This window comes from Hevea brasiliensis, chromosome 14 (assembly GCF_030052815.1).
Source record: "Hevea brasiliensis isolate MT/VB/25A 57/8 chromosome 14, ASM3005281v1, whole genome shotgun sequence".
Taxonomy (NCBI): domain Eukaryota; kingdom Viridiplantae; phylum Streptophyta; class Magnoliopsida; order Malpighiales; family Euphorbiaceae; genus Hevea; species Hevea brasiliensis.
This window is the reverse complement of record NC_079506.1, coordinates 76803518-76875606: the sequence shown is the minus strand read 5'-3', so window position 1 is coordinate 76875606 and position 72089 is coordinate 76803518. Positions and strand designations below refer to the sequence as shown.

The 72089-nt window shown below is 31.6% G+C and overlaps 4 protein-coding genes and 3 long non-coding RNA genes across 18 annotated transcripts; 4 read left to right on the top strand and 3 right to left on the bottom strand.

The window, feature by feature from the left end:
• The first annotated feature begins 8981 nt into the window (after nucleotides 1-8981).
• Nucleotides 8982-10325, top strand: LOC131173226 (uncharacterized). Its single transcript, XR_009143449.1, has 3 exons — nucleotides 8982-9135; nucleotides 9583-9640; nucleotides 10172-10325. It is a non-coding gene; the product is annotated as an uncharacterized LOC131173226 (long non-coding RNA).
• A 6245-nt stretch (nucleotides 10326-16570) lies between these two features.
• Nucleotides 16571-17289, top strand: LOC131173207 (uncharacterized). The gene is made up of 2 exons (XR_009143439.1): nucleotides 16571-16630; nucleotides 17207-17289. It is a non-coding gene; the product is annotated as an uncharacterized LOC131173207 (long non-coding RNA).
• Nucleotides 17290-29508: 12219 nt separating this feature from the next.
• Nucleotides 29509-30412, bottom strand: LOC131173206 (uncharacterized). The gene is made up of 2 exons (XM_058135188.1): nucleotides 29973-30412; nucleotides 29509-29692 (listed from the first exon to the last, which is right to left on the bottom strand). Exons 1-2 carry the CDS (start codon nucleotides 30352-30354, stop codon nucleotides 29601-29603), a joined length of 474 nt encoding a protein of 157 aa, XP_057991171.1. The 5' UTR covers nucleotides 30355-30412; the 3' UTR covers nucleotides 29509-29600.
• A 2828-nt stretch (nucleotides 30413-33240) lies between these two features.
• Nucleotides 33241-40721, bottom strand: LOC110649570 (pentatricopeptide repeat-containing protein At4g33990). Its single transcript, XM_021804179.2, has 4 exons — nucleotides 40362-40721; nucleotides 38429-38629; nucleotides 33953-36551; nucleotides 33241-33676 (listed from the first exon to the last, which is right to left on the bottom strand). The coding sequence occupies exons 2-3, from the start codon at nucleotides 38455-38457 to the stop codon at nucleotides 34100-34102; spliced, it is 2481 nt and encodes an 826-aa protein (XP_021659871.2). The 5' UTR covers nucleotides 38458-38629; nucleotides 40362-40721; the 3' UTR covers nucleotides 33241-33676; nucleotides 33953-34099.
• Nucleotides 40722-41596: 875 nt separating this feature from the next.
• LOC110649568 (uncharacterized) lies at nucleotides 41597-50241 on the bottom strand. 12 transcript variants are annotated; one of them, XM_058133287.1, is made up of 6 exons: nucleotides 50031-50241; nucleotides 49692-49874; nucleotides 48681-48801; nucleotides 48124-48554; nucleotides 47363-47717; nucleotides 41597-42864 (listed from the first exon to the last, which is right to left on the bottom strand). In XM_058133287.1, coding segments are annotated over exons 2-6 (1986 nt in total). In that variant the 5' UTR covers nucleotides 49694-49874; nucleotides 50031-50241; the 3' UTR covers nucleotides 41597-41787. The 12 variants fall into 12 exon arrangements, with proteins under 12 accessions (XP_057989270.1, XP_057989271.1, XP_057989272.1 ...); XM_058133288.1 differs by having other exon boundaries at nucleotides 49725-49874; XM_058133289.1 differs by having other exon boundaries at nucleotides 49760-49874.
• Nucleotides 50242-55972: 5731 nt separating this feature from the next.
• Nucleotides 55973-58495, top strand: LOC110649571 (ALA-interacting subunit 3-like). Its single transcript, XM_021804180.2, has 8 exons — nucleotides 55973-56261; nucleotides 56359-56417; nucleotides 56502-56576; nucleotides 56671-56787; nucleotides 56884-56954; nucleotides 57301-57598; nucleotides 57817-58106; nucleotides 58263-58495. The coding sequence occupies exons 1-8, from the start codon at nucleotides 56153-56155 to the stop codon at nucleotides 58321-58323; spliced, it is 1080 nt and encodes a 359-aa protein (XP_021659872.2). The 5' UTR covers nucleotides 55973-56152; the 3' UTR covers nucleotides 58324-58495.
• A 5842-nt stretch (nucleotides 58496-64337) lies between these two features.
• LOC131173205 (uncharacterized) lies at nucleotides 64338-66252 on the top strand. Its single transcript, XR_009143438.1, has 2 exons — nucleotides 64338-65485; nucleotides 66061-66252. It is a non-coding gene; the product is annotated as an uncharacterized LOC131173205 (long non-coding RNA).
• Nucleotides 66253-72089: the final 5837 nt, after the last annotated feature.

The window sequence follows — 72089 nt, the reverse complement described above, 5'->3', positions numbered from 1 at the left end:
TCTTTAAGGGTTAATTGTTAACCTTGGGAAACTAAATTAATAATTATCCTTTTCATAAGTTAAAACTTATAAGGATAATATTTAACATTTGATTTTTTGATCTTCTACTAAACACATCTTTATGTCGTTGACTCGTAATTAAATACTAACACTATTATTAAAAAAAAATTAAATACTAACACTTAATAATTAATTATTAAAAAAAATAAAGGATTGATAATTAAAAATTATAATTTTAACATCATATTTACATTTTCAAAATTAATTATAAATTAATTTTTAAAAAGTTATTTTAACATCAATGTTTAAAAAAAATTCTAAATATTGTATTTGTTAAAAATTCCAAATTAAAAGTGAAAATCTAACATCAAAATATCAACCACCCTACTTAGTGGACGAAATGTGAACTCTACTATAATTTCTTAAAGAGGTGGGTATTATGTCTTGACTCTAAACGGAAAAAGTCTCCATTTACTTAAACTTTTTATTGAAAAAGAAAATGCTTTTCAAACATTCATTCATGCACTTAATTTAATAATTTTATATTACTTTATTTTTCTTATATATTTATTTTATATAAAAAATTGAGGAAATATATAGCATTACTCTTTTATATATATATATATATATATCTTTTAATAGAATAAGAAAGATATTTCATTAATTGAAAATAGAGTATTAAAGTGAGGTACAAATCAACGTATTATGTTTCTATATAATTAAAATTAATTAATTATAAAATATTAAAAAGAATTTGAAAGATTTGATAGTGTTAACGGCACACGTAAATTACCAACAGATGAACTGCACCCTCTACTATTCCATTATACTATTTTTCTTTTTAAAATACCATCATAAAATATCTAAATTTAGATCTCCTACTAAATGAGTGATTTGTATCTTATTAAGAACTATTTTAAAAAAAAAAAAATAATAACTCATCAACAAAAAATACATTACAAAATTATATATTCAAGATTTATCAATAATGAATATGAGGATTTATTTATTTAAGATATCTATTAATTGCAATAGATTTAATGATATATATCTAAAATTAATTTTAAATGAACACAAACCTGAAAGTTATTTAAAAATAAAAAATAAAAAATGAAAAAAATTGGCAGAAAATGAAGGAAAGGGTTGTTATTAGTGAAACATTTTCATATTAGATAAAGAGATGAAAGAAGAAATGATGAAAAAGATAGAAAGAATGGTCTTTCTATATTTTTTTTTTATATTAAAAAGGAAATGGAAGACAAAATTACTTCGTCAAATAAGCAAATATTAAAAAAAAAAAAAATCCTCAAAGTGATGAATACTGATCAAATATTGATGAGAGAAATCAGTTTCAATTTTTATAAATATGGAAAATTTAATATTTCAATCTTGAAATAGTAATTTCATAATTAATGAAGAGCACTAGAGATGGCAGGCAAAGCATTGAAATTTCATTAATATTTTCTTTTGCAAAATTTATAAAAAAAGAAAAAAAAATACAATTTAATACCTATAGTTTGCACGTTTTATTAATAGAAAATTACTTTTTTTTTTTTTACACTAGAGGCCTATATTATTATGCTGTTAATATTTAAGGACAAAATAGTTAAATGACGTTAATATATGTAACATGACAAATTTCTCAATACTTTTAACCTGATATGACAAGTAAGACTCACATATTTTGTTGTATATATCAATCTGTCTGTCAGTTTCTTCAAAATAGGAGATAAATATCAGCATATTCTGTTTTCTTCCCTTTTTCTTGACTTGGCACGTCAATATATATTGACATCATTTAGCAATTTTTTTTCTTAAGCGCCATGTCAATATACATCTAAATAAGTATGACTCGCTTGCTACACTAACTTAAGAGTATAAGAAGATTTGCCATATTAATATACATCGATATTGTGTAATAATTTTATTTTTAAGTCAATGGCATAATAATATAAGCTCTTAAGTATAAAAAAAAAAAATAAACTTCAAGTCTCTATCAATAAAACGTGCAAATCACAGATACTAAAGTACTCCTAAAAAAATTCCCACAATTTTTTTTTTTATTATTGAGACAACAGCATCCTATCTTCTTACATAAGAAAAAACGGCATATCCTATCTTATCTTAAGAGATAATAGCATCTTTTAAGTATCTGACATTTTTCAATTTACTCATCAAACACTGAAATATAAAAATATTTTTTTCTATTGAACAAACATATCATTAGCTTTTAAGATAATTGCATAACTTTCCTTTAAAAAAAAAAAATAATGGCATAACTTTATAATTTTAAATAACAAAATGAAAAATTTATGCAAAAGGGCCTAACAGGTGGCAAGGGCAGAATAAAAAAAGAAATTATGCCTACTTCATTCACATAATTAAATTATTTATAAATATTTTAATTTATTATTTTAAATTCCAACTAAATCAAATTTCAACTTTGTTCCTCTATGGAAAGTCACAACTGTCTACCATCCAACATTGCTTCCTTAAAATATTAGGCCTAAGTTCTAAAAGGCCCTTCCATATAATTAAACAAATACATGTAAAAATAATTTTTATGGTTTCACGCTTTGATACATAATATAAAAAAATTAAAACAAAAATATCAATTTGAATTACATTTGCTAGTTGAAAGTTAAATTAATAAAAATTAAAGCACAACTTTTGATATATTAAATCACAATATAATTTTTTTTTTCTAAAAACAACAATAAATATATAAAAATTAAAAAAGATATAAAGTTTCCCAATAAAATTGGAATTTAGACCAAAAGTACAATCTGCAGCTTACAATAATAATAATAACAATAATAATAATAATAATAATCCAACTTCACATGAATCACATGACATTAAAGCATTCCAACACATATGCTTTTTTTTTTGAAAATAATTTTTCAAACACATAAATCAAAAGAGAAATGTTCCCTATTAATTAATTAATGAGAATTTTAAAAAAAAATTAGTAAATTTCGAAAAATACCAAATAGCTTTTTAGAATAAAAAGAAAACTTTTTTTATTTAATTTAAATGGTAATATGTAGTTAGCACCATTATTTTATTCATTAATATCATTAATAAGTGATTAAAAAAAGAATTTTTTAATAAATTCTTTTCACGCACGTAAAAAAATATAAAACATTGCAAATGAAATTGTTTACTTCAAAAATTATTTTATTTATTAATTATTTTTAGGTCTAAGAATTAATTACATTAATTTTTTATGAAATTAATTTAATTAATTTTATTTTATTAATTTAATTAATCTATGGCTTGAAATAATTAATAATTAAATTATTGGTGGTTATCTAAAAGAAAGGAGTTGACAATAGTTCTAAGCAGTTCCAAACAATTTTAAAGGGTGGGCAGGTGACTACAGGTAACTGCAGAACGTGACAAAATATATTTCAAAATCATGAAAAGTTGGTGATATGGCTCAAAAATATCTTAATTGGTCTCTTAAGTTGCTAACATGTTTGCAAGTTGAAGCTCATTGGCATGAAAGGTGACGAAAAGAAAGCATGGTATGTTATGATTATTTATTTGGACATCATCATTATTTTATTATTCCTTAATTCATTGTAGTAATAACAGTGACCAAAATTATTTTGCATGGCAATTGAAAATGAAATAAAGATATTTAAAAAGTAAACTTCCGATAAAGATAACTCTCCTACACCTAAGGAGCCCACAAAGTTATGATTTGGAGAAATTATTAGATGTACTCGATGCACATGTACTATCTCTCACAATTATATGGGATCTATTATCTATATTGTAGGAAAGACCCACTTTTCAATGAGAGAATGAATATTATTTTTTAGTACTCCCAGTACATCTAATATACATGGTCTTAGATATTTTCCTCATGAAATTTCAAAATAATGAAAACTTGGTGATATGGCTCAAAAATATCTTAATTGGTCTCTTAAGTTGCTAAAATGTTTGCAAATTGAAGCTCATTGGCATGAAAGGTGACGAAAAGAAAGCATGGTATGTTATGATTACTTATTTGGACATCATCATTGTTTTATTATTCCTTAATTTATTGTAGTAATAACAGTGACCAAAATTATTTTGCATGGCAATTGAAAATGAAATAAAGATATTTAAAAGGTAAACTTCGGATAAAGATAAATCTCCTACACCTAAGGAGCCGACAAAGTTATGATTTGGAGAAATTATTAGGTGTACTCAGTGCACATGCACCATCTCTCATAATTATGCGAGATCCAATATCTATATTGTAGGAATGACTCACTTTTCTATGAGAGAATGAGCACTATTTTTTAGTGCTCTCAGTGCATCTAATAATTAGCCTATGATTTGATGTTATGTGGATAAGTGATAGTTGCAGTGCTGATATTGTTCAAAATTTCTGATCGTCCATGTTTACATATATATATATATATATATATATATATATATTAATGTAGAAAAGGGATGGAAGAGGTCGAAGAGGTAATAATCAAGTAACTTGAGACGTGTTTGGAACACTATCCTTAAGGATTATTTCACCCACAAGAAAGAAATAAAGAATGCGAAAATTCTTCAGAATTTGACCACTAGGCTCATCTGGAGTATAATCCCAAGGACAAGAACAGCAAGTGAAAACTTATAGTAAAACCCAGCAGAAGAGAAGAGAAAGTATAGAGCAGTATGTGTTATATGGATAACCAAAACTTCAATGTTAAAGTTATAATATTGAAGTTTGAGAAAATAGAGGAGCAGAGAAAGGTCAGCAGAGAAAATAAGGTTAGTAATAATAAGTTTAGAAAATATATCTGCAACAGCTAATAAAATCTGTAGCTAAAATTTAAGAAAAATAATATAGGTCAATTAAGACCATTTCCAGGAAAGCCAAAAATTTTAATTATAATGAAACTAAATATTCAATTTGTACTGAACCATACCTCACAATCTCATCCTCAAAGGCAAAGGTAAAAATTTGAGTTAGTGGGTCAAACAATTTTTGTTTACTCAATTTAAATAAAAAAAAAATTTATAGAATAATAAATTATTGAGAAAAAAAAATAATGTGTATTGATTTTCTATAATAATGCATGCTAATTTTCTATATGTAACAAGAATAGAGTAAAAATTAAATAAAAATAATTTCATAAAATAACACATGAAAACAAATCATTTGAATTTAATCATGCTACACAAATAGGCAATTCAATAATCATCTTGTAAAATGACTGTAAAACTCTTGAAGTTATAAATCTATGACTGATTGTACAAATTGATAACACGATGAATTTTTCGTCACGATATCTCCTTTATTTGAAACATATTATCTATATTCAAAACAATTATATTGTGCTTCTCACAAAAATAGAAAAGAAAAAAAGACAATCAATTTATAGAGAATGAAAAAGATTTTTTTTTTTAGAGAGAGAGAGAGAGAGAGAGAGAGGTGGATGAGAGGGAAAATTTGTGATTCTTGTGAATAATAGAATGATAATAAGACAGAAAGTAGCATTAAAGATAACAGTTAAGGCTTCCTTGGAATATAATGTAAAAAAAAAAAGATTTTCTTTTTATTTTTTATTTCAATTGACTTAAAATTAGACAAAATCATTTGAATTTTTCTTTTTTTTATTTGATAGTATTTCAATTTTTATATAATTATTTAAAAAAACTGAATGAATTATTATTTTTTATTATTAATTTATGAATGGAGTCATTACTAAATCTTAATGAAAATTTTCACAATATATATATACACCAACTCCTCTTATTCGCTCTTTATACTCTATGCTATTATCTTATTCCTAAACGATGTGGGACTAGAGTTTTTTGAAATACTCGTATGCATATAACAATTCCTCATATATTTTGAAAAGAATTGTAAAAAAATACATAATCATTTTTTGAGATTAAAATATGAGTGTAAATACTTTGAATCTAGTGTCGTTTAGACCATGAACCAAACCTAGATAGATAAGATTTAATGTACAGAGTTGATAAAATTTTTAACTTATATGAATCAAAAACTCTCTATCAATCACATTACACTCCCATAATTATTGCTATTGATCTTGTTTTACACTAATTAATAGGCCATATGCCTGTCTGATAGTTCCTGAATACTTTAGTGATTATGACGCAATCTCATGAGAGTCGCCTCACTCCATAGGTGATTTAATCAAGTGTATACTATAATTTATGCTCCACTCATAGGGAATAACTTGTGAGAAACTTGCAAAATTTACCTTATAATATTTTGTTGCTATGGAATTATATATACAACGTAGGTAGGGGTGGAGCCAAGAAACTGGATTAGTAGGGTCCAAAAATTTTATTTTCTTAATTTAAAAAATATATATATTTATGATAATAAATTATCTATCGAAAAAAAAAGTATTTAAAATTTCAATATGTAATAATAGAGTGAAAAAGAAAAATAAATACATAAAATAATAATTCTCTCTATTATTTTAAATTTTAAATTTTAATTGTCCACAATATGAAAATATTATTATAAATAATTAAAAAATAATAAATTCTCATTACAATCTCACAATTTACTTTACAAATCAATGCATATTGTTGACATATAACTAATAGTTCCATCATCACCTACTAGCATCAATTTAAATAATTTCAATATGATGTGCTTCCTAATGATATTTAAAAATTTTTGTAGCATTATATCTTCAATATAACTCTTTTAACAAAGAAGACATGGCGATTAATCTCGAATCTGCAAGCACTATGGGCTAAGTTGGTAAAAGGGATTTATTTTCTTTTCTCGTCATTCATGGAGACTAAACCTCATTATCATACCTCGTGGTGTTGGCATAGTTGTTAGAAGGGAGGGAAGAACTTATGCCAGGCTTAAGATGGCAGGCCATTGGACCATCCTTTGTAAATGTCTGGACTGATTCGTGGATACCAACATTGCCTAATTTTAGGATCGTTGGTCCTAGACCTAAAGAAAGCCCAGTGATCCACATTACAAATCTCATTGACTAAAGAACTAACCAATGGGATAGGCACATTCTGTATGTCTCCTTTTTACCGAGGGAATGTTATGAAATTCTAAAAACACCACTGGCAAACCACCCACATGCCCTAAGATTATTTGGCATTTCTTAGAAATGGGATGTCTTACTATCAAACCAATCTATCATATGTTAAAGAAATGTCAAGATGAGATGGCTTCTCTTTACACTCTCTCCATCTTGATGCATCCCTCAGAAATTTTGGAAATTTATTTAGGCTCTATAAGTCCCTCCAAAAATTAAAATGTTCTTATGGAGAGCTTGCAACAATCCATGGCTGCTAGAGTTAACTTGTATAAGAGAAAATGTGTGTAACACCTACCATTTTCTGGTATTGAAATTCCTATCGTTGATGAAATATTCTGGCAAAATTTAAGATTTCATAGATACGAGAATGGTGGTGAGTGTGTGTGTGTGTGTGTGTGTGCATGTGTTTTTAAGAATGAACAAAATTCTAAGCGCTTTTTTAGGCAAAAGGAACTTTAGTAGTCAAAGAATAAACTTTCAGTAGTTGAAGTCCCTTTTGCTATTTAAATATACTTTTTGGATTGGGCTTTCAGCAGTTGAAAGCTGGGCTTTTAGTAGCCAAAAGTCCCCTCGATAGTAAGGTTATAAATAGCCATTGCAGTTTCAATTTAAAAAGAAAAGTGATTTTCTCCCTCTTGCCTAACCACTATGACATGCAAACGAATTTCTAAGAAGATTTTCTTGTAAATTTCATGCCATGTAGCTTGATTCTTCTTTTGGAAAACTTGGTGAGAGTAGATTGAAGCTAGGATCACCAACTCTCTTTCTTTCTAAAATTCAAGGGAAAGAGTTAAACTCTCTTTTCTTTTGATCTTTTAGAAGGATCCAAGTATGTTTATGTATGTTAGATTGTTGGGTGTTGTTTGCATGTAGGGTTGAGAAGCTTGAATTTTTGATAAGGTTAAAAATGAGGTTTACATGTTAAATTGCTATGCATGTTGCTTAGGGGTATGTTTTTCATGCTGGGTTTTGGCATGTTGATGCTAAATAAGATATTGTTCTTGATTCTTGTCAAGTTTAAGTGTTAATAGGCCTTAAATGGTTAGTTTCTTTGTTGAACTTAAGAATTTCTTATTTGTGTGATGTTTGAAGTTGGATAGAACCTTAAATTCAGGTTCATGTTGGTTGCATGTGTATTTTAAGCTTAAATTCAAGTTGTTTTAGGCCCTAGTTATGTGTTAACATGTTTGGATTGTGTTTTAAAACTTTGCGGTGAGTTTCGAAGTTTTTGGAAGGAGAATTCTGCAAGTTTTCGACTTGAAAATTCTGGAAATTCCTAGGTTTGACTGTCAAAAACCATTAGTTATAAAGTTAAAGCATGTAGTTTCTCAAGAAAATTTGAAAATTTTCTAGATTTGGCAGTTGCAGTCCAAGACTTCGGCAACTATAATCTCTACTGGACTAAAAGGAAAATTAAGGCTCAAAACATCAGTCGCCAAAGTCCAAAACTTCTGCAGTCGAACTTGGTTCTGCCAGCCTTATTTCTCCTTTAGTTTAAGGCTCCAAAATATGATTTTACCATCCAAAAGGACCTAGAATTGTTTATTTTATGTATATATAAAGTTTTAGAGTTTTGAATAAATCCTTAGGTTCCCATGTTTATAAGATCAAACTTGAGAGATTCGAAAAGTTAAGAATCCAAGGTTAGCTATCACTCGAGTAAGGTGTTCGATAGGCAACAAAAGGTGAGTAACACTAACCTTCATGAATGTAATTCATTTAAATTGAACACATGATAATTCACATGCATTATTTCATTATTTATTAGGGTGTATCTATCTAGAGCACGAATATGTTGCATTTTTTGCATTCTTGTTGTTGATGCTTGATGGACTTTGGATGACCCACTAAAGTTTTAGAGTTTTGAATAACTCTTTAGGTTCTAAAGTGTAACACCCTTGATTTTTTATATATTATTATTGGGCTTCGTGTAGGTATCCTCAATTCGCGAAAATTCGACAGTTGTCCGGATCTGTGAATTTCCGGCCAGACAAACCAACTACCGGAAAAGTCTCCGAATTGGATCGAGGTTTTGGCTACCCCACCATTGTCAGGCATCCCGAGCGCGTTCCCGAAGTCAGAATCGGCAAAGGTAAACCCGAACCTTGCTTTTTCATAATTTTCTAGTGCTTAAATAGGATTAAAAATCCATAAAATATTCATGGTAGCTTAGAAAATTACGATTCTTTTTGCAATAGCTTAGTAATATTTCTAAGGACCGCGGGGCAGAGTTTTATAATTTTTAGAGCTTATTTGAGCAGTTTTTGCAAAAATGATCAATTATAAGGACTAAATTGAAATTTTACATATTGTGATGAATGATTGATTTGATGGGCCCAGGAGGGGCTGTGTGATGTGATTGAGTTGTGGATATATGGATTGTGGATATAGAAGTGTGTTTTGAGCCATTTTACAGGTTGGGTAGGTCCTAGGTATAGGGGAGAGTCTGCCGGATTTTCGGCACGACTTAGGACGTATTGGGTCTTTTCTTGATTTGTATTGGGTCATTTGTATTAAATAATTGTAATATAATTGTCAGGTGAGCCGGGACAGCCTTCTTCCTCCGCCCAGCCGCCACAGTGATTGCCGTCAAGTCTGTGAGTAAAATATTAATTTTAATTGTAATTTCGATATTATTATATGTTCAACATGCCTATGCATTACTTATATGCATATATTTATGTAGTTAAACTCTAGGCACGATTTATGATGCATTGATAAATGTTAAAATGCCATGATGTTGTTGTGGTAATTTGGAGCAGTGTGCGTGCGTTGGCGTGCGTGTGATGTGGTGTGGACTATGGATAGGACGGGTAGTCACGGCTTGAGTTCTTCGCTGGGACCCTCGATTTGGTTTATTAAGCGAAAGTCCGGCTTGAGTTCTTCGCTGGCACCAGGTTGGATTTAAGAGAGCTGTATAGGGGATCAGCTCCCATATGTTATGATTGATGCTACAGGGTGCGTGAGTGCTCCAAATTACCTTTTTGATGTTATGATGTGAAAATGTTGTTGATGTTGCATTTCACTCTACAGGGTGCATTAGTTTTAGATAGTTATAGGGATTATGGTTAAAATTGATATTTTACTCTCTGAGTCGAACGCTCACTCCTGTTCAAAATTTTTTACAGGCCACAGGAGGATATTTTTTTGAGGTTAACCTGCTTTCTCCCTCGCAGGTTAATTATTACTGTTTGTATAAACTTGTTAAATCTTAGAATTTCCGCATGTGTTAGAAATGTTTATTTGATTTGGGTCTGTAAACTAAATTATTATTTTGGGACCTGTAAACTTAATATGCTATGCATGTTTGATGGATTGGATGAGGGAGCTGAGCTCCCATTTATTATTATGTTGATGAGTATGTGTAGGGTCAGCTTATCTCCCAAAAAGACTATATATTGCGTTTACAGGTCGGGTGAGTCGAAAACTCCCCGTTGGTAAGTCCATTGTATGGCCGGACTCTGTGCGTTTGTTTTCTTGATATTGGTCCCAAATGGGCCTTAGAGATGGGTAAATGACTAGTTAAGGCTTACTACGGGCCTCGGGGCTTTAGGGTGGCCTGAGTCCTAGTCTTGGTCGGCCCATAGGTTGGGTCGTGACAAATGTGGTATCGAGCTTAGGCTCCATTCATAGGGAAAAATTATCTAAGTGTTGGAAAGAGTCTACTAGGAGTCACATGCAGTATAGGATTCTGCTCGTCTTTTCTGTAATTCTTTGTTTCTAGATTCTACGTTATACCTCGGAAATATAAGATTAGCTCAGTTAGTGTCTTGATTTTCGTGGAGTACACAGATATGTGAAATAGAGTTAGTAGTCATGTGAGGTCTATCATGAGGATACGTACTCCAAGAAATGTTATATTTTTGTCAGTATGGGTTTAAATGGTGTGCCCATTTCGTAAGGCACGAGTACATAAAAGTGAGTTTTAAAAATGCAGTTGCCTAGATAAGGATGAGGATACCACTCTGCGGTCATCGAGATGACCTGTCGAGAATAAGTTTGTGATAATAGAAGATTCGGAGAGATAAGAAATTAGGAGACCTAGTGCATCAGACGTATCGTAGTAACTATACAATGTTCTCGATGTCTGCTCTGTAAGCTGCAGATTACAGTACCGACATGAGATTATTGTGTAGAGCTGCGTACTTCCCTGTAGTGCTTATGATGAGGATGTTGCAGGCAGTCTCTGTTTTGGTACAGTAATGCTAGAACATATTTCTATATCTGCAAAGGAGTTGGGAACTCCTGGTTAGGGATCTAGAGCTAGAATATCGAAGGTCACAGTTGGGTGGTAACTAGAGTCAGTGACCCAGTTACCCTAGCATGAGCTAGAGTTACAGTAAGAGTTGCAAAGTAAAGGTGACACCTATAGAGTGAGACCATCTAGTCTTCGGTATGGAATTTTGGATGGTTTTTGCAGTATGACAAACATTTTGCTTAGAGCTTAGTGAGAATAGTATACCTTGTGTGTATCAGTATGGAATAAAGTACAACCCTACTACCTAGAGAAGGTCGAAACTATGAATATATGATTTACAGAGCTATGATATGATAAGAGAGACATTAGATTGACATGGTTTTGGGCAAGGTGGTAAATGTAGTACCTTTGTTGCAGCAAGTTAGGGTTTAGTCCTATCTTTTCAGAAGGGACCGAAAGTTATTACTAATAATGGTGACCCACAAAATAGTGCCCCAGATGGGACTGTAGAGTGTGGTAGAGAGTAGTTGGCTCGGGTATCCTGGAGAGGATACAAGTTCCATTATAGGAATCATATATAATCAGATCACGATGGATGTAAATCCTTTGAATTGGATGACGGATTTGGGTGCCCGAAATCTTAAGTTTTGGAATTGAGTAAACATGGAAAATAATAATAATAATAATAAAAATAATAATAAATAAAATTACTGCAGAATCAGTTCTCGAGGTAGTAAGGGTATTATGTAAGCTAAAGGATAAGAATAGAAATCATACGATAAAGGTATGACTGCAATTTCCTGAGTTCCTTTCTGACTTCATATTGTTCAAACAGTAGTATAATCTAATTATAATAGTGTCAAGAGTAATAAATTAGCGAAGATAAATCACAGAAGGCCAGTAGATAGAGAAAGTGTAGAATGAAAATTGGGATAATTGATTACAATGCAATATAATCTAAGTGCCAGTGGGAGTACTAGCTAGAGTGGTCAAAGGACCAAATCTGAGTAGCACAGACATATGATAACGCGATAGAGACTCTGAAAGATATAGTTAGCAAGTACAGCTGTTATGTTAGGAAGAAGAATGGAACCAGGGATAGAATAGTCAAGTTCTATTTTGGGTAAGACAAAGGAAATAAATGAAAGGACAACCTAAAGAGCGCATAATAAAAGGAACAAAGTTAAGATATAGGATAGGCTAAGTGTTATTCTTGGCAAGGAGAATGACAAGGATGGAAAATCCAAAATGGGACCACATTAGTGAGAAAAGTGATGGAGGTATGGAATACAATAATAATGAGTAAATGTTAGAAGGTGTGCGATGGTATTGCGGACTACCTAAATAGGTAGAGAAAGAGAAGTTAGTAAGCAGTAAGTTGAATAAAAGTCAGTCTAAGGGATCAAATAGGTATGATGAGAGGAAAAAAATGATAGATAATGACACATAGGTTTTAGGTTAGACTTTTGAGATAGTGAGAAGGTAGTTAGAGGTTCGTTATAAATGTCAGGCAAATATTTTTAGTGTGATCAACAGAATCACTTTGTAGTGAAGCAATAACGACAGGACAATAGTAGGGGTAGAACGATGAATATGAGCCCCATAAACTATAATAGATATGAATCATAGGTCGAGTATAAGTAAAATTAATAAATTATAAAATATTATGTCAGGAAGGACAATGGTACGATAAAGGGTTCATACAAATGATATCTTATAGGTAAAGGACAATTATGCTAGGAGATGATGAAATTTGAAGAGAAAAACTAAGAAACATAGGTTAAACATTATTATATGGACAATCGGGCGTAGTTGAATATAGAGGATATTTTTCTTTCTTTTCAAGTTTAGCTCGTGTTTTTGATTCAGGCGTTATATAAGGAGCAGAGGCAAGGAGACCTAGTTATTTGAGATTTTGATAGGCACCAATTTATATACAATTTCCTGATATGAGAATGACAGTAAGTGCATACCTAGTGTTAAGTATGAAAGGACGATCAGAGTAATGACAGGAGTTAAATTGAGTTAGCTACTAAGGCTTGCGACTGTTTTAAACTATGAGCTAGATGAAGTACTATTTATGAATGAGTTTCAATAGATGAAATTGTTGCTGATGGGTAATTTGAGGTTGAAGTTTAGAAAGCTATGGGCAGTATATATGATTATATTAAGGAGAATAAACACGTGAAGTATCTTATTTAGAATTAAGGCATGACACACATTTCCCACAGCCGTGTTAGTTCAGATGGAACTTATAGTTTCTGGAGCTCCTATCCATCCAGGATGAGCAATTTCCTACTAAGGCTGGTAGGGAATGATAATGTTCTGATAGTTAAGTTGGGAAAGGGGTTACAAAAACGAATTTTCTATGGTTAATTATAAGTGTTACAAAAGGTGAAGAATGTGCTGGTAGGAGAAAATCGTAAGGTTAGAATCCCCGAAGTAATGGAACTAGTAATCAAGATAAGACTAAGAAATAAAAAGAAAGTTAAAGTTGATGATGGGATAGACATCTTTGAAGGAAAAGGTGTAAGGATGAGATAGGACTAAAATTAAGGAATAAGTACAGCAGGTTGAAAAGATACCAACAATACCAAAAATAGGAAAAGGGAAGTGGATAAGATGCAAAGGACAGGAAGAGAGCTCGATAGAGTCAGTTATAATGATGAGGATAAGGAGTGTCTAACCACTGCCCCTGTGTTAACACTACCTATGAGCGGTGAAGGATACACCGTGTACTGTGACGCCTTCAGAGTTGGCCTAGGGTGTGTTTTGATGCGGAATGGAAAAGTAGTGGCTTATGCTTCAAGGCAGCTGAAGAGGCATGAGCAGAACTATTCCACCCATGATTTGGAAATGGCGGCTGTAATCTTTGCACTAAAGATCTAGAGACACTATCTTAATTGTGTAGTTTGAGAGATATACAACTACCACAAGAGCTTGAAGTACATCTTCCAACAGAGTGATTTGAAATTGAGACAGAGGATATGGATGGAGCTTACGAAGACTATGATTGCACCATCGGTACCACCCTGGAAAGGCCAATGTTGTGGCAGATGCCTTGAGCAGAAAATCTTCTGGCAGTTTAGCGTACATTTCAGTAGAGAAGAGACCATTGATTCAGGAGGTACATGAGTTGATGGATCAAGGTTTAATCCTAGATCTTTCAGATGAGGGGGTATTGTTGGCTCACTTTTCAGTGAGGCCAGACTTGAGGGACAGAGTTAGAGTTTCCCAGCACAGAGATCAACAATTGATGAAGATTATAGAGAGAGTACAGCAAGGTGAAGGTGGTGAGTTTGGATTTGCCAATGATGGCGCCCTAGTGCAAGGTTCTAGGATATGTGTGCCCGATGTGGATAACCTCAGGAATGAAATCATGCGAGAGGCACACTACACAGCATGCTGATGTCCACCTGAGTTCCACCAAGATGTACCATGATGTGAAAGATAGCTACTGGTGGAATGGTATGAAGAGAGACATAGCAGACTTTGTGTCCAAGTGCTTGACTTGTCAGAAGGTGAAGTTTGAACACCAGAGACCGTCAGGGAAGCTGCAAGAGCTCCCTATCCCAGAATGGAAGTGGGAAATGATCACTATGGATTTTGTGACTGGGTTGCCTCGTACCACGCGAGGATATGACTCGATATGGGTAATTGTAGACCGTCTGACCAAATCAGCTCACTTCTTGCCTGTAAAGACTACCTACTCTGTGGCATAGTATGCCCGGCTCTACATTCGAGAAATAGTCAGATTGCATGGAGTTCCGGCTTCCATAATATCTGACAAAGGGCCCCAGTTCACTTCTCGGTTTTGGAGAAAGTTGCAGGAGGCACTTGGCACACAGTTGAACTTGATGGCTTTCCACCCTCGCATGCAGACGACAGTCCGAAAGGACAATCCAAACACTGGAAGACATGCTTCGCATGAGTGTCTTGGATTTTGGAGGTCACTGGGATGAGCAGCTAGCTTTGGTGGAGTTTGCCTACAACAACAGTTATCACTCCAGCATAGGGATGGCACCCTATGAGGCATTATATGGAAGAAAGTGTAGGTCTCCTCTGTGTTGGACAGAAATGGGGGAAGCGAAGGTGCATGATGTAGACCTAGTGCAGTACACTTCAGAGGTAGTTCCTTTAATCGAGAGCAGTAGCTTGACTTTCGATGGCGGAAGAGTTATGCAGACCCCAGACGAAAGGATGTGGAGTTTGCAGTGGGCGACTATGTATTTCTGAAGGTTTCTCCAATGAAGGGAGTCATGAGATTTGGAAAGAAGGGCAAGTTGGCACCTCGGTATATTGGACCTTTTGAGGTTACGGATAGAGTTGGAGCGATTTGCCTACGGTTGGAGCTACCACTCAACCTTTCTCACGTTCATCCGTGTTTCACATCTCTATGCTCGGAAATACATTCCCGATCCTTCTCATGTACTACGATCGGATGTAATAGAACTAAAGGAGAACTTGACATTTGAGGAGCAACACAGTAGCCATAGTGGACTACCAAGTGAGGCAGCTAAGATCAAAGCAGATCCCTATGGTTAAGGTTTTGTGGAGGAGCCGATCGGTGGAAGAGTGCACTGGAGTCGAGCGGGACATGCGTAGCAAGTACCATATCTGCTCAATGTGTAATCATGTACTTTATTACGCCTTGTGTAAAATTCGAGGACGAATTTTCTGTAAGGGGAAGAATGTAACACCCTTGATTTTTATATATTATTATTGGGCTTCGTGTAGGTATCCTCAATTCGCGGAAATTCGGCGGTTGTGGGATCTGTGAATTTCCGGCGAACAGGACCAACTACGGAAAAAGTCTCGAATTGGATCGAGGTTTTGGCTACCCCACCATTGTCGGGCATCCCGGCGCGTTCAGAAGTCGAGAATCGGCAAAGGTAAACCGAACCTTGCTTTTTCGTAAATTACTAGTCCTAAAATAGGATTAAAAATCCAAAAAAAATTCGTGTAAGCTTAGAAAATTACGAATCTTTTGCAATAGCTTAGTAATATTTCTAAGGACCGCATGGCGAGTTTTATAATTTTTAGAGCTTATTTGAGCGGTTTTGCAAAATGATCAATTATAAGGACTAAATTGAAATTTTACATATTGTGATGAATGATTGATTTGATGGGCGGGAGGGCTGTGTGATGTGATTGAGTTGTGGATATATGGATTGTGGATATAGAAGTGTGTTTTGAGCCATTTTACAGGTTGGGTAGGTCCTAGGTATAGGGGAGAGTCTGCCGGATTTTCGGCACGACTTAGGACATATTGGGTCTTTTCTTGATTTGTATTGGGTCATTTGTATTAAATAATTGTAATATAATTGTCAGGTGAGCCGGGACAGCCTTCTTCCTCCGCCCAGCCGCCACAGTGATTGCCGTCAAGTCTGTGAGTAAAATATTAATTTTAATTATAATTTCGATATTATTATATGTTCAACATGCCCATGCATCACTTATATGCATATATTTATGTAGTTAAACTCTAGGCACGATTTATGATGCATTGATAAATGTTAAAGTGCCATGATGTTGTTGTGGTAATTTGGAGCAGTGTGCGTGCGTTGGCGTGCGTGTGATGTGGTGTGGACTATGGATAGGACGGGTAGTCACGGCTTGAGTTCTTCGCTGGGACCCGATCCTTCGAGGGGTAGTCACGGCTTGAGTTCTTCGCTGGGACCCTCGATTTGGTTTATTAAGCGAAAGTCCGGCTTGAGTTCTTCGCTGGCACCAGGTTGGATTTAAGAGAGCTGTATAGGGGATCAGCTCCCATATGTTATGATTGATGCTACAGGGTGCGTGAGTGCTCCAAATTACCTTTTTGATGTTATGATGTGAAAATGTTGTTGATGTTGCATTTCACTCTACAGGGTGCATTAGTTTTAGATAGTTATAGGGATTATGGTTAAAATTGATATTTTACTCTCTGAGTCGAACGCTCACTCCTGTTCAAAATTTTTTACAGGCCACAGGAGGATATTTTTTTGAGGTTAACCTGCTTTCTCCCTCGCAGGTCAATTATTACTGTTTGTATAAACTTGTTAAATCTTAGAATTTCCGCATGTGTTAGAAATGTTTATTTGATTTGGGTCTGTAAACTAAATTATTATTTTGGGACCTGTAAACTTAATATGCTATGCATGTTTGATGGATTGAATGAGGGAGCTGAGCTCCCATTTATTATTATGTTGATGAGTATGTGGAGGGTGAGCTGAGCTCCCCAATTGACTATATATTGCGTTTACAGGTCGGGTGAGTCGAAAACTCCCCGTTGGTAAGTCCATTTTATGGCCGGACTCTGTCCGTTTGTTTTCTTGATATTGGGCCCAAATGAGCCTTAGAGTTGGGTAAATGAATAGTTAAGGCTTACTACGGGCCTCGGGGGCTTTAGGCTGGCCCAGGTCCTAGTGCCGGTCCGGCCCATAGGTTGGGTCGTGACATAAAGTCTAGGAAGGTCCAAATGACCTGAATTTTATACTGAAAGAAAGCTGAGACATAGCCCTACAACTTTCATGAAGAAAACAAACCCAAATTGTAACCATAACCTGTTTGAAAAACCACCTGCAGTCAACCCACAAAAACTGCTAATAACTAGGAATTTGCCCAGAATTCTGGGTAACACCAAACTGGCCAGCTACGTTCAAATGGCCATAACTAGGGCTACAAAGTCCAAGTGGAGTGATTCAAAAAGGGAAATAAAGTTAAGACAATAAGGAACAATTTCTATGAAAAAAACTTTGCCAAATTTCAACAGCAACTTGACCAATGGAACAGTCCAAAACAGGACACCAAATCTGAAATTTTAGAAGTTTCACCTAAGAAACTTAAAGTTTGAGAAAACAACCAAAACCAACAAATTAGGTAACCAAAATGTGGTATGTGGGTGAAATTGAAATTCTCATACCTACTAAGCATTAGAAAGTCAACAATTTGACTTGAATAGTGTCATAAATAGATTTGAAATTGTTTTTGGATTCATGATAAATTATGATACTGAAACACTGTGAAATTATGTGTTTCAATCGAAAAGAATACAGGGAAAAAACCTGAAGCATCCAGTCAAGGCCAATAGGCGACTCATATAAGGTTTGTGCACAACATAGAAATTTCTGTAAATTTTTTTCTGCAAATTGTTTTGAATGAATTGTGATATTAAATTGTGACTTAATTGTATTGAAATGTTTACTATGCTTTTGACTTAAATTGTTGAAAGTTTACTTGTATGTGTTTGAAATGACAATAAATGTTTAGTAAATTGCTAAGGCAGTTTTGAAACCACAATGTTATGACTATATATTTAAATGCCTCACTAGCATAACTAGTGGGAGGAATTAGTTTTGAATTTTGATTCCTTTTCTGGCTGAAGTGTTGAGGTGTGTGCCAGTAGAAGAAGAAATTTGAATGGGTACTCATAGATTGAGTTAGCTAGCCTTGTATTTTCTCATAAGCCTCTGACTATTGAGATGAATATTGTTTCGAATGGCATGATATAACTATGTATTTTTATGAAATTCGTTTTGAAACTTCCTAAATGAAATTGTTTGGACTAAAAGTTTATAAATCATGTTTTGAATCTGTCTTTCATTTTCAGTACTGTATTTGAATAAACGTGTTTTTAATTATGCATAAATATTATTTAGTATGTTGAGCACCACTGAGTCATAGTACTCAGCAATGACTGTTATTGTTGTCGCAGATATAGAGACTAGAGGAGCAGCAGAGTGAACTACTGAGGATCTTGGAGCTACATCCCTAAAATTTTATCGGGTATATTTTATACCCTAATTGTACTATTTATTTTAGTGTATGTAAATGTATGTACATATATAAACTGGTTACGAGCAGTTGTATAAAGTTTGTAATAATATTAGTTTGGATTTTCTTATGTATATTTTGGATGATGAATGTAATTTGATTTTACTTTAATGAAAAATGAATGAAGTTATTTAGTGATATATTTTGAAGACAATTGATATGAGAATTATTTTAAATTTTGGAGTTGGGAAAAATTGATGTTGATTTTGTTGTAGTAGTGTTTAGTTTGATGAAATGAGAGATTGGAAGTGTTTTTACAGGTTTTTGAAGAACTGTTTTCTTAAAATATAAACGGCACTCTGCCGAAATTTTTCCAAAATTTGTGTAAATATAAAATGGACAAAAATTTGAACTAGTTTTTAAACTTCTATTAAATGTAAGAAAATGCTCACCACTTCTAAAAAGTAAGAAAATGGTTTCAAAATTCCTTGTAGGGTACTTAATGAGTTATTGGTAGGTGAAGTTCGGTAGTTCATTAGGTATTCTACAGGATCATGTTACGCCTTACAGAGGGGTAAGGTGTGACAAAATCAGTCTAGTTTGGATCTAATTTGGGCTTTTATTCGTGAGAGGAGAGATTTTGTTCTTTTGTTCACTGCTTACATCATGAGTTTGAATTTGTAAGAGAATCCTGTTATTATCTTAGCAAGTCTTCTTTGTTAGCAAATATGGAAGGCAAGCAATGATGTTGTTTTTAACTCCACCAACCAAGATCCTATGAAATCTATATGAAAGGCTCAAAACAATGTTGATGTTTTACATTGGATGGCTTCTTTGTAGCAACATTTTGTGCTCCACAATCATAATCCCTCTAACTAGGATCCTGGGTCTTGGAAGCCTCATCGGAGGGGTTCTTTCAAAGTAAACATTGATACTTTTTTTTTATCAAAATTCTTCTTCAGCTGGCTATGGGATTATAGCTCGAAGGTTGTTCAACATCTTTTGTTAGCTTTTCTCCTATTGCCATCGTAGGGATAACTTTGAAAGTTGCTTGCAATCTTGTTTATAATCGAGGTCTTCACTCCTGTATCATTAAAACTAATTCTTTTCAAGTTGTGCAGATGATTGCATCTCCTTTAAATTCCATTGTTTGGTAACTAGAGGCTATCCTTCATGATGTTAAATTTTTTTCTCAGGCAATGTACATATGTATAAATTTGTACGTTCCTAGAATGGCAAATGCAAGTGCCAATTGGATTGCAAATCATGCTAGACTAGGAAGCATTGTGTATGGGTGGACCATTAATCCCCCACCTCAGCTACTCTCACTCTTATAGCTAGGAGTACTGCTCTAGGCCTCCTTCTTCATGAATGATAGTTTCTTTTCTGATAAAAAAATTGAATAACCTTTTCTCAAAATTTCTTTATTGAAACGTGAAAAGTTTTACTTCTACTTAGTTTATCATGAATTTAAGACATAACATATATAATAAAACTAATAAATAAAATAAGTGAGACTCATATATTTGTGTTTTGAATCCATAATGGATAAGATATATTTAACTTTTCCCCAACCTTTATATTAGTTAAAATTATTTTATATAATATAGTTTATATTTAAAAAATAAATAAAAAAACATTATGAAAATATAAATATTAGACAAAATGGTTTCGGAAAAATTATTAAACAAAAATAAATAAATAAAGGGCGCAGGGCCATGTGTAGCACAAAGTTGTAATTCCCCTTAACAAAATTATAGCCTTTCATTTTTAGACTAAAATAATGAAAAATTTTACTAATAACTAACTTAACATTATTTTATATAGTATAGTATATTTAAAATAAATAAAAAAATACGAAATATATAAATATATAATTCAAAACGAGAAAAACATGGGATTAGCCCATTCTATAATGTCAATGTATGATTTTCCTTAACAATATTGCATTACCATAGCTATGGCTATGTTATGTTGGCTGTAGAATTTTATATGTATTACGATTTTACTTTTACTTTTGTAATTCTTTGTTAATATAAGTAGGGATTAAACCTCACAATAAGAGAAACTTCACTTCCTCTTTAGATTGTAGAGTATTATTTTGTTTTATAATTTTATCTATTAATAAATAAAAATTATTTTTTTTATAAAAAGCTTTAAATTTGATAATTATTTAAAGATATATCATCATTGAGGATTGTATTTATATTCATTATGTTAAAATTTATTCAATTTTATGCTATTAGTTTAATAAATTAATTAGGAAAATATGAATTAAAATAATTACCCTTAAATTAAAAATCTAAAAGCTAGTCCGAACATAAAATATCCAAGAAAAAAACTGGTATTCAAAATCAATATAAATAATAGTAAAAATTAATTAATTAATTACTATTATTATATATATATATAACTAAGAAAATATATTTTTAATTTTCTTTCAATTTTTTATAATTTCAAATTTTTTACTCAATGTCTATTGAATTCTTTTGCATTTTTCTATAATATTCAAATAAAAAAAATTAAATTATATGTCCATAAAAATTAATAATGATATCAAATAATGAAAATATATTTGCATCTTTTGTAACTATATATGATTGAGTAAAATATTATGTTTAATATATTAATTAAAGGATTTTAAATTATGTATTTGAGGTAAAATTATATGTTTTTATTATATTAGGCTAAAAGCTGCAAAAGTGATAAATAAAATTTTTGTGTATTTATTAACAAAAAAAACTCTTTTAAAAAAATTATAATTATTAAAACTCTATTTATTTTACGAAAAATATTTTTTATATTTTTTAGAATTTAAAATATTTAGGAAAATAAAAATATTTTTCTAATTAAAAAAAATTAAATCACTTTTAAAGAAAATAATTTTCTCTTTTTATAAGAGAAAATTATTTTTTATTTTTCTAAATTTTAATAATTTTATTAAAATATGAATATATATATATATATATATATATATATATATATATATATATTCATTAGTTTAACATTATATAAATAATATAATTATTTTTTTAAAAATGCTCTTTAATAGACACATGAGATTTGAATGCTACGTTATCTCAATATGAACCCTGCATAGAATCTAAAACAATGAAAATTCTTCACATATAAGATAGTTAAGACTTACATTGTATCTTAGGTTATCTTAGGTTCACGACGAATAAGTTTAAATAAATTTTTCACTAAAATAAATATATGAAAAATTAAGTGAGGAGAAAGTTTTCTCTCTCTCCTCTCCTTTGGAAAAAGATTTAAATACCCAACAAGAAAATTTAAATAATTATTTAAATAGTTTTAAACAAGCATTAAAACCCCTCCGCGCGGACACTTTCTTATTTTATTTTATTATATTAATGTAATTAATAAATAAAATATTTATATTAAAAATATATTAAACTCTGTTTTATAATAATATAAAATATTATATTTATATCTTGTAAACAAAATTATTATCTATTAATAGTTAATAATATTTAATATAAATTTAAATAAAATTAAAATTTAATCATTAAATATCTTATGAATTGATTATTTATGTATATTATAATTTAAGACCAATTAATATTAATAATATACTATTTATTATTTACTTACTATAACAAATTGAACAAAGTATAATTTGATAATAGAAAATATTTAACCATAGAGTCTACTAATAAAAGAAGATAATAATAACACTTGTTAAAAAAGTAAATTGATTAATCCATTTAAAAAAACATAACATTATTTTTATGGTAATTGATCTAGTATTTAAAAATAAAGTATATTCACATTGTTTTTCAAGATTTTTAATTATTAAAAATTAAGTTAAATGTATTACGGTTAAATTAGATTTTAAGAGTAAAGTAAATTTAAGTATTTATTACTTATAAGTTAAATTTACATAATTTAATAGATTAATAACTCTAAATAGATGTTGTTCTAAAAAAAAAACTCTAAGTAGATGCTATAAAAAAAAGTCTATAGACATATATTTTTTAATATTTTTTCTATAATAATAATAATAATAATATAATAATAATAATAATAATAATCAAAATCTCGCTATTTGCAAGTAGTGTTTATAAAGAAAAAATAAATAAAAAAGTGCAATAAATATTATTAAAACAAATCAATAATTTATTATCATCATATTTTACTATGTTGATTTGAAAGTCCTATATTTACTCAACGCAATGTTGAATTATAAAATAAAATTTATTTTATCATAAAATAAATCATCTTAACATTAATTAAATAAAGATAACAATGATTAAAGTAAATTTAATAATTAAATAATTGAAAAAACAATTAAAAAAAATAACATAAAAATAATAATAAAATAATTTAAATTAGTATATGAACACTTATGTGGTTTAAAATTTAAATAATTATAGTAGTGCAGAAAAGATGAGATTTTATGAGAGAGAAAAAAGTGAGAATGATAAAATTGATTTTTCACTGTTCCTTAAGAACAGTGAAAATATTGTGTATTTTAGTACAATATAATAATTTTCGGAAAAATTTTAATACCCTAAAAAATAATTAAAAATATGAAATAAAATAAAAATGCATTGATCAGTCTTAATTCAAAATTAAAAATTTTAAATTTATAAACTAAATTTAAATTTAAATCATACAAATAAATTCAGAAAATTTCATTTAAAATCTCATAAATTTAATTTCATAAAAATATTGAAATTATGGGATATTATTGGTAGAAAGGAGTGGAGTATGGTGTCATGTTTGAGAAATTATATAATTAATGCAAGCGTGACTTCATATGATCACCTATATATGGAATGGTAAGTCAATTTTATATATATATATATATATATATATATTAAAAGTGAATTATATAAAATATAGTTTTTTTTATGTGTTAAAGATATTTTTTTAATTATAATTACTTTTTATATTTAGGTATTATTATATATTAGTCATTTTACTCGTGCGTTGTATAAATTATTTATTATTTTAATAATATAAATTTATATATATTTTTATATTTTATATTTTTATAATTATATTATAAAATTTTATTAATGATAAAATTTTTAATTGATTATAATTTTATTTTAAGCATGTATGAATTAATTAATTAATTAATATATTATTTTTAAATTGTGAACAAAAATTGTTGATAATTTTTATACTTTATAGACATTAAATGGTTTCAAACTCTAAATTTTTTATAGGAAAATCTATTTTTTGAAGCACAATATATATTTATGCACACAAATAGATGAAATTTGATAAACTATTTATCAAACATAAACACCAAGATTTTGAAAAAAAAAATTAAAAATATAATTATATAAAAAACAATTAAATTACCATGATCGGCGTGTGGAAAGGGAAATTTTAATAAGCATTATATTCAATATTCAATAGAAGTGAGAAATGAATTTATTTTTTAATTATTAATTAATTTTATTAAATTTTAAAATTTTATAATAAATTATTTATATTTTTTAATTAGCTCATATAATAAAAATAAAATCAATATTTAATATCTTTTTTTTAGTCTGAATTTTAACAATTAAAAGGATATATCTACTCAATTAAATTTTAAATAATTATTATCTCTATATAATTTTTCACATATTAATTAATCAATATTTTTTGTCACCTGACATATTAACTAATTAATATTTTTTATCTAGTGACATTTTTTGTGAATTAGTTTATACAAATTAAATATAATGACAATTGGTTAAATGTCATTTTTTGAAGTTAATTACTTAAATAGCTAACTTTTATTTATAAGCTTATGTGTATTATATATATATATATATATATATATATATATATATATATATATATATTAGTTTAACATTCTATATATTAATTTTAAGAAAAAAACATTCTATATATTAACTCTATATATTAATCCAACGTGAAATAGCAGTGATATTATATAATTAGTCGTCGAGTGAGTTGCGATTTCCAAAGCGATCCAAACTTTCCTTTGTGAGGAGCCGTTTGAGCCCTTCCTCCGTCATTTCCCATCGGAAAAATGCTTATTATATGTTGCTGGAAAGCTCGTTGTATATTGTTAACATGTTATAAAGAGGTGTCAAGAAGATTTTTTTTTTTTTTAAATTAATATTCCACCTCGAGAAGCATTATACATTTCTAAAAACTTAATCCAAAATCGTTTAGAATGAAGAAAAAAAATCTATATAGTCGATCATAAATTCTGGAGATAAAAGCTTAGCTGAATCTGAATATTCCACTTCGACATAGGTTACAAAATTGAATTGAAAAGTGAAGGTGAATAAATGGACTGAGGCAAGAGTCTATATGAGTTTTTATAGCATATTACTTTTTCAAAAACCTTGAGACTTCTTTATAAACCCTTAAAAGTTATTATAAACTTTAAATGTGGAACTCTTAACAAACATCAAGCTGAAGCCCAAAGTAAGAAAACAACATAAACAACGCCGCTTAGCTCTACTGCCCCTCAGAGAGAAAACACCGCCTAATTGAAGATGATACCCTAACGCATACATCTAAAAAAAAACTAGAACATATTTTATTTTTCTTATTTTTGATCAATTCTAATAATGTTATATTGCACAAAAACAACCCTAAATAAGCTTTCATACAAATGAAACAAATATATATAGAAAAGAGTTAAGAGTTTGGTTACCAATAGAAAGGCTTAATCAATCTCTCAATCGTCATTAGCAACCTTTTGTGTGTAGATATACACTCCATTGATCGAGTAATTATATATTATTTACGTGATTTAATGTAAGCGTATGATATTGAATAAGAAGTCAATTATAAGTTGGGACATAAAATAATTACAATTATTTAAAAAAAAAAATTGATAGTTACATGTTTTGAGACTCATCCATCATACTATTGACTTATTATATATTTTACATAAGCTGCAAGAATATTAAAGAAGAAGATTGTATTAGACGAAATTCAACCCTCGGCACAAGAATCTCACTTAAATCTTTGGCACCTGGGTAGATTTAATTTCTATTGTTGAATTTTTTTTTTTTTTTTTTTTGGTAATATTAAAGGAGAAAATCGTATTAGACGAAATTCAAACACTGACGTTTATTCTACTGTTGATTTTTTTCTATTTAAGGAACATGCCAATTTTTTTTTTTTAAAAAAAAATTAATTAATTAGGATACCACTTGCAGTACATAGGATAGGAGCACAATCTTCTTCTGATAGTAACGTTTTTAATTTAAATTTTTTTAAAAACATAATTAAAATTAGTGGGTAAATTTACTTGTATATGATCATAGACAATTTCCTTACGGCAATTCAAAATCATGAAAAGTTGGTGACATAGCTAAAAATATCTTAATTTGTCTCTTAAGTTGCTAACAAGTTTGCAAGTTGAAGCCCATCGACATAAAAGGTGACGAAAAGAAATCGTGGAATGTTATGATTATTTATTTATTTATTTGGATCATATTTTGCATGGCAATTGAAAATGAAATAAAAGTATCTAAAAGATACATTTTCTGACAAAGATAACTCTCCTACACCAAGGCGGCTCACTATGTTATTCAGATATGAAGCTATGCGGATAAGGGATAGCTGCTGCTGCTGATAGTGTTAAAAATTCCTGGTCTCCTGTGTTACAAAATTTTTTATGTAGAAAAGGCAAGAGGTAATCAAGTAACCTGAGACGTGTTTGGGACACTGTTCTTAAAGTATTATTTTGCCCACAGAAAAAATGAAGAATGTGAAAATCCCTCATAATTTAGTTGGCTATTCTGGAATAGAATCCCAGGAACAAGACCAAGCCCAATCTCAATCTCATGGGTTAAGCCCAACTTCTCGTACTAATTTTTTTCAATCCTACGGACAATAATTTCTCATATGGTATTAACAAATTTTTTTCTTATACAATGTGGACAATAGTTTATTATATAGTATTATAAAATTTTATTCTTATGAGATGTGGGAAAAGTGCTTTTCGAAATACTCGTATGCATACAACATTCGCACGGTCACAAATCAAGTGGCTCGGTTAAGTGTTGTATTCTTGTGCTAAAACTTTATGTCAATGGAGTAAGCAGTATTTTAGCTTTATTAGTCATCGTATTAAGGATATAACGTAGGAGTTGGATCATCTGCAATGTGGGGGTAGTCAAGTTGTCATGTGCGGATTCTTTAATCCAGGAGTTAGCTGAGATTCTGAAATGTGAGAAGCTATTCTACCACCAATGGTCTCGGGCAGTGTAGTTGAAAGATATAGACGGTAATACAGAGTTCTTTTTTATGACAGTTTCAGGTAGAAAATGCCGTAATACCATCTCCCGGTTGAAGGCTGCGAGTGGTGCTTGGCAAGAATAGGCTACTAAACTCACTAATGTGGTTGTAAGTTACTACATGCATGCATATATCTCTTTTTCAACTCTGCCCCGTTGCATGTGGACACAACCAACCCCACCCACCACACCCCCAATTGAGGTCGTTGATTCCTATTTAGACAATGATATGAAACAATTCTTGAAGTCTCCATTTTTGGCTAAGGAAGTTCTAGCTACCTTAAAAAAGCAAATGCATCCTCTCAAAGCCCTAGGACCTACAAGGTATGCCTGCTTTGTTCTTTACTTCGTACTAGCATGTAATTGGTGATGAAGTTGTAAAGCTTGTCCTTGGTTTCTTAAACTTTGTATTATGTTTCTGTCTATCAATCATACTTACCTTACCCTTATCCCAAAGTTAAAAATCTAGAGACTATGAAAGACTCGACGTACACTTTTACTCTTGTTTGGGGCTCTTTTCATTTTTCTCTCTTCTTCCCCCTACTTCTTGCGTCTAGAGCGTTACTAATGCCAGCTTTGCAGCTTCCCTTGCCCTTCCTGAGTAGCCGGAGCTTTTCTCCCTACTTGATAGTAGGTTGAATCTCCTACCATCGGGTGAGTTATACATATTCCTTGTGGTCTTGTTTTGTGGTAGACAAGGCTTCAGTGCAAGAGTTTTTGTTTCCAGATCTACCGTGTTCTTTCTTTGGTTGTGTTATTTCCATTGTGTGAGGTGTTGGATGTCTGACTTGGCGCTTTTGTAGTGCTCTTTGGGTTTTTGTTGCATGCAGGTATGGTTCTCTATTTGCTTTACACCTATTGGCTCTACAAGGGAAATGGTTTTATGGATGTTGGTAATTGAAGGGTCTCTAGCCGACTCAGCCTTAAGCCCGACTTCAATGGCTTTTTCTATTGTTGGAGCTTTACCTCATCACCCTTTGCGTGCTGATTGTCCTACTCGCTTATTTTCTCTAAGTTACATGATTGGAGGTCTGCGATGCTTACTTGTGTTTCTGTCTTTTGGTTGCTCAGACTGCGTCGTTGCAGGGATGTCAACTGAACAGGTTCTCTATTAGGACTTATTCAGGCTCTTTGTCGTGTTCGTCCTCTAGCCATTAGGGTTTCTTCATCCGAATTGCTCGATTTTGTTAGGATTTTTTCATAGACTAGGTTCTTGTTAGTTGGTTTAATAGTTTTATTTTTGTATGTTTTATTTGAACTTCCCTGATTGTGTACCAAATCCTGTGTAACCGCTTCTTATTCAATGAAATACTATCTTTCAAAAAAATGAAAGACTCAATGCCTATTAGCCTAAGTAATATCATATATAAACTTATGTCTAAAGTCATTACAAATCGCTTAAAATGTGTTCTTTCATTTCTTATTCAGAATCCAGAGTGCTTTTGTTCATAATTGTCTTATTTTACACAATATTATCATAATACTTTGACTGCAAATTTTGACTGCATTTGAGGTTTCACTTTATGAAACATCATTATAAAGGTAAATGTGAGAGTGTACATGAGTAAAGCTTATAAACTCTATATTTTATTTTTTAAAATTTTAGTTGAATAAATTTAAATCCATTTTTAGATTGTACTCATACAATTTAATATTTTGAATATATATGGTGATCAATTATGTTGTCAATCTTCATGTAATACTGTTCAAAATAATCTTCCTGTAATTAAACTTTTTCTTTTTAAAAAAAAAAAGAACTATGGCCTATGCTAAATGTGAATGGAATGGCCTAACTAGGCCTCAACTACCATACAATTCCAGCCCAATTTACGCCCAATCATCTGGCCTAACTTTAGATCAAGTGACAAGCTTAGAATGAACTAATCATAAAATTTGATGATTAACTTTTTTTTTTTTTTCTTTTAAGCGACTCTGTTGGGATTTGAAAATAGCTCTAATACTATTAAATTAAAACACATTAATAAATTTTAACTCGTTTATTATTAAAATAATTTTAAATTTAAATATCAATGAAATTAAATTAATTAAAATAATAATGAAATATTAATTATAATTTAGTTCAATATAGTCAAATTCTAAATATTTTCACTCTCTAATTCATAAACCAGACTAAATATTATATTCTAAGTTAAATTAAAAAAAAATTAAAAAGAGAATTTAATAAGAAAAATAATTAAGCTATATATTTATGTTAAAAAAATATATGTATATATGAAAATTTTATAATACCCTACATACAAAGTAAAAAATAATTTTTCATATATTTATATAAGAGCATTGAATAATTTTTCATATATAAATAAAATTGTAAAAAAAAAAAAAAACAAAAAACAATTACTCGGATTTTCCTGAATTTTGCTGCACTGAAAAAGCCACCACTCGAGCCCACTGCTTCAGCCTCGTCTTAACCGTCTCAGGATCATCACCTATCAAAAACAAATAGCAAATCTTCGTGTTAGTAACAATTTGGTAAATTATTGAAATTACTATTTAAAAGTATTTTTTAATTAATTAAAAATATTAACACTAATTTTAAATTAGATTTAATAAAATAAAATTTCAATTATTTTTTAATAGAATTTAAAATAATTTTCTTTTTCTTTTATTTAACCTCAAACCACAATGGCGAAGGAGTTGTTAATCAAATTTTTGATCGAATCCAAATTGATCCAATCCAACGGCTAAAAGAATATCTGAGAGTCGTACCTAGATCAAATATGGAGGAACCACTACTTGCATCGCTATCAGAATCGGAGAATATCGACGATGACGACGAAGATCTCGAAAAGCCATTACTATACTGCTTATTAACAGCGCAATAAAACCTCAAACCAGGCAAAACATCTGACAACTTCGGGTCCAATTCGGGCGAGTCAGGTCCGAAACCAAATCCTAAATCAATACACGCTTTGAGCTCTTCAAGATCTTCGTCTGTAACACTAACACTCTTGCTGCGGATGAGGCGGTGACCTTTGCCGTGAATCGACTTTCGCCGAAGCCACAGCTCTTCCTTCCCAGTGTCTGGCGACCACGAGCGCTGCTTGTAGAGCGGCCGGAGTTGCGACTGCGGTGCTTGGAAATTCGACATGGGAAAACTCCAAGTCTCCGACGAGTCTCACGAAAATCGGCGTACCAGAAGAATAGTTGAGGAGTTGGGTTCGTCTGTATATATACATATATATCAGAAGCGGGAGGGATCCTAGTTCGAAACGGTTTCTGATAGGTGTTGCGTTGGCCAGCTGTGATTGGGTTTTTTGGTGGGGTCGGTCGCTTTGTTGTATTGCCATATTAATATGTTACTTTTTGAGTGGAATCATGTGATTTGGTATTGATTTATTATTTTAAATTATTGTTTCAAATTTGAAATTAAAAAAATAAAATTATTAGAGAGAATCTATTTTTACAATCTAATTTATTAGGGTCATAAATAATTTAATTAAAATTTTATAAAAAAATAAAATACCCTTAATTAAATTTTTATATATAAAAACATATTTAAATCCAATTTAAAATAATTCTTTATATTAATACCTTATATCTTATACTATCTCTTATTTCTATCTTCAGATGAAAGAATTAGAAAAAAAATTTTCTATAATTTAAGTTTTTAAAATTAATAATTTTCTGCAATTTCTCTCCTATTTTATTAAAAAAATTTAAAAATTATGCATATTATAATCTTTTAAAAGTAATTTTTTTTAATTAGTGTGTATCATTTTATATTCAAATTTTATAAATCATATATGTATTAACACATATGAAAAATTAATATGAATATGTCAATTTCTTGTACCAGTGTGTAATTATAATTATGTATATTTATTTAAATACTTAAAATTTCATTGATTAAAATGCTTTTTATAAAAATTGTTTTTTTTTAATTATTATAAAAATTATTTACCTATGAATAATCAGATTTTTATTAGTAAGTTATTTAATAAATTGTGGTAATTTAAATAAAAAGGTTTAATTTATTTCAAAATTATTAATTTATTAAAAATAACGGTGTAAAATTCTTTTTTTTTTTTTAATTTAATTAAAATCTTTTCAAAATTTTATTACCTTTTAGAGTTGACTAATAAATACAGTAGAAAATATATAACATAAATATGAAAGAAATTTTAAATGAGAAATTTCATTCTTTTATAGGCTATAAAGTTTTTCTTTTTTAATTTAATTTAAATTTTATTATCTTTTAAAGTTGACTAATAAGTACGGTAAAAATATAACATTAATATGGAAGTAATTTTAAAAAAATTGTTATAATTTTTTATTTTATTTATAAATAATTAATATTTAAGGGCATTTTACAATTTCTTCCTTATTTTAATTATGATGCTAGTCTATTGAGTAGCAAAAATAGGCACTCCCTTTAATGAGTATTTTGACTGGTAAATCACTGAAGAAAGAATGTATAAATAATGATCAGGAGGATTAAGTTTTAAGATGAAAAACTAATAAACAATTCAATCAATTTTATTTATTTTAATTTCATAAATAAATAACCACCATTGGATTTTGCATATCCATCCTTGATATATTTGGATACTTACAAAATTCATTTCAACTTTTGTAATTTTTTCGTAAAAAAATAATTTTTATATAAAAATAACAATACTACAGCTATAAAACTGTCTTTTAATTATAAAACATCATAATGAATTTTTTTTTCTTCTATAATAATAATAATAATAATAATAATAATAATAATACTTTAACTTGATCCTAAAATTATAATATTATTTTCATTATAAAAATTCTTTAATGATATTATATATTTTTTTATTAATGAAGATCCACACTTCAATAAATGCTATAGTATTTTAAGAATTCAAATTGATTTCATATAAAATCAATCTTAGGAAGATTAAAAAAAAAATAAAAAAAAAATAAGGGTGTAATATAATCTTACCTGTACGTGTAACGGTTCGGAAGTTCCCCACTCCTATTCTTGGCAGTTGGCAAGGCCGTCACAAGCTGTCTCTTGCCCTATGGAGCTAACTAGTGTGAATCTGTACAGGTAACGTGCCAGAAACCTCGAAGATGCTTATTATTTGGGCTTATGCGAGCTTGCCAGATAGGGGGAGGCTGACCTGAGGGCCCTGGCCAAGGGGGACCTAGGTGCCGCACGGGGCTAGAACTCCCGTCCCGTGACATACGCCTCACTTTCATTTTCTCTCTAAATTGAGAGCAAAATAGAAGGAAATTATTTAAAATTGTAAAAATTTTTAAAAATTAACACTTTATTTGAAAATATTAAGGGAGGAAAATAAATAGAACGAGAAAGAAAATTTATTTTTCTTTTTTTGAATAGAAAAAAAGAAAAAACTATATTTGAATGAATTTATTCCACCCCACTAATTATACTTTTATTTTACCTAGGGAATGTACATAATTTCACAAATAAAGTATAATTTTCATAGTTATTTTTATTTTTATTTAATTAAAAAAATACTTTTACATATATAACATTAACACATAATATTAATTTAAAATTATAAACTAAACAATGAAAATATTTTTATGAAAAATATTTTTTTAAATAATTTTTATAAAAATTATTTTTTATATATAAATTATTTTTTTGCAATTAATAGAAGCTCAGGGAAAAAATAATTCATGAAAAATAAAAAGCTCTCTGTCCAAATATGGAAAAGTGCCAATCCCTTCTCATTTTCCTTGAGTTATTTTCTCTACCCCAACTTTCCACAGCTTTCCCTCCACTTTTCACACATCCAAATATAAATATAGGATAAGGAATAAAGTTGTAAATTTACTATTAATAAAACAGTCTTCCTTCCATATTTCTTTTTCTAGAAAATAATTTTCTTCTTAAATTGCAGTCTTGCAAATAATTCTAGGATTACTAAATTAAAGTTATATATTAACTATAACATCACAAATATGGAGGTTTATTTATTAAAAGAAAAATTGTATTACCATTTTTTTTTTAATTTTTTATCATAAATTACAATAACAAAAAGGCATGTTTACAGAACAAAACCAAAGTATCAGAACAAAACTCAATATTGCCTACTTACCAAGAACATTACCATAATCTCATGGTATATTTTCCTGGACTACCAATTCAAAAATAAATAAAAATTAATGAATTTTAAGAATGTAGATGCAACCAAGTATTATCGGATGATACTCAAGGAACTTAATGGTCTGTACAGTATTAACTACTTGGGTGGCAAGTTATGCTCTAAATCTTGATATCTGGTGTGAAGATACCCACATAGCTAAGTTAACTGGAGAAACAGATTGGGTATTCAGAAGAATGATGAGGACTCAAAAGTCAACTTGACATCCTTCTTTTTCTCCTGCCACATCAGCTTGACAAGTATCCCGTTGCTAATGGGTTTGGTATCTTCAATCCAGATAACAACTGGACCCCATTGGCATTCCTGCAGAGTTGGCAGCCAGTTGTTAGCAGCTGAAGGAAACTTACGTGCTGTTAGAAAAATGATGGAATGGAGAAGATAAAGCTCCATATGATGAAAAACTTGCACAAAAAAAAATAAATAAACAAAATAAAATGACCAGTTAAACAACTCAGATAATTATTTTATTAAGGATGTATGGCTGATGAATAAATAAAAGCTTCATGAACAGTAACGACAATGATTTTTATTAAGGTACTCCTAATTGCTAACAAAATTTCCAAAAAAAAGGCAGTTCACCTTGTGATTATTTTCGTTCTGAAAACAGCTCACTTGGGATTCTGGAGCTCCAGCTGCAGCTCAAGCAATGAGAGCTGCAGGCGTCCTTGAAAAAATCAGAACTCAGAATCAAATCAGTTCACCAATGTCAATTCTAAAGATTATCTGTTACCAATAGTCTCCACAAGAGCAAAGTCCATTCCTGAAGTGATGGAAACGGTTTGAATCCCTCACGATAATTTCCCTCTCCGTAATTCTAGCTATAAATTTAGTTGCAGTGTGGCAATCACCACAGACTCGCAAATTTTTAAAGATTCTAATCGGGCTTTTAGGAGATGTGCTGATGATTCCATATGCAATGGCCAACCTCTCACTATGGCCCATGAGGATGTATTCTTTCTCATCCTCCTCAACATCTTGTAACACAAAGCGAAAGTCTGGAACGTAACCAAGGGTCTTCATTTTTGCATTCAAATCCCTCAACTCTCTAGATATCTCCTCATATTTTGGATGAGTTTTGACTCCAGTATAGAAGACATCAACCTTATTGTTCATTTCGATAGAGCTCCATCCAGGAGTCTTCCTCAGCCCCCTGTCCCTAGCCAATAATCTCACCTCATCTGCTCCCTCCCATTTCCCGACAGTAGCATATATGTTTGACAACAAAACATAATAGCCAACATTTTCTGAATCAACTTCAAACAAGCAAGCTGAAGCATATTTACCCAGCTCTGTATTTCCATGAATTCTGCAAGCACCAAGAAGAGCACCCCACATGGAAGCATCGGGCTGTATTGGCATACTTTTTATAAATGTGTATGCCATTTCCAAATACCCAGCCCTACCAAATAAATCTACCATGCAGCCATAATGCTTCAGAGTAGGTTTAATCCCGTATTCTTCCTGCATCACATGAAAACACTGTTGACCATCACTGACCAGACCTGAATGGCTACAAGCTGATAATAAAGATACAAATGTTACATGATCAGGCTTTACTCCCTCAGCTATCATTTCCCTAAAGAGCATAAGAGCTTTCTCACCATCTCCATGAATCGCAAGACATGAGATCATGGCATTCCATGGGACTGAATTTCTTCTTGGCATTTCGTAAAATAATGACAATGCATCATCTAATTTCCCACATTTTCCATACATGTCAATGAGGCAGGTGCCCACAAAAACATCCAAGTATTGAGAATTTTTAATAACCTGCCCATGAATTCTCATGCCTTGTTGCAAGGCTCCTAAATGGGAATAGGCAGGTAGAATACTAACCCAAGTCCCTTGGGTTGGGGTAATTTCTGTACATTCTTTCATCATTTGGTATACTTCAACTGCCTCACTTGCAAGACCATTTTGAGTGTAACCAGTTATCAAAGTGTTCCATGAAATCACATCTTTAGCAGGAAGTCTTTCAAATAACATACGGGCAAAATCTGTCACACCCAATTTAGCATACATGTCCACAACTGCGTTCCCAATAACAGTATCTTCAAACCAGCATTTCCTCGTGATAAATCCATGAACAGCCCTGCTATTTCGATGATCATTCAATTGGGCAACAATAGAAGGCAAACTGACAAGTGTCAACAAATCAGGTCGGATGCCAACTTGTTGCATCTTGTCAAAGAATAAACGTGCAGTAACCGCATCATCATTTTGCTCATAAGCAGCAATTATTGAATTCCATGACACAATATCTCTAGTCATCATCTGATCAAAAATTTTCTGTGCTTGCCTCAAGCTGCCAAATTTGGCATACATGTTAATTAATGCATTGGAGACGAAAAGTTTGAATTCTAATCCATGCTTTATAACCAACAAATGGATCAACTTCCCACTTAAAATATCATCCATTTGTGCACAAACAGGAAGAATACTGGCAACAGTAAAAGCATCCATAGGCAACCCTTCCAATCTCATCTCATCTGCAACATCCAATGCCTTGGCAGCATTCCCATTCTGACAATACCCAGAAATCATTGCATTCCATGAACCTCTATCTCGAGATGGCATATCATCAAACAGTTTTCGTGCAGCACCTACCAACCTAAATCGTGAGTACATGTGTATCAAGGAGGCAGCTACAAAAACATCCCACTCAAAACCCAGCTTTAAAATTGAGCAATGTATTTTTTTCCCATCAAGTAGGTTTTGGCAAGCTTTAACCACAGGAGGAAAAGTGTAAAAATCAGGTTGAAGGCCAGATGTCCACAAGAACTGATGAAAACAGCATACAGCTTCATTGAAACGGCCATGGCGAACATAAGCAGAGATCATAGAATTCCAGGTATAGACATTTTTCTTTGGCATCTGATCAAAAGTGCGACGAGATAATGGGATTTCACCAAGGTATGAATAAAGATTGACAAGTTTTGTAGAGACCAAGATATTTTGAGCTCGTCCTGACACCAGAAGAAGGGTGTGAAGACACTTGGCATGGGGAAGCTTGGTGCAGGATTGGAAACAAAGATCCAAATCAGTATCTTTCTCCTCATTTTCAAGGTCATCTGTGGTAACTTGCAGAGAATCTGTGGCTGCTGAAAAGAATGGGCTACAGGCTTGAAGCGATAGCAGAAGTCTGCAAATATTTATTTCTTTGCAGGTCCGCAGCAATCTGAGTAGCCAAAGATGCAACAAAATATGAAGCACAAATGATCAAACACCCAATGAACTATTAACAGATGTTATAAGAAATAAGAAAAAAAAATTGATGGCACAAATACAGTAAGTGAATAACAAGTAAAGACTGCCACTTATAATGCTTTAACAAAAGGATCTAACGATGAAATTTAGACGTTTATCAATCACTTAGATACCCAAAATTCCATTATTCCATCACTACAAGTTCCTGCCTTGATATTTAAAATATCACAGATGAAAGAGGATGGTTTTAAGCAACAGCTATTAAATACAGGTTTTGAAGGCTCTTGTTACCGTTTTATACATTAAATAATGAAAAAAAAAAGAAGCGGGTTTCACAGCCATAATGGCCTTTACATAGCGGTAACAGCCATTATTAGCTATTAAGTAAATGTAAAGGCCGTTACTCAACGGGGATGCTTTTTATTTCGGAGAAAAGGGGCAAACAACTCATTTCTTTCTGGTTTCTAGGGTTCCTCTTCTGTTTCCCTCAACTTTCCATCTCAAATTTTCCATCTTTTACAAATCTTTCACTTCTTGAGCTAAAATCATCAAATAGTTAAAGTTTATTTGAAGTGAAGGAGTGCAATTGACACACTTCCACAATCCATACTGTGCAAAAGGTGAGTTATTTGTCTTTATTTTTGGTGTTTTTGCTCATTTGTTGGAGAAAAGTATGTTTTGTGCTGGGTTGTTTTATGAAATTTGTAGTATGAAGCATTAATATGAACCTTCTAGACACTCATTTTAGTGGTAATAAGGCGATTTATTTACTATCTACAAAGTTATTTTAGTTTTAAAATGATTAATGAGAATGATGCCTAAGAATGAAGGATTTAACGTCTTTATTTGATATATTTATGTCTATTATTTAGTTGTGTATCTTAGTTATACTTATATTTTTAACTATCTATTCATTTCATGAACTTTGAAAAATTAGAAAAAAAAAAATTTCTAGCTATAGGCGTTACTATTATTGGTCTATTTCTGTTACCCATGACTACAATTTAAATCCATGCAAAAGAGTCATATTAAGCAAACATAAAATTGGGAAAATAAATGATACCATTCTAGACAAAAGCAGTCTTATTTAGATGGAAAAATGGTGGAAAAGACAAACTCAAAGATTTATGTTCATGACTTTGTTGCTTCTTGCGTCCAGAATAAATACTGAGAAGTGATAGACAAGTTCTGATCAACTCAGAATTAAAAATAGCAAGTTCTGATCCAAATCACAGCGAATCTTGATGTAAAACGACAATCATGATGTAATGATGATCCTAGGTTCTCACTTAAAGCAATGTTGTAAAATAATCATTTATGCGTATAAATCTTATTTCTTTTTTAAAAACACATAGGGCATCTTTGGTTCTCCTTGGAAATGCAATCAAAATGGAAAGCATGTCTAGATCTCAAAAATTTATCCCAATTTTATTTTTGAATTACTAGATAAAATTTAGTATTGCACTTAAAAATAGATCTTATTTCCATTTAAATTCAAATTATTACAATATAAAGATATGATTAAAAAAAAATTGAACTCCTTGTGTACCAAAGAAGAAAATGGAATTCTGTTCCATTTCCAGAGGGAACCAAACACAGGCAAAAGCAAGAAAGAAATTCAAAATTTTCTATTAAAAAAATATTTACAGAGCTGTGCATTTTTCTGCATTGATCATGGTATAATCAACAGCAATCAGAGCAACAATAATCATCAGAAAGTTACTAACAATCAAAGAGCAACAGCTCAGTATAAGCAGAAGTTGATCGTCATACATATAATTAACATCAATCAGAAAGCAAAAGCGTGAAGCAACTAGAAAAGAGGAGAAAAGGTGAGAGGGCATGTACCTGCCAAGTGGGTGCAGCAACGAGGGCATGTACTGGCCAACTGGGTGTAGCAGATCAGTTAATCAGTGTCCTGATGCTGCTGCAGGCTTCTTGTGAATAGACATACATTGATGAAAACAGTAGACCGAAGAAGAACAGAGAAACTGATGTTTCTTGAGCTGCTAAACTCAATGGCTGCAGATTTAATTTTCTTAGTTGGGCCTGAGGAGGTAAAAAAATTATTAGGTCCAGAGTTTGATCTTCTTAATATACGTAACTATATAAATTTAATTAAAAGCTTTATATTTTTCCCTTGAGTAATTGCACTGCATTTTTGTTGAATATATTGAGTTAAGCATTGAGATAAGTCTAACAACGTACAGATACACCCATTTTTAGTTTATGAATCAGTCGCTGGCAAAATTATTTCAAGCCTGATGATAATTTATGGTTTTATTTTTTTTGAAATGATGGCCCAATTGCATAAAAATAACCCGAAATTTGACAGATATTAATTCTTTCAGGAACTTTTAATTTTATCAATTTGATCGAGCAACTTTGTAAATTTTTCAATTCTATTTCTAAAATACATCTCATGTGAAAGTAGACCTGAGACTGCTAATACGGTAGGCAATAGGGCTGTGCACAGTTCTCGGGGGTCCTGAACAGAACCGACAGGAACTATACCAAATTGAAGTTATTTTGATATTTTGGTTCGGTTTTGGCTCTACACTAAGAACCGAATAGGAACTGTATCAAAACTGAACCAGAACCAAACCGAGAATCGAATTTATACATATATTTTTCTATTTTTTTAGATATATTATATACTTTTAATATAATTATAAATATTTATATACGTATATTTAATTATAAACTAAAGTGAACCTGATATTATATTTTATTTCTTTATATTTTCTTAATAATTTTAGTTATAAATACATTAAATTACCTTATAATTCTTAATTATAAATGTACTATTATACTATATATATGTTAACTCATAAATATATTTATATCTTATAATTAAGTATTACATAATTAATAAATAATTAAAATGTACATTATATGATATACTTATACTACTATATTATATTGTATACTTAATCCTAAATTATATATGCACTTTATAGTTAAAGATTATATAATTTAGCAATTGCTAAAATTTATATTATATAATATTTTATATATTTATAACTCAGTTTAAAACTTAAATATTAATTCAAATATGACTTTTTTAAGGAAATAATTACATAAAATATTTCAAGAACTGAACCAAATTAGGACCAAAGAAAAGAACTGAGAACAACTGAATCAAAACCGTATCAAAATTTCAGTTTGATTCTAGTTTTTAGGTAGAACTCGAACCAAACCGAAACCGTACAACCCCGTTACTCAACATTAAAACAGATACCATCTAGATAATTCTTCGATTAAAAAGTGCTAAAAAAAAAACTGCCACCAAGATCATCTCTTATTTTTCTTCCCATGGATTTATGTAGAGACATGCGTTAAAGTCATTAAAACTAAAACTGATGCAAGAATTTGGGGAACTAAATGGAATCAAAAATCACAGAATGAGATCTATAGACTGTATTATAAAAAATAAAAAATAAAAAAAAAAAAAGAGCTGCAGAATCATCCGTACGAAAGCATTAATGATGTCGTTAATCTAGAGGAAATTAAAAAAATAAAAAAATTCAGAATATACAATCACAATTTTTTTATTCAACATTATAGAGTAACACTAAGGCATTTCATCAAGCAACTAATGTACAATAACAATATCCATCACAAACTTTATTGCTATGAAAGGATATCACGACAAAATTTGCACCATTGATTATAAAACAGTAAAACTTAATTGGGTGCTTAATCAGCTCGCATCAAAATCCAATGGCTAAAGAGCTTGTGGCAAACAGGTGAAGAAACAGAGACGAAAGGAAATGCTTACATCGATCACAAACCAATAACAATGGAAGCTTGAAACATGTTAATATATTGCAGTCGCAAAATGAATCGTCTGGGTTATTCTTGGAGAGCGAGTCGAGGCCTGATCGTTAATTGGAAGATAAATTATTCTTCAAAACCCTAATTAAACCCAGAATAGGAATGCAAGCAGGGTCTCTGGTTTTTATTAGAACCCAAAACGGTGCGTCTCAATGAAAAATGTTGAATTGTATTTTTGCCGCTATTTTGCAGTTCGTAGTTTGTACCAAGTTTTCTGAGTTTGAGTCGCTCTTTTTGTTTCGATGGAGAGGAATCGATGTAAAGAAAAGAAAAAAAAAAGATTTTTTAAATTATTTAGATAACAAATAAATGAGAAAAGAAAAAAAAAAGATAATTATATTTTTTAATTTTTCTTTATTAATTTAAAATATTTCATTAAAAAAATTTAAATATTATTTATATTAAAATTACTTATATATAATTAATTAAATCACAGCTCATATTAATTAGTATCTACTTCTTCTTTTTTTTTTTTTTTTTCTTGTGATGATAAAATAAAACAAATAATAATCAAATTATCTCGAATTCAAATTCAACCATGGCTTTAACAATCAATAATATTAAAATCATAACTTAAAAAATACAAGGATGACGATGAGTCTAATATTTTCAATACTTAATTTGATCAAATCTTAATAATAAAAATTTAGATAATATATAATTAATTTTAAGATAAATTTTAATTTAAAAATAATATTAATATCGAATACGAATTGGGTTTGAATTTTGTGTAACATACTCATTATTTAAACATATTTATATAAATAAATAAATAATTAAAAAATATATTTTTATAAGAATATTTATAAATTTTGTATACATTATATTTTAAATAAATATAATTTAAATACTTTATAAAATTATTAAATTTTAAAATATAAATAATTAATATGGATATATTTTTATTCAAATTAATTAAAATATATAAATCTAAAATTTTAAACGAATTCAAGTAATTTATGACATGAGATTTAATATTTTCACAAATACATTACTAGTTAACATTCCTAAATATTAGTTATGGAAATCTAAGAAGACTTAAAAAAAAAAATCATTTTTCTCCTGGCAACTAAAACTCAAAGCTCACTGCATCCAAGTAAAAATATCCTTCATGACTACATAGTGCCTCTATGATTGTATTGTATGAAAGGAAATGAAAGCTTGAACAAGAAACAGAAATTAACACAATTACAATCTCATTTCTTTGCAAATCCTACCTTCCAACAGATAATACACCCCATGAAATAATACAAATACATACCCTCTTAAAAGGGTTGTAACCTCCAATATTATACAAAAAAAAAAATCACTATTCTGAAACCTTGGTAAGGCTTACTTCAGAAAACTTGCATAATTTCAATGGCAAGCTACTACCTATACATGTATGGTCTAATATCATCATCAATAAAGGAGAAGTGATTTGAATTAGGCATTCCAATGGTTCTACCCAGAACAGATGCTGACGATGCGTCTCCAACGGGCATCCGTGGCATCAGGTCAGGATAGGAGGTATTGATAGGATAATTGGGATAGGCGTATCTACTTGAAGAAGGTAAACCTGTGTCCAAGTAAGGATCAAAATAAGGCTTCTGAGTTGGGATTCTTGATCCACCACCAACATACTGGCTGGCAAAAACTTGATCCTCCGTGGACAAGCTTGACCTATTCTCCAAGTAAAGGCTTGAGACAATTTGATTGCTGGAAGCTGTTGGAACTGCTGTATTGGGAAAATAGTTTCCCAGACTTAGCCGAGGACTTGAACTAAGGAACTCTGCTCGAGCATTGCCTTCAACTGACAAATCGGTAGGTAGTCTGAACAGTCCAACACATCCAACAGGAATCTGTACTTTATCCCTAGGCATTGTAGTAGGCACAAAAGGTTTGACAAATTTTCCAACAGATGCAGCAACTACCGGCAATCTGTCAATTCTCTGTTGCAGTGATTGCCTTGCTTCTTTAAGTGCCTCCAGCACACCACCCAACCCATCAGATGCTGGCACCAATGCATAAAGTTCATTTTCGCCTTCAGAAGCTTTCATTTTGCTGAGACTATTACTTGTATTTGATGGAAAGCTGGGCATGTTTTGACCCCCAGGGGAATCATACGAACCATGTGAAACTGAATCATTGTGGGGGATCTGCGATGGTAGATGATAGTTGTTTCCAAGGATCCCTTGATTTTGCTTTCCCTGGACCATGGGGAATGCAAAGTCTTGAGTTGAGGATTTGGAAACGGATGTGCTACTGTTTTCTCTTTCCTCCAACCTTGACACATCAACATGTGAAGATGGTATAAAGCCACTGGGCTGAATTTTGGAGAGATCTTCAACTTCTGACCTCACCTCTTGTGTTTGGGAGGCAACGGTCATAGCAGGGAGTTTAGCTGGTGCCTTGATCTCATATCCTTCCTCAGTGACATCTGAACGGTTCCCAGGATCGCACGAATCCTGCATAATCATGACCAAAAAACCAGAATTTCAGGGCTTCATATAACAAGATCAAATGTAAGGGAACGATATAAAACTATTTACATGCAAAATCAATCCAGACAGTTGTATCGTGCATGGTTTCAAATCGCGGTCTCGATCATGGATAACGGAAACAGGCTTGTAACTCCATAACGTATGGCAACTGCCTACGCAAATTTTTTTTCGAAAAATTTTCGAAGTTCATAGAATAACTAGATATTGGTAAATACAAGTAAAACTAATATACAAAACTATATAATAAGCACAATACATCAAATAAAGACATTAAACCTATCATTTTTAGACATCAATGAAAAGAGAAGAAAAAATAATGTTTGCGTGTGATTCGTGGCAGATGCATAATTGAAGCAACGGCAGTTACCATTATGTAACAATGGTAATGGCCATTACACATACAACTTAGGATTTGCCTATAAATAAAGGGATAATGCATAATAGAGCCTTCAAAAACTTGTAACTAACGACCGTTACATTATATAACGGCCGTTATTTTAAATATGTATCCTTAATAAGTAGAATCAGTAACAGCACAATGTAGAACTGAGCAGCATTGACCAATATCATGAAGAAAATAATGAATATGCTTCATTTCATTCATCTCATCTCTTGGTAAAAGTTAATTTTGAGTACGACTTATGCCTATAGACGTGATTACTGCATGTAAAAGTTGCTTTTAAGTAAGACTTATGCCTAATTGCCTATAGACATGATTACAGTTCATGCACCCATAATTCAGTTCTGCCCAAGTGCCTTATCCATTGGATAAGCATCTCCCCTGCAATTCGGTCCATATTATAGGCAAGTCGATTAACAAGACATGCATTGACAAAATAAGTTCCAGCAACAAAAACTGAGGCATGCATTGACCCTTCTTACTACTTTGCATGCAAGCTGAGCATATGCATGCGAGCACACACTTAGGCCACCTGTTCAATGCAAGAGTTTCAATTTTTATCTTGATATCATTGTGAACTTGCAAATACCCTTGTAGATCATGAAATGTATTTTCATAACTTTTTAATAACCATCTGCGAATCCTAAGTTAATTTTTTTCTTTTTTCCCCCATTAGTGCTAGCATGTGCTAAGGAGTAAAGACTGTGCTAATGTTTGTCAAAGGAATAATTTTACTTTTAAAATACTGAAAAAGATAAGGCAAAAGTTTTTTCATTTTTTTGATAAAAAATTAACACAATCTAGCAGAGGTCTAGCTTTAATAGACCCTTTTAGTAATGTTGGCAATTAATGACAAGATAATGAACAAGAATAATTGTCAACATCCAATTTTGGCAGAGCCATTTTTTTAGCATAATTCAACAGTTTTGCATCTTTCACAGCACTTGGTATCAAAATCAGCTTAATGGGCCTTTCTTTTACTTCTGAAAGGCAAGCTCCTTGTAGGAACAGGATAAACTTTATTTCTTCCAGTTTGCTTCTGTTTGATTCAATCCTAAACATCGGGTGATGATATTTTCATTTCTTTGAATTTTCACAATCCTTAACAAACTATGGATCACATCCAACACTTTTGTTTTCAGGATCCCTATTGGATTGAGGATTGTAACCCATTCAAATCATTAATTGCTATGGTCCTTAACAGGCCGTGAACACATCTTATACGGTCTTGGTTCCCATCAGACTATGAATGGAATACCCTCTTGCTCCTCCAAGAAACCTATCAAATGAACCCTGATACTTCACTTTTGTGCTTTCTACCAGACTATGAGTCATATACATTGTAGCTTCTCATGATACACTCCTTATTAGACAGTGGGATGTGCATCAACACTCCATACTATTTAATTTAGACAGTTCATACTTCCTAACAGACTATGAATCGCTGAGATCCTGCTTTTCCTATCACTTCACTTTCAGCTCAATCTTTAGAGCGTAAACAATTTACAGTTGAATTCTAACATTAGAAAGTACAAGATAAGAACTTTCCAATAGTATCTCACAGTCCAAATATTTTCGAATTGCCAGAATGAGGGCCCAAAAGGCATATACCTAAGCTATAAAGCCATTTATGGCGCCCAACAACCTCAGGTGGCACCAAGGAGAAGGCTCTAGTAACCCCATGGCATGATGCTCTATTTTTTCTATAAATAACATCCCCACTATTTTTAACCGCACCCCCTGCACACAGTGCATTCTACATCTATCCTCTCTACAAACTTATTAGTGCATATCTCTTAGTTACTCTGCATGAATTCCACTAAAAGATACAAAGATACTCTTTAAATTCCTGCATATTCTCTGGCACTATCTTCCTTTTTGAAGAGGTAAATTCAAATATCATTACTTTTTCCTTTTAAATTTCTTGCAAATAATTATTGTTTTGATGTTACTCTGCTTAATATTATACTTGTCTTTACCATACCATTTGCTATCATTTACATTGGCACACCAACAAATAAGATCCTTAAGACCACCTATGGTTTTGGTTGTTCTGAGGAGCATGGCCCCCATAATGTCAATATATTAAAAGATAGAAATTTTGGACAAGTACAAGCTGATGAGAAGCTGAACTTCCAAATGATCTGAATAGTAGATTTCCTCACATGGTTAATCTAGGAAATTTTCCACAACAAATTACAATTCAAGCCTTATTCTAAAATTTGACCCTTAGAAAAATTTTAGGATAATCACTTGAAGCATAAACATCGCATTATGATAAAGTACCATCTTTTGAATGGCATTCTGCAGTAAAACATTCTCCACGCACAAGCAATATCCTTTCCCGTATTTTAAATCCACCAACCAAGCCTTATTTTGTGTTTTTTCTAGGATTTTGAGAAATGAGAGCCCACATATATTATTTAGACTGTTACGCTTATGTTTCCTCAAAAAATATAAGGCAGCCCAAGTTCCCTAGATTCACAACCATTACAACAAATATGAACGCTACCAAGGCTTCCAACATCCATAAAAATGAGTCTTCATTTTTATTGCAGCACTTTTTCTTCATTTTTAAATTTATGAGTACCGCAATGATATGAATTTCCAAAATATTATTAATGTAGAACCAATAGGTATAATGGGGATTTGAGGATGAGAAACAAATTCTCAGTTCTCATTGCTCAAATCAATAATCAAAATCATAATAAGTTCTGCAAACAAAAAAGAGAAAGTAAGCCCTATTTATAGAGTTTTGAAACCCTAAATACATTAGGATTTTTAGGAACCCTAAATTAACTACAATTAGGACTTAGGCACTAAATAAAACTTCTAATTAATATAAACTACTTCCTATAATTTCTCCTAAAATAAGTAGTCCTAAAATCTCTATGATTTCCTGCATCAATTACCTCTCTAAACTCATCAGCCACACCTAAAAAACATGGGATGCATTACCAATGTTGCTTCTAACTCAGCCAAAACATAAGTTGGTAAAGTTTATCTAAAATCCACCAAGACAAGCTCGTTTCAAATTCTGGATTATAAGTCCATTTAACTGTTTAAAAGAATTTTTTTTATTACAAACCCTTGAGATAAAATTAGGATGAAGTTTCTGGGCCGCTAAAATTGAGTGCTCTACAACAACAAATACTATTGTTTGATTTGAGTACTCCAGAATTTCAGATTTGGAGGATATTTCTGCTTTGGATAATTAGGAGGACATAGGATAATCATTACATAAAGATTTCTACCAAGAAACAGGCACAACTGTGCAATTTGTGCGTGTGTGTGTGTGTGTGAGAGAGAGAGAGAGAGAGAGAGAGAGAAGGGAAGGGGATAAGGACATGCTGCAGAAACTTAAGATTGTCAAGTCAATTTCATACATTTATGCAACTCAATTACACTTTCATGCAAATGCTGACTGGCACAAGTGATATAACAAATCTTAATTATTAACAAATGGGATGGAATTTTTGCAAATCTCTAATTAATATAATGTCAAAATTATAAGATGACATTCTTCAAATGAAGTCCTCAGTAGAAGAATGCAAAGTCACTGCAACACAATATTCACTTGAGCACCCATGAAAATCTGAAGTCTAAAGTGACGAAGAGTAAGAAACTAAAACACAACCTCTATCCATTTAGCTTGGATTTAAACAAAAATCATTGAAAAGTTTCACATAAAAATCTTAGGTCACACAAGCATAAATATGCTAAAAAGCAAAGAAATTAAGAAAATGAATCTTAATAGCTTCCCATAAGTTCCCATAAAACACAAACACATAATTTTTAAGTTAATCAAAAGAGAATTTCCTGTAACGTGATTCTTAGTCAGTGAAGAAATATTTCATAGTCGGTCTTACACTAATTTAGTGAAAAAGTAAAATTTAATATGGTTCTAAACAATATCTTTTTACTCAGAAGAATAAAATAATAATAATAATAAAGAAAAAAAGAAACTACTTTAATGTGTGCAGGCATTAGCAGTATGCTGTCAACTTTTCATTTGCAAACAATTGAATGGTTTCCAAGTTATAAAAGTTTCATCAACCATACCGATGTACTGTTATTATTTTCTCTGAATTTCTCTTCCCACTCTCTTTGAGCTTTTTCCATTGCTTCATATTGGTCAATGAGTTTTGCCTGGTGTTCAAGTGCCTTTTCCAGGTCTCTGTCTCCCCCATACACATTATAATCAACGCCATCACTACTTGTGGTGTTTTGTCCATTTCCTAAGCAGCTTGAAAGTGAGTGCTTCAATAACGTTTTCTCTTCTCCACATTTTACAATCCCTTCCAACATCCCAGGCTCAACATCTGGGCAATTTGGAAAATTGTCAGGAGTGGTAGCAACTTCATCTTCAAGAGCATCAACCTTAACAGGGTTGGCTTTGAGTTCCTCAGCTACAGATCTGGCAAAATGAACATGCGTGAGTATCTATTGTACATAAGGTCTGTACTCTGTCTTAAAATATGGCTTTGCAAGACAGAAAATTCTTGGTTTAGAGTTCCTTCCCCAAAAACCAGGCACTTCAATGGTACAACAACTAAAATTTTCACTTTTCCTTTTTATCAGATTTTTGATTGAGGACTGTGAGGTCAGCCGTCAGAGTTAAAGAAAACTCCATAGTGGCAGGTGAAGGCGGGCTAAAGTTGTTGCACATACTCTAAATAAAAGTATGTAGTTTATCATGATAAAACTACAGGAGCAGCATTGTATTAAATAACCATTTTCCTCAGCTTTAGAATGTGTGGCAAAGTAACAAAGTGCATGTCACATTAGTGATTCATTAGATGGATGAGGTAAGATGAACAAACCTAGATTCTCTGCGTCTTATTTGGCAGCAGGACTTGCCGGGACGATGTTTTGGAGAAGAACCAACAGAAGCAAAAATAGTCCGTCTTCTTGGAGATGGACCCTTGTATTTTTCAAGATAACGTGGACTATCCTTACGACCTTTCCAAGACAAGCTTCTAGCAGTTACTGTAGAAAAATAAAGGTCGGAACCTGAAAGTTCTTCTGCCTCATTGTTTCTCATTTCCAAATTGACGGAATTCTCTTCTTCTTTAGGGGACCTATTACCCACTTTGCATTCAAAAGGAGTATCCTGCTCAGAGCTTGAATCAAATGTCTCAGAAATGTGGCTAATCCCATTACCATCCAGAATAGCAAGAACACCTGCTGTTGCCTTCTCAGCCTTCATTCTTTGAAGAGACACAATCGTTAGTCGTTCCTGCAGCTCTGCTACCTAATTCAGAATTCAGATACAAAACTAACATTGTAGCAGTACTAGGGAGGAGAGAAGAGAGAGAGAGACTTGTTGTTTAAACATAGAGATAAACCCCCTAATACAAAAGTCCATATTACAGCATACCCTTTTTGCTAGTTCATCAGCTCTTTGTCTTGCAGTTCTTGATACAGACCTTTCAGACAACAGCCGAGCTCGAAGGAATTCAATAGTCATTGTAGTAGAATCCTCCATGCCAGAATTAATCCTGAAAAATGATGAAGGAATCAATTATGTGAATATCAATCTCCCTTCAATTTGAACTGAAACCTGCATAGTAAACATTTCTTTGCAATCTACAACATTCAAACACCAATGCTTCAACATTTAATTCTAGAAGAAATATTTCAGAGGACCATTCATAAATTTCATCTATCAGATATTATATTATTCCACATCTAACTAAAGTGCAGTACATCCCTCCAAGGCTCCACAGGGAATTAGGATCAAGAAAAGCTCTCAGGAATCACCAATGTTGACATGTAAAAGAATGCAAGAAACTACACACAATTATTAAGTGAGAGCAAACCAACTAATTCACCACTTTGTAAGAACAACTATCTACCGAAGTACACGAAAATTCCTATAAAATCACAGTCAAAAAATTTCACAAATATCAAATTCAAACTATAGTTTGGGAGATTATCTCCAAATAATAGGTGATGGATTGCATAAATACAAACAGCATTTACTCCAGTTGCCAAGAAAAGAGAACATAAGAAAAGATGTGGTTTTTGGTCATTGTAATGAAAAGTACAAATTTACTTTCATTACACTTAAACCAAGTATCAGAATAGGGCTCGATTGACTTGCCTCAATCTATATTCTAAGTTGACTCCCTTCTATTGTTATGCACTTCTCTCAGCAATCAACTCATATGTAGGCAAATAAATCTAAGACTATGTCTTTATATTCAAAACTGTAAATGTGAACCTTGTAATAAAACCATAAACATTCATATGCACGCATGAACTTTACATAAAAATTTCCAGTTCTTAACTTATCCACAACAGTTTCAGGAAAAAAGGGAAGCTATAGAATCAAAAAAGAATAAAAATAAGTCAACAAATGGGACAAAAGGAAATAGAATACACCCACATGCCAAAACTACTAAAACCTTCAAAACCCGACCTGACTACACAAAAACCAAACAAGGAAAGGAATACCCAGATGGATTTTACATCTGATCTTGCATCTCGTAATCAGAATTATGGATACTTTTGAAAGATAACAACTAAAACCAATGGAAACCCACAAAGGTACAACTTGAAAAGTTAGCTCCTGTAACAAAAAGGAGATATAGAATTAATCTCAGATTACGGAATTTCAGAGTACCAAACAAAGAGTTAAAACAAAACCCAGGAATGTAATTTACATAAAGATGACTAAAGAAATGAGAAAGAAAATAAAGAAGGGAGAATGATAAATGGGGCCTACCTTATTCAGAGAGAGGAGAAGAGCACCGTCGAATTGAACACAAATGGGGACTTTCACTTTCACTAACTACTGAGCAAAAGCGAGATCTTTTAGGCCCGTTGGGAATGAGCAAAGGAAGCTTCTGTTTTGAAAGTAATTGAGACCATTTGGACAACCATGGGCCACCATCGGCAACCGTGCCTTCGGACATCTTTGTCTGATATTATATTCTCACTTAGATCCAATTTACAAAATAAACCACCACATTCAAGAATATGACAACTTCTTTTTTTCCCCAGAGGCTTAAATTAGCCCTTAATATTTTTCTCAATAGTTAATTTGGCCCCCCATTTTCATTTGTTGTCAATTTAATCTCCCAATTTAGGATATTTTATTTCACATAAAATACCTTGTATACAAAAACTGTCTTCAATAGATATTTTAAAAAAAAAAATTTCATAAAAATGTTTTACATTTTTTAAGTTATAATGTTAAATTAATAATATATTTATATAAATATTTTTTACATTGTCAAAATTTATAAAATAACTTTTTTTAAGAGAAAATTTTTTTTTAAAAATAATTTAATTTTCTCTTTAATCTAAAAAATATTTTTAAAAACATATTTTTCACAACATTGCTAGAGGCTTAATTTTAAACAATTAAACGCTAGCATTTCAACTCTAACTTAATTATATCTAAATTAATGAGGTGATTGTAAAATCTATTAAATAGCCATTTGTCACTTTAGGTAGTGGGATAAAAAAGTTAAAAAAAAATTATTTTAAAAATTTTTAATTATTAAAAAATTTAGAAAAAAAAGAGAAATATACCAATTAAAAATAAATAAAATGAAAAAAAATCTAGAATCTAAAACTAAGAGACGATATCCATTTTAATTTCTTCTATTTTTGTGCACCTTTCATATTCTTTGGTCAGATGTTTATTTTGGGTCATCAAAATCAAAAAGATTTTAGGTTTTTATTTTTGGTAAACATAGGTTTTAGCAATGAATTTGATTTTGAAGAGAAAGAGAAGGAAAATGAGGAGGGAGAAAAATAGAAAAAATTGGAAAAGGAAGATCTAGATTTTTTTTTTTAATTGATCATTGTTTAATAATTATTTGTGATATAAAAAAATATTTTAGTCATTAACAATCTACTTTGCTAATTTTTTTCAATATCATTAATTAATAATGTTAAAGTGGGTTTAATTGGACTGAAATTAAATTATGCAGGGTTCAATTGATCACAAATGAAATTAAGGAGTCTAATTGACTATTGAGTCAAAGTTCAAGAGTTTATTTAGACTTTTGGCCTTTTTTATATATAAATTACTAGTTTTCAAGATGCCAAAAACTATAAATCAGTCAGATGGCTAAGTACTGAATAGTCCTAAGCTCTAAATGACCCCCCTTCTCAAGGCCAGAGTGGGCCTACCCTCACCCCTCCAGGCAAGGTTTGTTGATAGTTTTGCATTTTGTTCTATTTACATGCAGAACTGTGGTTCGTTTGTGAGGAATATCTAAAACCTGTGATGAAACTTGCGATGGCTTTAGTTCCAAGATTAGCAGCGGTAAAGCTCTCCTACTGTGGCTACGTAGTTGTTGGTGGGTAGGGGCGGGTTGGTGATTGTGTCTTCCAACTTAAATCTAAGATCTGCTAGGATCGACGGGTCCTCCTTTTAGTATGTATGGTGCCTCCTGGGGATGTTATCAGTAACCACTTTCTTGGGCATCTAGTTTTTCAATGGCAGGAGATGCAAAAGAGATCTGCCTCGCGCCTGTGTGCTTGCTTTGGCTTCGGATATGCTCTTCTCTCTCTCTCTCTCTCTCTCTCTCTCTCTCTCCCTAAAACCTTTTCACTGCTCTTTGTTTCCTTCTATCTCACACCTATAATATCTCCTAACTCTTTGTGTCAAGACTCTTTTCTTACTCTTTCTGGACCTCTCTTTGCTCTCTCTCCCTAAAATCTTTTCTCTGCTCTTTATCTCTCTCTCACACACACACTTATAAGCTCTATTGGCTCTCTCTCTCCCCCTCAACCTCTCTCTCTCTCTCTCTCTCTCTCTCTCTCTCTCTCTCTCTCCATATCTAACCCATGCTTTCTCTTCCCATCTACCAAATCCATAAAAATGTAAATTCAATTGAAATTCAGAAACCCATCCTTTATATCAACATCCAAAATCATAAGAAATTCAATTGAAATTCACAAAATGGATCCATTATAGGAAACACATTAGGAGTGGATGCATAAATGGAGTGCAAAATTATAATCAAATGAACAAATGCAAAAATCAATGAAAACCTAAAATAAAGAAGCAAATTTACAAATTAAAACTAGAAAAAAAGCATACAGTATCTGTTAGTGGGAGGGGTTTTTCTAGGTTTAACAGTGAAGGGAAGCGAGAATTGTCCAGGATTGACTGATCAAAGTGTGGGTTGTTGCATTCATGTTTGAGGGGAAGGGATTCATAAAACTAGAGTAATTTATTAAAATCCTCTCACATTCATAAAACTTTATATTTGAATCCTTATTATTTATTTTAGTATACCTTATTTTAATAGTATATGTTACTATTAGCTAATAATCAATAACTAATAGTAATTAATTTATGGTTTATATTAAATATTTAGTAAAATTGTGTTGCTATTACTATTACTGTTGATATGTAAAACGATTAATAAGGCGTATATCATATAATTTATTTTACTATTAAAATAAAAATATAAATGTTAACTTATTATGTCGTATTAATTATTTTATTACTAAATAATATAAAATTATTGATAACATTTATTTTATTATTGAAATATATAAATAAAATTAAATAATTTAAGTAACACAATATCTAAATATATTTAAAATATATATTATTCAAATTTTAAACTATAGCAAAAAATTATTAATGATTGTGAGCTATCAATGGACTAATAAATATATATTTTTAGGCTAAATGGAAAAAAAAATCAGAATCTTTATTTTAATTATCAATTTAATCAAACATTTAATCTTTATTTTAATCGAACATTTTAATTTTATCAATTTAATCATAAACTTTTCATATTGTTTTCAATTTTAACAATAAATTTAATTAAAAACAATTAAATTCATCAATTGACAAATTATTCAAATCTTTTTATTTATTTATTGTTAGTTTTAGCTAATATATTTAATTTTATTAATTTGTTCAATAATTGTAATATTTTCATTAATTTTAAGAAACTTCATATTAATTAAAAATAATAATAATTGAATAATATATCCAATATATATTGTTATCTTAATTTTAATTTTTTTTCTCCTTTTCTATTATACTTTTAATTAACATGTTTCTAATCATTTTTATCTTGAATTTAAGGCCTAACAAATAATAAAAAAAAAAAAAGACGTTTAACCATAAAATATTAATAAATAATATAACCAAAATAAATCTAATTATAACTTCCAAAAAAGTGAGTGCTTGATTCAGTGGAATAATATTTTTATTTGTTTTATTTGAGAATAATTGCTAAATGATAAAAAAAATTAAAATGATTGACTAATATTAATAATGTTGGTAAATATTTAAATTGTTTTTATTAATTAAATCATCTAATTAAGTAAAATGCTAAAATTGAAATTAATACGGAAGTTTGAGACTAAATTGATAAAATTAAAAAATTTTGCTAAAATTAAAATCTTATAAAGGTTTGGATTTTTTTTAATTATTTAGCCATATCTTTATATCATATATTTATAATTTTTTATATTTTAGTAAAATTATTGAAGTCTCAAAAAAGTTTTCCTTTTAAAAAATAACTTATTTTTCTATCTAAACAAGAAAATATTTGTTTGAATGCTCCAAACAAAATTTTTCCAAGACAATGATATGTGCAGGCATGGAAAATGAAAAATTATAGTGTAATAGTGCAGCTAGCTAAATTTGTATTTTTAAAAACTTAATGTAAATCATTGTAAGCTCTTGCACTTATCAAGTTCAGTTTATTATAGACACAAAACACAATATATATATATATATATATATATAGAGAGAGAGAGAGAGAGAGAGAGAGAGAGAGAGAGAGAGAGAGAGAGAGAGAGAAATAAAATCAATAAAACTTACATATTTATATTTTAAATCTATAATAAACAAATTATAAACAAGTTTTTCCCTTAATTTAAATAGGAGTTTCAACCCTTTTAGAAATAGAATTACTCCTATTTTATACGATATTAGAGTATGGTACGTGTTAATGAATTTCAACATTAATATTTCTCCTTTCTCTCTCTATTTTTATATGAAAACAAGAAATTTAGGAAAAAGAAAACCTTCATTCGAAGTTGAACCCAAGGTGAAAGCTAAACTAAACACATTTTTGGTTCTTTTTTTTGGAGATTATCAATGGATTGATTTTTAAAATATATTATATAATTTCACGCTTGAGAAATAAAAATTCATTTTTCATTAGAATATCTTCCTATAAATTAGAAGGTGTTGACTTGCTTATAAAAATTAGTTTATATGCTTGTTAGCTAATTTAAATTTATAACTAATTATGTATTTAGTTAAAGTGTTTATAAGTAACTGATAAGTAATTAACACATTTGGTAAAAAATAGTTTATAAGCATATTTGTTGTTAAAATTACTAAAAATGATATGAAATATGAAATATGTGATAAAATTTTAAAAATTAAATGAGAAAAATATAATAAAATATTTAGTCAAATTGGCTTATAAGTATATAGTTTATAAGCACCAAAATGAAAAGATAGTCCCCAATTTATTATTATTTTTTTTAACTTACAAGCTTTTTATTGTTAACAAATTTTAGCAATTTATTAATAAGAATCATAAGACAAGTACATCACAATCTTCTCAAGAGAGCAAAAAAAAAATGCAAACACAGACACCTAAAATCCTCTGTTCGGAGATGATCTAGGTAGAGAAGAATGATCTTTCGAGTAATAATAGGTAATTTTTTATTTTAAATAACTAAAGAAACCTTAACACTGATATTTTAGAAATTACTACCTCTGTGGCCTACAAAAGAGGTTAAACTACAAAAAATATAAATAGAGAAATGGACTTCCAACCAAAAAAAAAAAAAAAGAACTAATGATCTACACTATATTTTGAATTGCCAAAGAGCCTATTAAAACACAACAAAAAATAAATAAAACAAATAAAGACGAAAGAAAATTGATCTAGGGATACTCTCTAATGAGAAACCCACTAATGGCAGCCCAAGGAAAAGATCTAACGAACAAAAGGAAAATAGAAGAGAAGAGGGGTTTCTTTTAACTTATATGCTTAGCTTATAAACAAACAAGTAAATTTATTTTTGGAGCTTATAAGCTAATTTGACCATTTATAAATTAAAACAAACACTCTATTTGTGTCATCATTTTGTATTTACTACGTTATTATCATAGAGTAACAAATTACTTATTTGATAAAAATAAAATTTTGTTTTTTAAGTGACAAAATATTAAATTACAAGATAATTTTTGAAATTATTCTTTATTAATATGCTCTCATATTCATATATTTATGCTAGATTATATTTATTATGTGAATTCCATGTATATTTGCTAATGTATTTATTAATATGTGATGCATTATTATCTTTTTTTTATAGAAAAATGGGTAAATAGATAAGTTGATCATACACTCGATAAGAAATATTGTGTCTTTCTCATCCCTATATATTTGAAAGTATCTCATTGCACCTATATCGGGCCAAAACTTAGAATGCTTTTGTGGATGTGGTTGGACGTAAATATATCATAACATCAAGAAGCTAACAATGGCATATATGATTCACTATTTTAATGCACCAAATGCACCAAGTAAATTCTTAATTAGCCTCCTATATTTGTGTCAACATATATCTATTTTAGTCATGTACAATTCTTGGTAAGCAATCTTCTTTTTTCTTTTTCTTGTAAATCACATTTTCTTTCTTTTGATGGCCCTCCGCTTCTGAACCATTTTTTACTGTACGATCAAACTGAATCCAAATAAAAAATGATAATTAAAAAGCCTCTCAAAATGGAAAATTGGAAGCCAAAATAGAAGAATTGGAAATCAAATATTAAGGAAACAAGGGCTCAATTTCAAGCTGATTCACCCGAAAACAATCTTCTTATTTTCACCTTTAATGCCAGACACTGTTGTCATTGATATTAGAATGAGAGGGGCAAAGAGCTCCAATGGAGTAGATGATGATTCTGTATCTTCTTCCAAGAAGAATTCCCACAAACCCAAATGTTGTTATTTCTTCTCACTTTCATTATTATTAACCATTTTTCCATTTTATATAAAAAAATTAATATTTATTTTTTCATATAATTTTCACTTCTGCAGATTCAAGGTTCACACAACAAGATCTTCCTGCCTGCAAGCCAATTCTAACTCCAGGATTGGTAAGGTTTATTCTCTTTAATTTACTTCTTCACACATAATGTTCTGGCTTGAGACATCAATGGTGGGATTTTAATGAATTTCAGGTGATTGCATCGTTCACAACTGTTGCTGTTGTCTTCCTCCCTCTTGGCCTAGCATCCTTATTTGCATCGGAAAGTGTAATACATTTCTAATCCTCTTATAGCTGCACGCCTAATTATGCTTATTTTCAATAATTTCCAAATTATATTTTTAATTTTGATGGATTTATAGGTGGTGGAAATTGTAGATCGCTATGATAAAGATTGCATTCCTAGTACTCATCGCAATCTCCCTCTCGAGTATATCCAGAACAGCAAATCAAACAAGATCTGTACCAGAAATTTGATTGTATTGATTCTTCTATTTTTCCTCATCACCACCTTAATTGGGTTTTAATTTTATTTTTCACTGTTAAAAATGTGAGTTTATTGTTTATATTTTCAGGTTCCAAAGCTAATGAAAAGTCCTGTCTACGTGTATTATCAACTTGACAATTTTTATCAGAATCATCGCCGGTGAGTGAAAATGATTTTCCATTTAATTTCTTAAATTTTTCTGGTTAAATAAGAAAAAAAAAAGTCACTGAATGCATGATGAATCCCATACTTGCGAACTCTAGAGAAAATTGATCTACCCAACCTTATCCCTACTTTGCAGAGAGGCTATTTCCCGTATCTCAAATCGCTAATCTCCAGGTTATAAGGGGAATAACTTTACCATTACATTAAAGCCATCATCTGCTGATTAAATGAAGAAACAAAAATTGATTTTGTGTTAAAATTAAATATTGAAACCATCTTTTTTTTTTCTTAGAGAAATATTTACTAATATATTTTTTTTCTCATAAATTATTGCTTGCAGATATGTAAGAAGTCGAAGTGATAAACAGTTGCAAAGCAAAGCAAGTGAGAATGATGTAAGCAACTGTAAGCCTGAAGATTTAGTAGATGGAAAACCAATTGTTCCATGTGGGCTTGTTGCTTGGAGTTTGTTTAATGACACTTATAATTTCAAAGTGGAAAACAAAGCTTTAGAGGTCAACAAAAAGGACATTGCTTGGAGAAGTGATAAAGAACGTAAATTTGGTTCTGATGTTTATCCTATAAACTTTCAAGCTGGTAGTTTAATTGGAGGCGGATCACTAAATTCCAGCATTCCTGTAAGTGTCTCCTTTAATCTTTTTCATTATTTACTTTACTATGCTTGTTACCCGGAACGGGTTCAAGCAACAGAAATAGCTTTTTTGCAAAGCAGAGATAAGGCTATGTATATCAATCCTCTCCGGAGTCTGCAAGTGCAAGATACTTTGTGCGCTAAGTTACTCTATATTGCTATGTTTTATTCAATCATACTCTATCCTTGTTTTGCATTTAACAGTTAAGTGAACAAGAAGATCTTATGGTTTGGATGCGTACAGCAGCACTGTCAACTTTTCGAAAACTTTATGGAAGGATAGAGACGGACCTTCAAGCCAATGATGCAATTGAAGTTCAAATACAAAACAATTATAATTCTTACGGTTATGGAGGCAAAAAGAGGCTAGTCCTCTCCACAACTACATGGATAGGTGGCAAAAATAATTCTCTAGGCATTGCATATATATTCATTGGTGGATTGAACTTGCTCTTAGCAATAAGCTTCATCCTTATTTTTGTTTTTAAGCCAAGGTGAGTTAATTGTTCAAACAAGTATGTCTATTCACTAGTTCATAATCCACTCATAATTAGCATGAACCTTTTCAAGCAAATACCAACACAAATGCTAATCATAATTCAAATAGATATTTTAAATGTTTGAGATGGTTTTTTGGTGTAATTTTGTAGGCCTTTGGGAGATCCAAGCTACTTGTCTTGGAACAAGCAAGCAACAATAAGTTCAAATTAGGTTTGCTTCAATCATTTCTTGTTCACCAACTTTTCAAGTTGACGCTTGTATACATTTTTCTTAAGAAGATCCAATGTGGTATATATGAAAGAAAGAGAGAGATGGATATGCAATAATCATTGTTTTGACAACTTTTTAACTTATATATATAGATGGTTGTATTTTACATTATTTGTTATAATTTTTTATAAACAACAATAGAGACTTGATCCATTTGATGAATGACATTGCCTATATTAGTAATTAAGGTTTTGCATTGTTTTGGCATGCGATAAAAGAATGAAGTGTGATTAGGAATAATAATAGGGCAAAAGAAGGATGAAGCAAAGTCCATCCACATCCCTTCTTTAATGAACAATATTTTTTGATCTCTTTTTCCTAATCCCTAACCTTTTATTATAAGAAATAAAATTCTCTATTTTTCTCTTTAGTGATTATTTGATTTTGTTGTCTTCTCTATTTCACTATACATATATATATATATAATTTTTTTTATATATATAGATGATTTTATGAATATTCATGCAGACTTAGTGTCTAACAGAGGTAAATGACAAAAAAAATCATATAATCGACTTTAACTAGTTTGGAATTAAGGCTTAATTGTTGTTGTATAAATGATTCATTTTAAAGACAAATATTACAAAGAAAAACAAAACAGAGGCAAACAAACCAGAAACCTCTCTTCCACCCCGTTTTGGTCTCCTCAGTTTTTCTTCTGGCTTTTTTGTTTTTCCACTGTGTGGGTGTTTACTCTATTTGCTAGCTTAGGGGTCTTGTGGTGCTTTTTTTTTTTTTTTTCTTGTTTTGTTTTCTTTCTTATTTTAATAAAATTCTTTGCTTGCTTATGAAAAATCATAAACCCCACCCCTTAAGGTATGAAATGTCATTGCTGCCTCATCTCTATCTTTACTTTCGTTAATGGTTCAAGCTAGAAAGAGAGCATGTAGGGAACACACAAACACATACATATATATCATTTGATCCTTGGATTTTTACTAATATTGGTCCTGTATTTTAAAAATTAAACAATTTAGTCTATTTATTTGATAATTATTAAAATTATTAGAATTTTTTTTTTCTTATTAACTTGTTTCTTTTTAAAATTTTTTCTTGAATTCTTTTTATAGAGCAGAAAGAATTAATTTATTTGATAACAATTAATTTTAATTGAAAGAAAATATAAGTGAGGGACTAATCGTTCGATTTTCAAAATATAAGGATTAAATCATAATATCAGTCAAACCCCAAAAGCCAAATAATTAATTTTTCTTAATTGAATAAAGGGTATATTTATTTTTTCACTTAAACTAGAGGCAATAATAGACGGAAGGACATCTGATTTAGATGTCACAAAAGTAGACAAATTAAAATGGTAGTTTCACACAAAAGCAAGAGAACCAAAGCTTCTTCTGTTAGCTGCATTTTGTATTCTTGGCTTTTATGCAAAATCTCCATCTCATAATGTCAAATTAGCATTAAGATCCATTTTCACATAATTTACAAATGTGAAATATTTCATGCATTGATTTACCCTTTTTAAGATATAAAAGGTTGAAATTTTTTAAGATATGTCTTGATGTGAAAAGGGAAAAAACACTTGAAAAATTAAACTCATTATATGGTAGAAAGAATCCCTAAGGGCAAAGAAAAAGAAATGCAAATAAAAAAGCACCAAAACAAATGAAGAAAAAAAGAGCCAAAATGGAATGTATATTGCCGGTGGAAGCCACCAAGGATAGGCTATGGAAAGGTTGCCTTTGAATTTTGGGAGAAGAAAAGAGAGGGGAAAAGAGTTTTTTCTTTGGTTTTTAAATTTTAGACTCTATTTTGTATATTGGGAAAGTGTATAAACCATTAAAAAAATGTATAATAAAAAAAAAAGAAGAGAAGAATAAACATATAATAGAACAATAATATTTGACTAAATTCACTCCCTCCCTAAGGTTGTCTACAGATATATGACAATAACAAAAGCATCTAAGATATTGATAAAGGAAAGACACAAATTAGAGAGAAAGAGTTTCATCCCCTAAATGGAGATTGCCCCCTCACACACACACACAACATATAAAACAAACCTACGTAAGAAATGAAAAATCCTCACTTTATTGCTATCCTTAAAGACTCTATTGCTATCCTTAAAGATTAATCAAAATATTAAAAAAAAAAGAAATGATTTTTTTGAATGACAATAGAAAATGATATAGGATCATTGACTAGAAAATCAATGTAGCTTGTGAATATTATAAAGGGGATGAGGATTAACATAATTTGTCTTCTAGGATGTTTACCTATGCACTTTTAGAGATGATAGAATCATTTAGAAGTTTGATTATAAAGGATTTTACAATGCCAAGTTTGCTTGTTTGATTCTCTCGTCTTCTAACTTACAACTCAAGAGATTTCATAGCTAGGGTTTGGAAAGGACTGGCACCTCTTAAAACGAAGTTTTCTCTTGGCTAGCCATCTTGCGGAAAAACTACTACTAAAGAGTTGCTTCTTAATTAGGGAATCATTTATGCAAAGGATTTAGTATGTCACTCTATTTTTTGTTCATCTTATGACCAATATCTTTGAATATTTGGTGCCATCTTCTTAAGCGGTGGGGTTCAGCATGATGTCCTCCCTATTCTCTAAGTCAACTTTTATTTCAATAGGATGGATTGGTTTCCAATGAATTGCATAAAAAGGTTTGGATGAGAATTTTCTTTGCTGAGTTATGGTTCATATGGCCATGTCAGAATCAATTGATTTTTGAAGAAATTAATTTTGATATCAAAAGGTTTTTTAAAGTATCCCTTGTAAAGCTTCCTTCTAGTTAAGCTCTTATGTTGAATGTACTTTAAGCTTCAAGACCTTACCCTAGCTATGGATTTTATTTAAGCATATTAAGTGACAAAAACTTCTAGACCACTAATCATTTGGTAAACCCTCCACTCTTTTAAACTATGGTAAATGAAATACAAATGCTTTGGCCATCGATAAACTAGGTCCTACTAGCATTGGTAGTGTGCTTAGGAATTTCATCTAGAATTTTTTTTTTTTTTGCATTTTTTTTTTGCTCCATATGGTGTTTGTGATTTGAATGATGCAGAGGTGTTTGCTATAAAAAGAAAAAAAGCATTGCAAATTTTAGTGTCACATTCTACCCCATCTTTTCACGGATTCATCCTTGAATTAGACTCTTTAATTGCCATTACTTCAATAAATTTAACCATTGAAAATAGGCCTTCAGACTGCAATATGTCTTCAATGAGATCAACAACCTCAAAATGTTGATTCAAACATATGCTTTGAACACATTTAAGGGAAGGTAATTCAATTGCTGACTCTCTACCTAGGCAAGGTGTCACCAAAGCTCTAAGTTCACTACTTGACTTTGATGTTTATTTGCTATCTCTTTTCTTGCTAGGCATTCTATTTGATTGGTCAATATGCAACATCCAATGTTGTGTGGGGATACAGATGAAAGTTTCCTTTTTATTCTAAAATTGATTGAAAAACTTATTTAGCCTACTAGTTTTGGGTTCTCCTTTCTTAAACATGATAGGAAATGTTTTAAATTGAGGCTACGATATTTGGCACTTTGTTTTTGCAGATGTAGTATTTTTCTCTGATTTTCACGGTCTTTTTTTTTGTTTCAAAGCCAGATGTTTTCACTTAACATAATTAGACACAAGTTTGGGTTTGGTGGGATGGTCTATTGACCATGGTTTTAGTTTGGCCAATTATGTTAAGTTTTTCCCTGCATTTATTAATAAAAATTATTTGATTTATAAAAAAAAAGGTATATAGGAGAAAAAGCGAGAGAGATTGTAATACGATTTATAAGTTGTGGCACTTTAAGATTAAAAGGAATCAAAATGGGGAAGAAATCATTGTAGAACCAAGACTCAAAGATAAGGTGGTGGAAGTGAAGAGATTTGGTGATAGAATTATTTCCTTAAAATTATTGTTAGGAAAAGAGACTATTATCATCATCAGTGTGGATGATCATTAGTGCACCTCAAGTAGGTCTGAACAAGGAAGCTAAAAACAAGTTTTGAGAAGAAATAAAAGCTTTGGTTCAAGGGATTTTAATTAGTGGTAGATCTAGAATTTCTTTTTCTGGGGGTTAATATATGAAGCGCAATAAAATTTAATACCTTAAAACTATTTAAAAATTTACATTATTATTAATTCTATCAAATATATATATAAGTAACTAAAAATAATTTACTAGTATATCACATATACAATTATACCATTTTATCTTAATGAAGTTCATTATTGAAAAAGTTATAGTAAAAATTTAAAAGGAAATAAATTTTTGAATGCGCAACATAATTTTTTTTTTTTTTGGTCTTGACTAATTTTAAATTTTATCAAAAGGATGGTTTAATATTTAAATTTATGAGGGGTCACAAACTATACTGTTCAATGATTAAATTTATAAGGGGTCACACACACACACACACAAAGAACACAATATGATTTTTTTTTGCCTTAATTAATTTTAAATTTTATCAAAAAGAGTGTTCAATAATTAAATTTGGGTTCAATAATTAAATTTATGAGAGGTCAACACATACACACGCACACATATAAAGAGCATTTAAACAAAAAAAAAACAAAAAAAAAGAGGTGTCAAGGGACCCCCCAATTTTTTTCTCTTCATCCACCACTGATTCCAAATTTCCAATGACCATAAGATTTTTGTTGGGGGAAATCAAAATTTACATGTGAGTAGTAACAATGACAATTTTAAAAGGGCGAGAGTAGGAATGACGAAGGGAAGATCATTCTAGAATTCGCTTTGGCCCATGATCTCATTTTGGCAAACACTTGGAATCATACTTGGTTATCTTTAAAAGTGAAGGTAACCATAGCAAAATAGATTTCTTTCTCACTAGAAAAGGGATAAAGCTCTATGTAAAAGTTGCAAAGTTGGTGAGACTCTAACCACTCAGCAGAGGATAATGGCTTTGAATGCGAAGATTAAGAGTGGAGTGAGGAAAGAAAAGAGAAATAGGTAATCTAAAACTCGTTGGTCAAACCTAAAAGGATGAACCAAATAGCTTTCAAAGAGAAGCTATTAAAAGAAAGGGCATGGAATGTTGTTGATATCGGCATTACTGCAATGAGGGTCGTGCTGCATTGAGAGAGTAATAGTAGATATACTAGCAAATCCAAAGATAGAGGGTCATGCTCACAATAGTCTTAGTGGTGAAGTGAGAAGGTTCATAAGGTTATAAAAGTGAAAAAGAAATGGTATAGATTTTTAACAACAACAAAAAATGGGCAAGCCTTTGAGAAACATAAGTTGGCAAGTATAAAAGTTAAAAAAGCAGCTAGTGAGGCTCATGGTAAATCTCTAGCTAATTTGTACCAAAAGCTGGGGACAAGAGAGCGAAAGAAAGAGATGTACAAGCTAATATATCTTAAAGAAAGGAGAAGTAAAGATCTAAATCAAGTACATTTAAGGATTATAATTAATAAGTTTTGTCAGCAGATAATATGATTAAAGAGAGATGGAGATAATACTTCAACAAGTTATTTAATTTGAGCCATAAAGATGACTTTACATATCTTAATGTTCCTTTGAAAGAGAATAATCATAATTACACTTGTAGAATTAGATTTACCAAAGTTAAAGAGGCCTTAAAGAATATGAAGATAAGGAAGATTGTAACAACTAGAAAAAAAAAATGATGAGATTTTGGCGTGTGACAGTGGGTTTCCACTGTCACAGCGAGCTTTTTATTAAAAAAAAAAAAAAGTTCAAAAACGGGAGGAGGAACCCCCCCCCCCCCCCAGTTTCCCTTCTCTCCTCTCCTCCCCTCTCTTCTTCTTCTCTCTTTCTCCAGTGACCGGCCGGCGACTTCCCAAGAGGCTCCCCACCCGCCCGGCAACCCTCCGGCGACGGCCAGACACCAGAAACGGCGGCAAGAGAGGGAGAAGAGACAGAAAACGCGCGCACAGTGGGCAGTGGCTTTCCGACGCGATTCCGGCTTCATTTGACATCAGATCGAGGCGATTCAAGTAGCGTTGGAAAGCTTGTTCCGAGACCTTTCTTTTGATACCAATTTTGCAGCAAATGGAGGTCGGATGAGTGAGATATGGAGGAGAGAAGTTTCGGGTTTTTCAAGCTTTTTCGTCAGATCTAGGACGATCCGACCGTTGGATCGATGATCCGAGACCACCTATGGACTGAGGAAGAGGAGAGGAGCATGGTGGTATGATCAGATTTGACAAATGTAGCCGGCGACCGGCAGTCGGCCACCGTGCGCGGTGGTTCCGGCGGTGGCTCCGGTGGGCTATGGAGATGATTCAACTTCCAGAGGCTTCCTCATAAATTTTTGGAATTTTTAAGACACAGATAAACTTCGGGTAAGACTATTTTTATTATTTCTCTGTCTGTGGAGCATAAATACAGTGTTTCTTAAACAGGAAAAATTGGAGAAAAATTCTAAGAAAAATATATGATGAAAGTAAAATTATTTGGAGATATTCTATGGTGTTAGTTAAATTTTTCAATGATTGTAGAATATTTTTGAGAAATATAGATGGAATTTAGTTAGATTTTTAGCATATGGGCATATAAGATTATTTGAAATTAAGATATTTAAATTTTATATAATTGGTTGAAGCTTGAGGATGGAGGTTTAAATATGTGAATATTGAATTGGGTTGAATTAAGAATATGTTAGCTGTTGAAAACTTATGGAATCGAGTAAAATTCTTGAATAAAATATTCATGGGTGATTAGAAAATTACAATTCATTTTGTAATAGCCTTATAATATTATTAAGGACCACGGGACAAAATTTTAGAATTTTTAGAGCATGTTTGAGTGGATTTTTACAAAATGTCAATTATAGAGACTAAAACGTAATTTTTAAGGTTTTGAGTATTGCTTGGTTTGGAGGGCCCAGGAGGGGCCATATAATGATGATGAGATATGAGTTGAATTTAGAAGTGTTAATTGAGCCTTCTTGCAGGTTGGGTAGGTTCCAGGTATAGGGGAAATTCTGCCGAATTTCCGGCATAAATTAGGCTGTCTGTTGCCTCTTTAGAGTTTTATTTTGACTTAGTACTAATAAATTTATAATTTAATTATTAGGTGATCGATGTCAGCTATTTTCCTGCATCCAGCAGCCACAATAATCATCGGTGTACTGTGAGTAAAATATTAATTTTAATTGCAATTTCAGTATTATTATATATTCAAGCATGCCCATGCATCACCTATATGCATATATCTATGTAGTCAAACTCTAGGCACGTTTTATGTTGCATTCACAACTGTTAAAGTGCCATGTATGTTGTTGTGGTAATTTGGAGCAGTGTGCATGCATTGGCGTGCGTGTGATGTGGTGTTGGCTATGGATAGGACGGGTAGTCATAGCTTGAGATCTTCGCTAGGACCCGATCCTTCTGGGGTAGTCACGGCTTGAGTACTTCGCTGAGACTCCGATTTGGTTTATTAAGCGAAAGTCCGACTTGAGTTCTTCGCTGGCACCAGGTTGGATTTAAGAGAGCTGTATAGGGGATCAGCTCCCATATATTATGATTGATATTACTGGGTGTGTGAGTGCTCCAAATTACCTTTTTGATGTTATGATGTGCAATTATTGTTGATGTTGCATTTCACTCTACAGGGTGTATTAGCTTTAGATAGTTATAGAGATTATGATTAAAATTGATATTTTACTCTTTGAGTCGAACGCTCACTCCTGTTCAATATTTTTCCAGGCCACAGGAGGAGTTATTTTACAGAGCAACCTGTTTTCTTCCTCACAGGTTTAACGTCGATTATTTAATTATTTTACTATCTTTTCTAAATTTAAAATCTAGAACTCCGTATTTGTTAGTAATAGTGTGGACCTTGTTAGAAATTGTGTTAATTTAAATTTTTGAGATTAATAAATGAAGATTTGTATGGTATTTAAACAGTTTGTAAATGAGGTAATAGGGTTGAGCTGGGCTCCCCTGATTTTAGTTTCTGAAAATTTCTGGGCTAAGTTGGCCCGAAATGAAATTATAACAGTTTGATTTAAATTATCTTATATGCATATTGGGCCTAAATTGTGGGCCTGGTTATGGATTTGAGGAATAGTTAGGCTTTCTACGGGCCTCGGGGGCTTTAAGCTGGCCCAGATCCTAGTGCTGGTCCGGCCCATAGGTTGGGTCGTGACAAAGTTGGTATCAGAGCTTAGGCTCTAGATTCATGGGAAATAATATAAAAGGGAGTGTAAAAGGGAGTCTTGTGAGGATTTTACATGCGGAGTATAGGATTCCGTTTTGTCTTTTCTGTAATTCTTTGTTTCTAGATTCTGCGTTATAACTCGGGAAATATAAAAGTACCTCAGTTAGTGTCTTGATTTTCGTGGAGTACATAGAAACATGATATAGATTTAGCAAACTTATTGAGGTCTACCATGGAAACACGTACTCCAACAAATACTATATTTTTGTCAGTATGGGTTTAAATGGTGTGCCCATTTCGTGCAAGGCACGAGTACATAAAGGTGAGTCTTAAAAGTACAGTTGCCCTAGATAAGGATGAGGGTACCACTGCTGGCAGTCATCAGTGGATGACCCAGTCAGAATAAGTTTATGATAATAGAAGATTCAAGAGAGATAAAAGATTAAGAGATTTAGTCTGTCAGGACATATCGTAGTAACTATACAATGTTCTCGATGTCTGCTCTGTAAGCTGCAGATTACAGTACCGACATGAGATTATTGTGTAGAGCTGCATACTTCCCTGTAGTGCTTATGATGTGGATGTTTGCAGGCAGTCTCTGTTTTGGTACAGTAATACCAGAACAGAGTTCTATATCTGCAGAGGAGTTGGAAACTCCTGGTTAAGAGTCTAGAGTTAGAATATTGAAAGGTCACAGTTGGGTGATAACTAGAGTCAGTGACTCAGTTACCCTAGCATGAGCTAGAGTTACAGTAAGAGTTGCCATCAGACCAGAGGTTTCGGACTAGTTGCAAAGTAAAGGTGACACCTATAGAGTGAGACCATCTAGTCTTCGGTACGGAATTTTGGATGGTTTTTGCAGTATGACAAACATTTTGCTTAGAGCTTAATGAGAATAGTATACCTTGTGTGTATCAGTATGGAATAAAGTACAACCCTACTACCTAGAGAAGGTCGAAACTATGAATTGATGATTTACAGAGCTATGATATGATAAGAGAGACATTAATTTGACATGGTTTTGGGCAAGGTGGAAGATGTAGTACCTTTTTCGCAGTCAATTATGATGTAAAGTGGTCTTATTCTTTCAAAAGGGATAGGGGTTTATTACAAATAATGGTGACCAACAAAATAGTGCCCCAGATGGGACTGTAGAGTGTGGTAGAGAGTAGTTGGCTCGGGTATCCTGGAGAGGATAAAAGTTCCATTATAGGAATCATATATAATCAGATCATGATGATGTAAATCCTTTGAATGGGATGACGGGTTTGGGAGCCCGGAATCTTAAGTTTTGGTGAATTGAGTAAACATAGAAAGATAATAATAATAATAATAACAAATAAATAAAATTACAATAGAATCAGTTCTCGAGGTAGTAAGGGTATTATGTAAGCTAAAGGATAAGAATCGAGATCATACGATAAAAGTATGACTGCAATTTCCTGAGTTCCTTTCTAACTTCATATTGTTCAAAATAATAGTATAATCTAATTATAACAGTATTAAGAGTAATAAATTAGCAAAGATAAATCATAGAAGGCCAATGGATAAAGAAAGTGCAGAATGAAAGTTTATACAATTAATTGCAGATGCAATATAATCTAAATGCCAGTGGAAGTACTAGCTAGAGTGATCAAAGGACCAAATCTGAGTAGCACAAACATATGATAACGCGATAGAGACTCTAAAAGATATAGTTAGCAAGTACAGTTGTCATGTTAGGAAGAAAAATGGAACTAGGGATTGAATAGTCAAGTTCTATTTTGGGTAAGACAAAGGAAATAAATGAAAGGATAACCTAAAGAGCGCATAATAAAAGGAACAAAGTAAGACATAGGGTAGGCTAAGTGTTATTCTTAGCAAGGTAAATGACAAGGACGGAGAACCCAAAATGGGACCACATTAGTGAGAATAGTGATGGAGATATGGAATCTAGTAATGTGATACTCATAGCATGATGTAGTTGAGGTAGTGCCAGGGGCTAAATTATAGAGCTTGGAGTTACATGATCGGATCATACTTTATCTATTCCTTATTCCTAAAGTGAAGTGGATAGCAATGGGGCAAGATTCTTTTAACTTGTTAACAGTATCATGAAGATTAGGCGAGAAATACAATAATAATGAGCAAAGGTTAGAAGGTGTGCGATGGTATTGCGGATTACCTAATTAGGTAGAGAAAGAGAAGTTAGTAAGCAATAAGTTGAATAAAAGTCAGTCTAAGGGATCAAATAGGTATGATGAGTGGAAAGAATTATAGATAATCACATAGGCTTTAGGTTAGACTTTTGAGATAGTGAGAAGGTAGTTAGAGGTTCGTTATGAATGTCAGGCAAACATTTTTAGTGTGATCAACAGAATCACTTTGTAGTAAAGCAATAACGACAGGACAATAGTAGGGGTAGAACGAAAAGTGACAAGTCTGAGTGGTTATAAATCACTAGAAAGTTCAAGGATCAAATTAATGACCATAGATAAGGGTGGAATTAGTGTTGAAAGAATTTATTAGTGAGAGAAATCTTTCAGGAATCAACAAAAGTTAAGGGCACAATATAAACGATGATAGATATGAATTATAGGTCGAGTATAAGTAAAGTTAATAAATTATAAAATATTATGTCAGGAAGGACAATGGTACGATAAAGGGTTCATGCAGATGATACCTTATAGGTAGAGCACAATTGTGCTAAGAGATGATGAAATTTGAAGAGAAAGACCAAAAAAAAAAAAACATATGTTAAACGTTATTATATGGACAATCGGCATAGTTGAATATAAGAGGATATTTTTCTTTCTTTTCAAGTTTAGCATGTGCTTTTGGTTTTAGAAGGTTATATAAGGAACAGAGACTGAGTCAAGGAGACCTAGTTATTGAGAGTTTGGTAGGCACAAATTCATACATAATTTCCTGATATGAGAATGACAGTAAGTACATACCTAGTGTTAAGTATGAAAGGATGATCAGAATAGTGACAGGAGTCAAATGGAGTTAGCTACCAAGGTTTGCAACCGTTTTAAATTATGAGCTAGAGGAAGTACTATTTATGGATGAGTTTCAATAGATGAAATTGTTTCTAAGGGGAAAAGTTGAGGCTGAAGTTTGGAAAGTTATAGGCAGTATATGTGATTATATTAAGGAGAATGAACACATGAAGTATTTTGTTTAGAATTAAGGCATGGCACACATTTCCCACAGCCGTGTTAGTTCATATGGAACTTATAGTTTCAAGGGCTCCTATCCATCCAGGATGAGAAATTTCCTACTGAGGCTGGTGGGGAATGGTAATGTTCTGATAGTTAAGTTGGGAAAGGAGAAACAAAAAGAAATTTCTATTGGTAATTATAAGTATTACATATGGTGAAGAATGTGCTGGTAGGAGTAAATCATAGGGTTAGAATTCTCAAAGTAATGAAACTAGTAATCATGATAAGACTAAAAAATAAAAAGAAAGTTAAAGTTGATGATGGGATAAACATCTTTGAAGGAAAAGGTGTAAGGGTGAGATAGGACTAAAATTAAGGAATAAGTACAGCAGGTTGAAAAGATATCAACAATACCAGAAAGAGGGAAAGGGAAGTGGATAAGATACAAAGGACAGGAAGAAAGCTCGATAGAGCCAGTTATAATGATGAGGATAAGAAGGAATAGGTATGCTAGGAACACACTAAGAGATTTATTATGAGATGATAGATTAAAGGAGTAGTAGAGCCTCGATCTGAGTGCTAATGTGTCAGAAATAGGCCACATACTAAGAAGCTAAAGGAAGAAGTCTAGATATTTCCATTCCAGAGAAGGAGTGAGAATTGATAAAGTCGCATGGATTGAGTTGTCAGGAAAATAAACACATTTGTCATATAAGAGAGGAGACCCAGTTTGCTTTCCAATGTTGATAAATGATACACTTGGCCCTTGGAGGAGACTCTACCTGACTAGTTACATAAGATGGATAGAGGATTGGTCTAAGTACCTTAGTAATGACACAAAAGAGATTAAGAATTTGAAGTAGCATGGAGTGAGAAGATTTATAGGTGTTGACCACTGAGGTCATAGGAAGAGTGAAGATCGCGAACAAGATGCCTAGATTAGGTGCTACAGGAAAACTACTCATAGGATACCATGGAATAAGGAACATAAGTTATGTTATTGGGGAAAACAGAGATTATTAAAACAAAGGAATGATGACTGAAGTCACCAAGAGACATGTTTGGGCGTAATAAAAGTGAGGTAAGCACCAAAGTTGATTGAAGTTATGAGACATCAAGTCAAGAACAGTGAGGTATAACGAATACTTGAAATGTCAGAAAAATGGTCAATGAATAGTTACAAGATAAAAGCCCTCTAGAAAGAGATGATGACAAATAGGACCCTATAGTAGAATCAGGGAGCGGTAGAATGTCATATATAAAATACGAAGAGTTTGAAGAATAAATGTTTTACCAATCTCTGCATAACTGAGGGAGTAATGATTGCACTTGTTCTAATAATCTTCTTTTCCTTATTTCTTTATTTATTCGAAAATTCGAGGACGAATTTTTCTTAAGGGGGGAAGAATGTAACAACTAAAAAAAAAATGATTGAATTTTGGCGTGTGACAGTGGGTTTCCACTGTCACAGCCAGCTTTTTATTAAAAAAAAAAATGTTCAAAAACGGGAGGAGGAACCCCCCCCCCCCCCAATTTTCCCTTCTCTCCTCTCCTCCCCTCTCTTCTTCTTCTTTCTTTCTCCGGTGACCTGTCGACGACTTTCCAAGCGGCTCCCCACCCTGCCGGCGACCCTCCAGCGATGGCCAGACACTAGAAACGGCGGCAAGAGAGGGAGAAGAGAGAGAAAACGCGCGCACAGTGGGCAGCGGCTTTCCGGCGCGATTCCGGCTTCATCCGACGTCAGATCGAGGCGATTCAGGTAGCGTTGGAAAGCTTGTTCCGAGAGCTTTCTTTTGATACTAATTTTGCAGCAAATGGAGGTCGAATGAGTGAGATATGGAGGAGAGAAGTTTCGGGTTTTTCAAGCTTTTTCATCAGATCTAGGACAATCCGACCGTTGGATCGATGATCCGAGACCACCTATGGACTGAGGAAGAGGAGAGGAGCATGGTAGTATGATCAGATTCGACAAATGTCGCCTGCGACCGGCGGCCGGCCACCGTGCGCGGTGGTTCCGGCGGTGGCTCCGGTGGGCTATGGAGATGATTCAACTTCCAGAGGCTTCCTCATAAATTTTTGAAATTTTTGAGACATAGATAAACTTCGGGTAAGACTATTTTTATTATTTCTCTGTCTGTGGAGCATAAATATAGTATTTCTTAAACAGGAAAAATTGGAGAAAAATTCTAAGAAAAATATATGATGAAAGTAAAATTATTTGGAGATATTCTATGGTGTTAGTTAAATTTTTGAGTGATTGTAGAATATTTTTGAGAAATATAGATGGATTTTAGTTAGATTTTTAGCATATGGGCATATAAGATTATTTGAAATTAAGATATTTAAATTTTATATAATTGGTTGAAACTTGAGGATGGAGGTTTAAATATGTGAATATTGAATTTGGTTGAATTAAGAATATGTTAGCTGTT

Excerpts from the sequence above, each read along its gene's own strand:
- LOC131173206 (XM_058135188.1), bottom strand. The coding sequence starts at position 30,354 with ATGTCGAATTTCCAAGCACCGCAGTCGCAACTCCGGCCGCTCTACAAG. Across the intron at positions 29,693-29,972 it reads TTCCTCCATATTTGATCTAG|GTGATGATCCTGAGACGGTT; the intron begins GTACGACTCTCA and ends TGTTTTTGATAG.
- LOC110649570 (XM_021804179.2), bottom strand. The coding sequence starts at position 38,457 with ATGCCCTCGTTGCTGCACCCACTTGGCAG. Across the intron at positions 36,552-38,428 it reads TTGCTGCACCCACTTGGCAG|ATTGCTGCGGACCTGCAAAG; the intron begins GTACATGCCCTC and ends TTGGCTACTCAG.
- LOC110649571 (XM_021804180.2), top strand. The coding sequence starts at position 56,153 with ATGCCAGACACTGTTGTCATTGATATTAGAATGAGAGGGGCAAAGAGC. Across the intron at positions 56,418-56,501 it reads CAATTCTAACTCCAGGATTG|GTGATTGCATCGTTCACAAC; the intron begins GTAAGGTTTATT and ends AATGAATTTCAG. Across the intron at positions 56,577-56,670 it reads CCTTATTTGCATCGGAAAGT|GTGGTGGAAATTGTAGATCG; the intron begins GTAATACATTTC and ends ATGGATTTATAG.
- LOC110649568 (XM_021804170.2), bottom strand. Across the intron at positions 47,718-48,123 it reads ATAAGACGCAGAGAATCTAG|ATCTGTAGCTGAGGAACTCA; the intron begins GTTTGTTCATCT and ends TCATTTTGCCAG. Across the intron at positions 42,865-47,362 it reads AAAATAATAACAGTACATCG|GATTCGTGCGATCCTGGGAA; the intron begins GTATGGTTGATG and ends ATGATTATGCAG.